Source organism: Lactuca serriola, chromosome 5, assembly GCF_051521515.1.
Source record: "Lactuca serriola cultivar US96UC23 chromosome 5, Lser_US96UC23_V15, whole genome shotgun sequence".
Lineage (NCBI taxonomy): Eukaryota > Viridiplantae > Streptophyta > Magnoliopsida > Asterales > Asteraceae > Lactuca > Lactuca serriola.
In genome coordinates this window covers 214,867,050-214,939,138 of record NC_136412.1, presented here as the reverse complement: position 1 = coordinate 214,939,138, position 72,089 = coordinate 214,867,050, and the positions used below count along the sequence as shown (strand labels likewise).

General features: G+C 36.7%; 4 protein-coding genes and 1 long non-coding RNA gene across 14 annotated transcripts; 4 read left to right on the top strand and 1 right to left on the bottom strand.

The window, feature by feature from the left end:
* Window positions 1-196: 196 nt before the first annotated feature.
* Window positions 197-2,206, top strand: LOC145053550 (glucose and ribitol dehydrogenase-like). Of its 2 annotated transcripts, none has more exons than XM_079001614.1 (5): window positions 197-508; window positions 770-907; window positions 1,049-1,425; window positions 1,497-1,852; window positions 2,003-2,206. In XM_079001614.1, the coding sequence occupies exons 1-5, from the start codon at window positions 359-361 to the stop codon at window positions 2,023-2,025; spliced, it is 1,044 nt and encodes a 347-aa protein (XP_078857740.1). In that variant the 5' UTR covers window positions 197-358; the 3' UTR covers window positions 2,026-2,206. The 2 variants fall into 2 exon arrangements, with proteins under 2 accessions (XP_078857740.1, XP_078857739.1); XM_079001613.1 differs by having other exon boundaries at window positions 197-556; window positions 2,003-2,204.
* Window positions 2,207-14,998: 12,792 nt separating this feature from the next.
* LOC145050158 (F-box protein At3g07870-like) lies at window positions 14,999-15,886 on the top strand. Its single transcript, XM_078998449.1, has one exon. The coding sequence runs from the start codon at window positions 14,999-15,001 to the stop codon at window positions 15,884-15,886; it is 888 nt and encodes a 295-aa protein (XP_078854575.1).
* Window positions 15,887-25,286: 9,400 nt separating this feature from the next.
* Window positions 25,287-45,544, bottom strand: LOC145053549 (uncharacterized). Of its 9 annotated transcripts, none has more exons than XR_013684507.1 (8): window positions 45,387-45,543; window positions 45,037-45,145; window positions 44,492-44,602; window positions 44,272-44,413; window positions 44,098-44,167; window positions 43,907-44,008; window positions 43,490-43,586; window positions 25,287-25,475 (listed from the first exon to the last, which is right to left on the bottom strand). It is a non-coding gene; the product is annotated as an uncharacterized LOC145053549 (long non-coding RNA). The 9 variants fall into 9 exon arrangements; XR_013684505.1 differs by lacking the exon at window positions 25,287-25,475 and adding an exon at window positions 44,754-44,868 and having other exon boundaries at window positions 43,400-43,586; window positions 45,387-45,544; XR_013684504.1 differs by lacking the exon at window positions 25,287-25,475 and adding an exon at window positions 44,754-44,819 and having other exon boundaries at window positions 43,400-43,586.
* Window positions 45,545-46,881: 1,337 nt separating this feature from the next.
* On the top strand, window positions 46,882-48,035 carry LOC145051433 (putative F-box protein At1g32420). The gene has a single exon (XM_078999417.1). It carries the CDS (start codon window positions 46,885-46,887, stop codon window positions 47,935-47,937), a length of 1,053 nt encoding a protein of 350 aa, XP_078855543.1. The 5' UTR covers window positions 46,882-46,884; the 3' UTR covers window positions 47,938-48,035.
* Window positions 48,036-50,159: 2,124 nt separating this feature from the next.
* On the top strand, window positions 50,160-51,034 carry LOC145050157 (uncharacterized). The gene is made up of 5 exons (XM_078998448.1): window positions 50,160-50,413; window positions 50,473-50,608; window positions 50,709-50,752; window positions 50,845-50,875; window positions 50,975-51,034. The coding sequence occupies exons 1-5, from the start codon at window positions 50,160-50,162 to the stop codon at window positions 51,032-51,034; spliced, it is 525 nt and encodes a 174-aa protein (XP_078854574.1).
* Window positions 51,035-72,089: the final 21,055 nt, after the last annotated feature.

The window sequence follows — 72,089 nt, the reverse complement described above, 5'->3', positions numbered from 1 at the left end:
TATATATATATATATATATATATATATATATATATATATATATATATATATATACTACTTAATAAAGAAAGAAGAAATAAATGTTAGTTACACAAAGTTAGGTTGTAGCAATGAAGTCTATCGACAGAAGTCATATGATTAATATAAAAAGAAAGCCTTATTGTCACTTTCCCTATAATTCACTTCTTGTCGTGTTATACTTTCTCTTAGATTGAAACAAATGCCAAACATTCATTTGTTTAGTCGAACTTAAATTCCATACTGATGAAGTATTCGACTTTGAGATGATTAAGTTTTCCCACTATATATATAGAACTTTTCTCAACGAGGTGTTCCATTCTTTCCTCCATCCTAAGTAATGTTGTGCTCAGTGAGGGCGGGTTTAGCGGGCTCACGCCCCTCACCCTCCGGTAGGATTCCGATCACACACCAGTCATGCCTATGGTCAAGGCAGTTGTTGACTTCACGTCCTTCTACAAGAATTAGTAATAACGGTGTTGCCGTCATGGTAACAAATGTTTTAAGACGTGGTTCATCTTCTATTCACACCTTTAAGGTCTTTGTGCTCATTTTTATTTAAAAAGTTTAATCTGAGTTGAACATACAACGCAATTATTGAGATTTTGGTATGATGGTCGAGTCGCATCCCATACCCATCGAACGGATGAGTTTCTTATTAATTTTTTGGTTATACATCTGAGTATAGCGACTGATGTCAAACACTGATCACAACATGCATTTCCCTAACTGGATTTGGTGATTATTTTAGGCAAAGGCCAAGGGTAAAGAAGAAAGTAATCCAGGATTCCCACCACAGAACCAGGATGAACAACCAGGAAAAGAGTACCTCATGGATCCTCTACCAATATTCAGCAATCCTAATTACAAGGCCTCTAACAAACTCCAAGTACAGGCTACAGCTTCATTCATTAAGTTTTTAGTATCATTGTCATGTCGCTCCTTTTGCCAAAACAGAGGAAAAACTTAGCGGAAATCTTGTCTCTTTTCTCTCTCAAAAGCCATCAAGTTTTCTGTGTTTATGGTGCAGGGAAAGGTGGCCTTGGTAACAGGTGGTGATTCCGGTATTGGGAGAGCTGTTTGCTGCTCGTTTGCTAAAGAAGGGGCAACTGTTGCCTTTACTTATGTGGAAGGTGTCGAGGACATAGATGCAAAGAACACGTTAGAGATCATAAATGATTCAAAAACAAGCGAGGCAGGTGATCCAATTGCAATACCTACTGATGTGAGGTTTGAAAAGAATTGTAAGGATGTTGTGGATAAGGTGGTTGAAAAATATGGTCGGATCGATGTCCTCGTGAACAATGCAGCCGTACAGTACGAAACATATTCTTTAGATGATATTACTGATGAGAGACTTGAAAGGCTATTTAGAACCAACATCTTCTCTCATTTCTTCTTGACAAGGTATATATGTATATATCATCTATATATTACATTCTTCACTTCTTTTTCTGATGGGACGTTTGTACATGAAGGTATGCTGTGAAGCACATGAAAGAAGGAAGCAGCATCATAAACACAACTTCAGCCGTAGCATTCACAGGCAGCACAAAGCTACTAGATTACGCTTCAACAAAGGGGGCCATCGTGGCCTTTACAAAGGGCCTCGCAACATACCTGGTCGACAAGGGGATTCGTGTTAATGGTGTGGCCCCTGGACCCGTTTGGACTCCACTTGAAGCTGCTTCACTCAATGACGAGGATCTGGCAGAGTATGGCTCACAGGTGCCAATGAATAGGGCAGCTCAACCTGTTGAGATTGCTCCATCATATGTGTTCCTGGCATCCGAGGACGCTTCCTACTTTACTGGCCAAATTCTTCATCCTGATGGTATAATTCTACAAACACAAACAATGCACTTAGACACACACACACACAACTGGTTATGATAACAAAGTTACGTAGTTTTTTTTTTCCTTTTTCTTTGAGTCGTATCTTTTGAGTTATGTGATTCGATCATGATATTGCACTATCTTGCAGGTGGGGGAATTTCCGGTTTTTAAGAATATGGAGCGGAGTATATGATATATTTTGCGCTTAATTAAGTAATTAAATTTTGTGTATTTTAAATAAAATGACGTTAAATGTAAAATCTTGTGTACTTTAAATAAAATGCCGTTCAGATGTAAATTCTTATATATGTTTTGGAACATCGAACATGCAATTCTTAAGAGCTTTAAGTAACTGTTGAAATGAAACACTCCTAACACTTGGTGGATGATTGCAAAGTAAAAGAAAACTACAATATTGGTGGTCCTGCCTCGGTTACTCGGTCTTCTAGTCTACACATAACTGCAGCAAAAGCGTATATATTTTACTGGATTATTTGAAAAAAAAAAAATACAATAAAGAGTAGCACTCCCGATAAATGAAATCCATATCCCTCTAATAGTAGCAGACTGCGAAGTTGGTTTAACTGGGTACAACAATTGACACTCTATATTAGCGATGAGAGTCATATGAGGAGTTAACGGATAGTCTTCTCAGCCAAAGATTGAGTGTTCAAGCCTGGTTTGAAACGAATGGTGTAGAATATGAGTAAGATAGTGGGTGCGTGTGTATCCGTTATATATATATATATATATATATATATATATATATATATATATATATATATATATATATATAATTCAAATAAAAACAGTAAATACAGTGACAACGTAAAAACACTAATTTTATGTTATTATTTTGCAATGAATTTTGTATCCACAGTTTTATGTTATTATTCGGCAAGGAATAAATGAATTGTCACAGATTAAAAGTAAATTTAGAATGCACTACAAAAATGCACATACATAAGTTTATAATAGAATAATAGTATTGTAATAAATACATGACTAATCAAACATGAATATTCATATTAAAATTACTTGAACAATACACATATAACATTTATTATAGAATAATAATATAAATATAGTGTTTTTACGTTATCATATTATTTATTGTTTTTATTTGAACTTACTTTTCTTTCTCTCTCTCTCTCTCTCTCTCTCTCTCTCTCTCTCTCTCTCTATATATATATATATATATATATATATATATATATATATATATAACACCATGTCAAATCATGTTAACGTTCAAAATTGTAAAAAAATTGACACAATATTAAGATGTGTTTGTCATGTTGTGTTTTGTAAGACTAGTTACGAATTAAATAAACTATTTTTTTTATATTTTATATTTTTATGTTTGTTGGGTTGGTTGTTTTTATCTTGTTTTAATCGAGTATTTTTTTCATGTTTTAATTGAGTTTTTTCCGTGTTAGTAAAGCCAAACACGATATTGTGTAGGATCATGTTCGTGTTATATAAAAAAATATTTTGGCGTGCTGTATTGGATTAAAACAAAATACGACTGTCCAAATTGTCACCATACTCGTTATCGTCATATTTAAGGGGTGTAAATAAAATCAGATTACGATATTTGGTATCATATCAGAGCAATTATACAAAACCAGTTGGACAAATAAAAAACAAAAGTTGATTGATTCTTAACAAAATTAAATAAGAAAAAAATTAGAATAAATTTATGAGAAATTTAATATTCTCCTATATTTTCTTCCTACTTATCTTCCTATCCACATGAAATGGTAAAAATGTCATATTTAGATAAAATTAGTGATATTTTAGGACACTTGTCAAATTTTAAATGGATAAGAAGATAATTAGGAAGAAAAGTAGGAGGATATTTAATTTCTCTAAATTTATTTGCTTACCTGGGAGAGGTAAGTTTTATTGCAATCAATATAAAATATTAATTTAAGGGATATAAAGTCAAAGAAAATTAGAATTTGATTATTAATTCTATTTGATTGCATTCAAGAAAATTTACATGATTTGACAAAAAAGATTCTTTGGTGAATATTGAAAAAGCAATACATATGGCTTTGATATATCATTTCTGCTACTAGCGAAGACTTTAACTATTCCTATTAAAATTTCATCTCCTTTGAAAAATTCAGGAGTACGAAATGTCTAATTGTCGATACGAAGACTTGATTTTTGAATTATTCACAAGACTACCTCCTAAATCCCTAGTTTGGTTTAGATCACTTTCCAAATCATTATATTCCATTATTTGTAGCCCTGATTTTATCCACATGCATACTTCTCCATCGTCACAAAAACTCCTCATCAGACACCAGCTCATAAAGATTGTGGCGAAAACGACTTTTCTACATTGCATAAAGGAGACCAATTGCCATTGTGTCTCGGACGTGGATACATTGGTACAACACAACTCAAGTTTCCTTACAACAGAGATTCAAAGATTATCGGTTCATGTAATGGAATTCTCTTGCTCACTGGATTTGGTTTTGACCCAATCACTAATAATTACAAGATTGTGAGTATATGTCACCCTACTCCTATGTTTATGCCATGAAGACACACACATGGTGTCCGATTCTTTCCTGCCCCACGCCTGTATTTTCTGGGATGTTGTCAAATGCATGTTTTGTCAATGGAGCATTGCATTGGGTAGTAAAAGAATTTAATAAATCAGAACAAATAGACCTTTCTTGTATAATGACATTCGATTTGAGCACTAATCTTTTTGGCATGATTGCGTTGCCTGAACCCTGTTGGGAAACTGCAAGACTAACAACAATCCAAGGTTCTCTCGCTGTGCTTTCTACTAAAGATGGTGAAACTTGGACGTGGGTGAGAAGAGACGCTTCTTGGTCTGTTGCTTTTAAAACTAAAATAGGACAAGATTTGGGAGGTATAAATAGAGTTTTGAAACTGAAAGCCAATGGTGATATGTTGTTCAGCACTTGGTGTACAGAGCTCCACTCCAAAGTTTCTATTGACAAGACACACTTCCAAGTTTATACTCATGAGACAGGGGCACAATCAAAGCTGGTGGACTTTGATGGCACTTTTGGTATAGTTGGAATGGAAATGTGTGCCCAAAGCATTCAATTGTTAGGCATGAGGACTTCTTGTGAGGAAAAACAACCATCTTTTCTTGATGGAATAAAGACAGGCGAAATAACTCAGCTTCATTAATGGATGTAGTAATTAGATGATGAGATACATATAAATTTATTTATTTGTTCCACTATTTTCATTTTAATTTTAAACTCTTGCTTCAAATGTGAGATCTCGCATGGTTTGCATAAGCTTATGGTAAACTACAACAGGATTATTTAGTTGACTAGGCGAATGCCTACGCGTTGCGTGGGATATAAAAAAATATTTTATATTAAAAATAACTAAATCATTGTTATTAACAATTAAATAATAATTTCATAAAAAATATAAAAAATGATTTTTAGTATTGTTATTATGTTGAACTATATTATAAGAGATAAGGTTGGAACGTGAAGTTGTTTTGCATATACAAAGTTATATGATTAAAATAGAAAAAAATTTAATTTTTAAAAATAAATAAATCTTTTTTGTTATCTATTAAATAATAATTTCATATTAAATTAAAATGTTTATATTAAATATTATCATTATGTAGAAAATACGATAACAGAGACATCTTTTTATCTATCTTAAATTTTATCATTGTGTACAACATATGATAATAGAGACAACTTTTTATCTTAAATAGTAAAAAAAATGTTTTGTATTATAAATATTACCATAATTATGTAGAACATATGATAATAGTGACGTCTTTTATAATATTAAAATTTTAAATTGTATTACACACAGGGTTGTAAAACTTGGCTAACACAACCAAATACTCGCCATGTTACTTAAACTTGGCCTCCAATGGAAGCGAGTTTGCCTAACTCAGCCAGAAGACACTCGTATCCTTATTAAACTCGATCCAAATCTAAAAGATACAATTCAAAATCATTTTCGAAATTCTGAAATTTAATTGGTCACTTGTCGACAAAGACAATCTCACCAAAGAATACACTCAACGTCCTACAAAGTTAGATGCAAGGAAGATCTCATGGCTTAGTTCCTTTAAAATATTTCACAATCTTTGCTATTTATAGAGGAGAATACATTCTCTTTACTCTCACGATCAATGTTGGATGAAGACATTTTAATTAAACTCATTTCTTTATTTGCCAATAATTTCATTTTGTTAAATAAAATATGAAATAATAAAAATAAAACATTATCCAAAAAAATTATTGTTCAATAGTTCCATTTTTCTGTAATCTCGTAAGTTGCTATAAAAAAATCAAGTTTTTATTGAATAACTTTTTGTTAAATTCTAAAATCATAAATTTAGCTAGGTACTTAATATAGAAAGTTTGTGTATATGTATTTTTATGATTCAAAATGTCATTATAAAATGAATTCATTTATAAAATATAATCGAATATATATTTCGTGCATTTGAATCAAAGTGATTTTTCAAACAATTGTAATTTTATGTTTAGGTAGATTTTTTTTTATATTTATATAACATTATGTAACTTATAATATTATTATAAACAATTTGAATAATCATGGGAGTTTCAAATGTATGTGGTGAAAGGAAAATGCTTCATTTATCGGTCCAAATTGATCAAACTCGGACCGATTCAGCTTAATATACCAAAGTACATAACATTTTTTCTATTGAAACCCGGTATGTATATTTTGTGTTTTTGAACCAAATTTATTTTTCAAACAATTATAATTTTATGTTTAGCTAACTTATTTATAATATTATTAGAAACAATTTGAAAAATCATAGGAGTTTCAAATGTATGTGCTGAAAGGAAAATGCTTCATTTATCGGTCCAAATTGATCAAACTCAAACCGATTCAACTCAATATACCAAACTACATAACAATTTTTCAACTGAAACTTTGTTTGAACCTAAAAAAATCTTGTTTAAAACCATTTTCGGGATTCTAAAACTTAAATGGACAGTTGCCAATAAAGACAATCTCACCAAAGAATTACCTCAACATCCTAAAAAGGTAGGCATAAGGAAGTTCTCATGGTTTGGTCCCTTTGAAACAATTCACAACCTTTCCTATTTATAGAAGATGAAACGTTCTCTTGTTTACTCTCACCATCGATATGGGATGAAGACATTGTAATAAAACACGCTTTCTTGTTAATAAAACATTATTCAACTTATTTAGTAAAATACCCTTTCTCTTGTTTACCCTTTCTTTACTGTTCAATAGTTCCATTTTTCTATAATCTCGTAAGTTACTATCCAAAAAAGTAAGTTCTTATTGAATAACTTTTTGTTCAATTCTAAATTCATAAATTCAGTTAGGTACTTAATATAGTAAGCTTGTTTATATGTATTTTCAAGATTCAAAAGTTCATTATAAAAATAATTCATTTATAAAATATAATCTGCGTATATATTTCGTGTTTTTGATCAAATCAATTTTTCAAACAATTATAATTTTATTTTTAGGTAGATGTTTTTTTTATATTTACATAACATTATGTAACTTTTTTTAAATATCATTGGAAACAATTTGAAAAATCATGGGAGTTTCAAATGTATGTAGTGAAAGGAAAATGCTTCTTTTATGGTCCAAATAGATCAAACTCGGACCGATTCAACTAAATATACCAAACTACATTTTTTTTTCTAGTGAAACCCGGTTTGTATATATTTCGTGCTTTTGAATCAAAGTGATTTTTCAAATAGTTATAATTTTAGGTTTAGGTAGATGCTTTTTTATATTTATATAAAATTATGTAACTTATTTATAATATTTTTAGAAATAATTTTAAAAATCATGGGAGTTTCAAATGTTTGTTGTGAAAGGAAAATGATTCATTTATCGGTCCAAATTTATCCAGCTCCGGTTCAACTCAATATACCCAACTACATGATTTTCTTCTAACTGAAACACAATTTAAACCTGAAAAAATTCGGTTCAAAAACAATTTTGGAATTCTAAAAGTTAACTGGACACTTGCCAATATAGACAATCTCACCAAATAATACCTTCAAAATCCTACAAAGGTAGGCTTGAGGAAGTTCTCATGGTTTGGTTCCTTTGAAACATTTCACAACATTTTCTATTTATAGAAGAGGAAACATTCTCTTGTTTACTTTCACCACCGATGTAGGATGAAGACATTGTAATAAAACACCCTTTCTTATTTATAGAACAATAGTTAACTTATTTATAATATTATTATAAAGAAATTGAAAAGTCATGGGAGTTTCAAATGAATGTGGTGAAAGAAAGTTAAAAAAGGGGGTTTTCAAATGCATGAGATTCAAGAAAAAATGTTAGTTTTATAAGTATGTATGATATGACATAGTTAATTTGCATAAGTTTCTGCTAGTTTAAATTTACAGATTGGATTCAATGAACCTTGGACGTCCGTATGTCTTCATGCTTGTCAAAAAAAATTTAGGAAGAAACTATTAGCGAAATATTTCAGTCATATATTTTGCACAATTATGTTGTATATATTTTGTATTTACTGTACATTATATGTTCCTTATTTAGTTCTCTAGCAAATTAGACTTTCCAAAATTACCCTTTTGTAATCCTGTATATATTATGGTTAGAATCAATGAAACAGGCATCAAATCTCAAAGATTAACATGGTATCAGAGCTAATGGCTCAATACCAGAATTGATCCCTTCTCACAGCCACGGCTGTCCAGTCTCCTTCTGTTTCAATTTTCTTTCAAGATCTATACTTGTTTTCTTTCATCATGTCTGGTGCAACTGAAAAAAACTCTACAAAGGCAATCCATCCAGTTTACATTGTTACTAACATACAAACCAAAGTGAGAGTTCTTGATGGCACCAAGGTCACGTATTCCTCTTAGGTTCGATTGTTCAAACTTCACGCCAAAGGCTACAAAGTTTTGTCCCATATCAACGGAACAACGCCCCCAGCAAAGACATATCCAACTTATGACACTTGGTCAGAAATTGATGCTATTGTTCTCCAGTTGATCTACGGGACCATATCCGATGATCTCCTTGGTTAGGTCCTTGATCCGGACTTTACTGCATATGATGCCTGGTCCAAACTTCAGAACGTCTTCCTCAATAATAAGGGTTCTCGGGAAGCAGCCCTAGAACATGAGTTCAACAACTTGACTCTTCGAGCAATGACATCCCTTGAAGCTTACCACCAGCGACTAAAGGACCTCTCTGGTCAACTTAACGATGTGGAGTGCCCAGTTAATGAATAACGTCTCGTATTGCAACTGGTTCGTGGCTTACCCTCAGAAATTGACACAGTGGCCGCATACATAAATCAGACTTCTCCGAACTGGGATATTGCATGCTCGATGTTACAACTTGAAAATCAAAGACAACGTGCCCGGGAAACTCACTCACCTGTCGAGATCGCCGCTACCATTGATCATGAACCACAATCAAACCCTAAATCAAGACGCGGAGACATTGGAAATAGAGGTCGTCCATCCCATCCACGTAACTCGAATTGCCGTTTCTCATCGTCATCTGGTTTTTGAAAACAGAACAAACCAAGCACCTAATAGTCGCCCACCAGCTACAAACTAGAATAATCGGCACAGTCTTCATCTTGGTTAGAATCGCCCCCATGGTCAATTCATCCGCCTCCTTATTGGGCTGCTCCTTGGTGGGCTTCACCACCACCATGTCGTATCCTACTCAGCCTGGTTGGGCCTCATCTTGGCATGCACCTCCCACACAGCAGCAGCATCAAGGTCGACCACCACAAGCCCATTTTGCTGAAGTAAACCCACTGGAACCCTCCGAACTCGGGGCAAATTTTTCAACACTGACTTTGGACCAAAACGAAGACCAATGGTACATGGATTCAGGAGCAACTACTCATCTTACTGGAGATGCAGGTAAAATCTCAATTCCAAGTGTGTCATCTATAAAATTGGTATTTGTTGAAAATGGTAATCTAGTGCCAGTAATTGGATCAGGTCACTCTCTTTTACCAAACCCACATAAACCATTTCATCTCAAAAACATTCTTCACACACCCAAAGTTATCAAAAATTTAATCTCTGTCCGTCAATTTTGTCGAACAAATAATCTTTCTGTTGAATTTGATTCCTATGGTTTTTCTATAAAGGATTTCAACACTGGGAAGCTCCTAACGAGGCACAATAGTGATGGTGACCTCTACCCCTTCACGAATCAAGAAACAGCTCCAACTTTATCTTTTTTTATTTCATCTAGTTCATCTTTTTGGCATTATAGACTAGGTCATCCAGGACATTCTGTAATGGATTTTCTTAGTTTCAATAAATATATCTCTTGCAATAAAATTGATCGTTCCTTTGTTTGTCAATCTTGTCAAATTGCTAAGCACAAATGCTTACCCTTTACCGACTCCACATCCACCACCATAAAACCCTTTGACCTTGTCCATGCCGACTTGTGGACATCACCACTCCGTAGCAACAGTGGTTTTAAGTATTACCTTATTTTAATTGATGATTTCACACACTTTATATGGGTGTTTCCGCTCAAGTACAAATCTGAAACCCATGAAAAGATAATACATTTTCACAAACACATACAAACTCAATTCAACACTACATTTAAAACTCTCCAGTGTGACAAAGGGGGAGAATTTGACAACCACCAACTTCATCATTTTGCATCTACTATCAGTCTTCATATCCGTTTTTCTTTCCCTCACACTTCCCAACAAAGCGGGACAGCCGAACGCATGATTCGTCGTGTCAACGAACTCATGTTATCTCTTTTAACCCACACCTCTCTACAACCTTCCTTTTGGGTCGACGCCCTTCACACCGCTGCTTACCTTCACAACATCCTACCCACAAAAACACTTCACAACCGTACCCCAACCTCCGTCCTCTATCTCAAACATCCCACATACGATCACCTATGGATTTTTGATTGTGCGTGTTACCCCAATCTTAATGCCACACGGCAACACAAACTCTCCCCAAGATCTATTCCTTGTGTTTTTCTTGGTTACCCCGCCGAATACCGTGGTTATCGCTGCCTCGACACATCTACGGGTAAAATTATCCTCTCCCGCCATGTCACCTTCGATGAAAATACTTTTCCATATGCCAATACCAAACCTACACAACCACAAAACTACTCTTTCCTTGACACTGACCCTTTCCCTCTGATTTACCAACCAAACATCACAAACAACCAACCTACTATCCCAGTCGAACCAACACCGCCAACTTCATTACCATCTATCACCCCGGTTACATCTACCAACTCTCCACACCAACCTACTCCGACCGAACCCTCCATTTCCAATCGTTACCCGTTCATCAACTCTCGCGTGAAACCCACAACAACAATCAACCTAACCACCACCACCTTTTCAACACCTAATGACAACCCAATCTCGATCTGGTATCACAAAACCAAACAAACCCTTTAACCTTCATACCACCACAAACCATAAAATCATCTTCCCATTTCCAAAATCCTACAAATATGCCTTATCTTATCCAAACTGGCACTCTGCAATGACTAATGAATACCAGGCTTTAATAGATAACAACACATGGGAATTAGTACCACGACCCAACAATGCTAATGTCATACGTTGCATGTGGATTTACCGACATAAATTTCATGCTAATGGGGATCTTGCGAGATACAAAACATGCTTAGTCATCAATGGAAAATCTCAACAAATCGGAATAGACTGTCAGGAGACATTCAGTCCCGTAGTGAAACCTACCACAATACAGACCGTTCTTAGTCTTTCCATATCACGATCATGGCCAATTCATCAACTCGATGTAAAGAACGCCTTCTTACATGGGGACCTCAAAGAAACCGTGTATATGTTCCAGCCTCCCGGATTTGTGGACAAGCAAAACCTAAATCATGTATGTCGATTACAAAAATCATTGTATGGGCTCAAGCAAGCACCACGAGCATGGTATCATCGGTTTGCAACATACATTCAAACATGTGGTTTCAAAAGCACTAATAGTGACACTTCTTTATTCGTTTTCCAACACGGTGCACAAATGGCGTATCTCCTTCTTTATGTCGATGACATCATCTTAACTGCATCTGACTCTACTACTCTTCGGTACTTCATTGATCTTTTATCCAAAGAGTTCGCAATGTCCGATCTTGGCCCTCTCCATCATTTCCTCGGCATTCAAGTTCAACACAAAAATGGAGGACTTTTCCTTTCACGGGAACAATATGTTAATGACATTCTTACAAGGGCCAACATGCAAAATTGCAAGCCATGCGCTACACCTGCCGACACCAACTCCAAGCTTAGTGCCACCATTGGTAACCCAATGCAAGATGTATCTCTATACCGTAGCCTTGCCGGAGCCCTACAATATTTGACGTTTACTTGCCCGGACATTGCCTACGCTGTTCACCAAGTCTGTCTCTTTATGCATGCACCAAGAACCACACTACAATTTCTTAAAACGCATTCTGAGATATCTGAAAGGCACCACCAATCATGGCCTATACATCAATCCCTCAAAGTCTACCAAACTTACCGCTTACTCTGATGCTGACTGGGGGGTTGTCCCGAATCACGCCGCTCCACATCCGGCTATAGCGTATTCCTTGGCGACAACCTTGTCTCATGGTCATCCAAACGGCAACCTACTATCTCCCGATCAAGTGCCGAAGCTGAATACAAAGGAGTCGCAAATACAGTAACTGAAATGACATGGCTACGCAACCTTCTTCTTGAGCTCCATCTCCCGCTGCGCCAAGCCACCATCATATACTGTGATAACATTTCAGCTGTCTAGCTTACACAAAACCCGGTTCAACATCAACGCACGAAACATGTTGATATCGATATCCATTTCGTTTGAGAAAAAGTGTGTATGGGTTCCGTACGTGTCCTTCATATCCCAGCAGATTACCAATACGCAGACATTTTCACAAAGGGATTGCCACGTCAACTCTTCACCCGTTTCCGATCCAGTCTCTCTATTCGACCATCTATAGATTCAACTGCGGGGGAGTATTAGCGAAATATTTTAGTCATATATTTTGCACAATTATGTTGTATATTTTGTATTTACTGTACATTATATGTTCCTTATTTAGTTCTCTAGCAGATTAGACTTTCCTAAATTACCCTTTTGTAATCATGTATATATTCTGGTTAGAATCAATGAAACTGGCATTGAATCTCAAAGATTAACAGAAACAGGTTTAGCACTACCTTTTGTTTGGATGGAAAGATGGACCTAAGTAGTTTGACTTGTTAGAAATAGTAGCTGCCAATAAGGTTTTGTTCATAGTATATTTTTTTATGATCTCATATTTCTGCAAAAGGGAAATTATTGTGTATTGACTCTCATTGCTTCCTTGAATCTTCTAATAATTGCGTTTAACACTCTAAAATCTGAAGCCGTTATTGATTTGAATTCATCTTCTCGTGATTTTACCTAAGTATAGTAATGAAATTTGTGCCTATATTTATATATAGTAGAATATAAGAAAGGAATTTGTAGCATGTTAAAATCATTCAGAGTTGTGATCGATTTAAGATGAGTGTATGCAACAAACTCAAGAAAAACACAGTATACATGCAAAAAATGTTAAATGGGTTGTTATATTTGATGCAAGCATTTCACTCGCTCAAATTCAGGCGCTCTGCTTAGCATATATAATGTTTGGTGATAAAAAGAGCTCTATTTGCCTAAGGTAAGCGGCTAAAATGATTGATTGTGGAAGCAAAAGAACGTTTTCAGAAATGAGATTCCGAAATACAAAAATTGATCACTTTCTTAGGATTGATGAGTAGGAAATATAAGAATGCACTATATATTGTTGTTAGAACTTCTTAAGAATGTTGTCTATAAGTAGATTATGTGTATATGAGATAAAACCATGTTCTGATGTTAAGCATGTTACTTTGTTCCAAGTGTTTCGTCTAAGTATCGCGAGTTCTAGAAGATATAGTTTCAATGGATACAAACAATTTCACTTTCTATTGTTCATATCTATTAATTATTTAATAACTAAAATATATACAAAATTAATAGGTAGGAATCAGTGCTTTGGGCCTCGTAGATATGCAAATGTCGAGCTGGGCCCACAATTAAACCTATTAAAATCTATTGATCAGCTGACAACCATTCCCTCGATCTTCCTCCGTTTTCCTGCTAAAGCCTTCTTCTTCTTCTTCAATCTTCGTCGTGATCAAGTCTAGGGTTTATATTCTCCGGTAAGTGATCAAGTCTAGGGTTTATATAATCTGTGATTTTCTTAATCTTATATCTTGACCCTGTAAAGAAGAATACGAATGAAGGCTTGCAGTTAGGCCTACTAATATTTTAAATTCCAAAATAGTACAAAGCATATAAAAAGATTGGTAAGTTTATCGATCATGCATACACCAACTAAAATTGAATTTTATCATGAAGTTGATGTTAGAAATTAACCTAGATTGTTAGTTAGTGTCTCTTAAATGTTAGTTATGTTAATGTTTATATAAATTATTGCTAGGATTAAATTACTGGTTAGAAGTTAACAGTTGTGTGCCGTTTGGCAAGTAAACGTGTGGTTGACAGATCAATTATAAAAGGGATATATTGTCGTATTGTACAAAAAGTCCACTGTATTCATTCTTCATATAGATTTGCAGAGAAAACTTCCTTTATGCCTTCTTTAATCTTTATTTGATTCCAACAGTTGATAATAAAGCTAGATCAATGTCAGTTTGCACAATTCATATGTACCTGATGATTGAATGCTTGATATTTTTTTGGTCTTTTATGTTAATATTTATTTCTATTGTACTTACAGCTCTACTCAAATTAAATACATGAAATGGAAAAACAAATCAACTAGTTTCTAGGTATAGTTTTTAAATGGTTTATGCTAAAAAGTAATTACTTTTATCTTTTTCATATTCTTGGAAAAACACAGGAGCACACAATGTCTAGTTATCTATGTGAAGAGTTGATTGTCGAAATCTTCACAAGATTACCATCGAAATCTCTCCTCCGATTTCGATCACTTTCCCAGTCGTTCTATTCTATTATTTGTAGCACCGATTTCATCCGAATGCACACTTTTCGATCCCCACAAAAACTCCTCTTGAAACACCGAAATCATTACAAAAATGAAGACATCGAAAACTTTTAATACACTACATTCAGAAGACCAACTGGCATCGTGTACGAGTGGTAGATACATTAGTATAACACCCAACCACTTTCCTTACAACAGATATTCCTATATTGTTGGTTCATGTAATGGAATTCTCTGTCTGTGTGATTATTTAAAAGAAAACCACGTTAGTTTATGGAATCCTTCAATTAGGCGCAACCTAAACTTGGCTGATTGTCCTCTGAGAGGCTCTCGAATCGGGTTTGGTTTTGACCCAATCACTGATGATTACAAGATTGTGAGTATACCCAGATACGGAGGTCATGCTCTTGGAATTGCACAAAGCTCATTTGTTTACGCCATGAAGAGAAGTGCTAATTGGCGGAAGATTGCTTTCCATGCTTCTTCATCTGCCTATAAAGTTTTACCATCGGCGTGTTTTGTGAATGGAGCATTGCATTGGGTGGTTGTAGAACGTGACTCAAATAACGTAAAGCGATTTTACATACTAACATTCGATTTGAGCACTGATGTTTTTGGCAGGATATCATTGCCAGAACCAAGTTGGGAAAAAAGGCGAGTAACAACCATCCAAGGTTCGCTAGCTGTGATTTCTACGAAAGGTGATAAAAGTTGGATTTGGATTAGGCGAGATGCTTCTTGGTCTGTGGTTTATAAATTGAAAAAAAATAAAGTTGGGAATGTAATGGAAGTTTTGCAACTGAACAACAATTGTGATTTGTTGCTACGTACTTACTCTGCGAGACTTCGTGTTTATAATCCCAAGACAGGGGCGGGATCAAGACTAGTTGACTTTAAACCTGCTTCTTACGTAGATGACATAGTTTTGTTTGTTGAAAGATTTCAGTTGCTAGACAGGGGGATTCCTGATTTAAGTTGATGACTTTTACATGTGTAGTATTGGATTTATATTTCCCATTTACATGAACTATAGTGGAGAACATCAGGGGGTGTTTGGATTGGTGTGAGTCTTAAGCTATTTAATAACTTGTTTTGAGTGTTTTATTTTGATTACTTAGGCTCAAAATTAGAGGATTCGGAGTAAGATGATCAATAAAAAATATCTACCTATCCGAAACTTTCATCAACTGATTTTTGGCAATAATCATTTTGGAAATGCACATTCCTACATCCATATATGTATTTATTCTTGTCGCAAAATTTTAAGCAATGAACTTATTGTTAAGTTCATGCTCTTTGTACCTCACTCTCTCAACTTCGATGGAACAGGTTTTGGCACTACCTTTTATTGGGATGGATAGATGGGCTTAGATATTTGGAGTTGTTAGAAATAGTAGTTATTGCGGTTTGGTTCATACTATTTTTTTTAATCTCATGTATCTGCAAAGGGGGGATGATGGCTCTCTATTGACTTGCATTGCTTCGTTGAACCAACTATTGCATTTAACACTCTAAAATCCTAAGCCAATGTTGATTCAAATTCATTATATCTTGATCTTACCTAAGTTGAGTAAATAAATTTGTGTGTATTTTTATAGAGTAGAAAATAAGAGAGTAATTCGAAGCATGTTAAAATCATAGAGTTATGATTTAAAATGAGTGTATGCAACTGATTCAAAACTGGTGAGAGTTAATAGACGAATCCTTTTGAATATACTAAAATCAAATATAGGTAATGAAATAACAAATGCCAGTATCTATGATGTAAGTATGTTACTTTGTGACAGTCGAAGCTTGTTAATACTTCTGGGATATCATAGTGAATGCAACTTTTTATATTTTTTTTAGTAAATCGTTAACTCTAATTTATTTTCTATCCATTGGTAATTAGTAAACTACTTTCGGTACATGTTTATTTATTTATCTTCAATACACGAGACATTAAATATTTGATTAATAATCAAAAAAGTTTGAATGAACTTTAATTTAAATCAAAAAGAATACCAATAACATTACTATTACAAAAAATCAGAATTTCTTAAAATAAAATCAACAAAATTGGGATTAGTGGGTATGTTATTTGGTCATTTGTGAATAATAATTATATTTGTATTATATTTATGGAACTAAACATTGATTTATAACATTTATTATATAGTTGGACATTTGTTATTTACATTATTTAAAAAGAATGATAAAATGGTCATTACCCACAATGCAATAGTTCGATTCATTGCTCAATAAAAAAGGAACTAGCTTCATGTATACATCACTTTATCGTGACCCTTCATCCAACCACTTGAAACAAACCACTCATTTTGGTTAAGTCTCATCTACAGAAGAAGAAGCCTTCTTGATCACCCCTCGTTAGAAACATGTGATTAACCAATTTAAATAGATTAGAAAAAATCTAATCAACAAGTTGTCTCACTTCCCAAATCTAATTTTCCAGTTTTTTGATTTCATCATCCTATTAATATTGAATATTATCATCTCCACGGAAAAATACATAATTATACAATGTCGGGACTATCTATCTAATGATTTGATTGTTTAAATCATCACCAAACTACTGTCAAATCCTTCATATCGTTTATGAAATGATTAATCTGGTTTTAAATTTATAACAAATTTCATTAGAACTGGGGACTATTACCCAACTTGGCAAATTTACCCAACCATATAGTATTATAGCATTGGTAAAAGCGGGTGTTGAATTCAAGAGGAACATGAGTGAATTAATATCAAACTTTTCAATTGTCACTTAATCTAAACACACATAAAAGAAAGTATGAGGATTTGATCATAAAACACATAACTCAATTAAGGCACAAAACAAACTATGCAAAACTAATGTGAAACAGATCATAAAGATGGTTTTGCCTAGATTTAATTATATCATTTAATTATAGTTGATTTCTATTAAATACAACATACATTCTTTCTGTTGTTTACTGATTCCTAAGCATATTAGTTCCCTTGGTCCATTCACTAATCCTAATGGTTCTAGTTATTCCAATTATAAAGGTCACAAAATTAGTATTCCTTATTATGAATATGTAGTTTATATCATGCAAGATATAATCGAATAATTGATATTCAATAGCCATGTTAATCAATTGGTATACATAATTATCATCTAATGCAAGGCTTATTTTAACTTCCAGTTTTGAGATGTTTCTTATATTAGGATTATGGACGGTAATTCGATCATAAGAACGCCTTGGGCCTCAAGGAAATAAGGTTTAAACCTTGTCGGATGTTAATAATAGTGGTTATTTCATTTAAGCCCTTGATTTGTGTTTTGGAGCCAAGGATAAAATGGAAAATCAATGCTTTAGACTTCTTGCATGAATTAATGATCTTAGTTCGGTATATTTTAAGTCAAAAGTAATTATATAGGGTTGTGGGGCTTGTCAATACCTTTTTGTGCATATAAACATCGCCGAAAATTGAGTTGAAACGAAGAAGTTATGGTTGTTTGAAGTTGAGGTGGATTTGAGTGAAAATTGTCACCACGACACGACGAAGTATTGTCACGACACGGCGAAGCGTTGCCACAACACGACAATCTGCCAAGCCAAATCCCATGATTTTTAGGGTTTTCAACGTATTTAAGCATAAGGTTCCGACTTTTTGGCCATTTTGTCAGCCTCTATCACATCTAGAAACCCTATGGGAGAAACCTTAGTCTCCATCTTCAAGATTTAAGCTTCTCATCTCTCCTCTCTCCTTTTTTGGATGATTTTGGTGGTGTTTTGATGAAACATGAAGATTAAGAAGGTTTTTATGGGTGCACAAAAAGTTGTTTCAAGTTTGGTTCCATCAAAGACACTATAGTTTTTGGACTATTGTAAGTATAAACTTCCAATCTTTCTATCTAGTTCTTTAGACCTTTTCATTTGGGGGGTTTTTGGCACTTTTTGTCCATTTTGTGGGTGATCTTGGAGTTGAGTGGATTCCAACATCATTAGTTTAGTTTGGAATTCTTCTTGGACCTCATGGACTAAGAAAGTTGTTCTATTTTGCCTTCCCTTATAACCATGCAAGTTATATTGGTCCTTTAGCTCATTTTGGTGTACTAATAGATTTTTCAGCTGCAAGGTGGTCCGGGCTCCGATCAGGGATATGTGTTTTAGGATGAAGATGATTACTCCACTCTTGGAGCAGTTCCGAGATGCTTATATTGAGTCTATAAAGAAATAGCACTTAAAGAGTGAGCATATTGTGGGTAAGTTGGCTTCATTCGATTATGATAGTCGGGGGTTATTGACCCTTCATCGGAGGGTGTGGGTTCCTTATTGGGGTGGTGCGCTGCAGGTTTTGATGGAAGAGGTGAACAAGTCATGATTCTTTATTCATCCCGGAGCGATAAAGATGTATAGATCTCCTTCCCAATTATTAGTGGCCATGCATGAAATAGGATGTGGCAAGGTATGTGGAGAGGTGCTTAACTTGCAGGAAAGTCAAGGATGAATATCAGCGCCCTCACAGAAAGATAAAACATTTAGACATTCTCGTTTGGAAATCGGAAGAGATTACTATGGATTTCATCACGAAGTTGCCTCGGACAGCGCATAGAGTGGATTAAAGGGGTCACCGTGGATCGATTGACTAATAGCGTGCATTTCATTCTAATTTAGGAGAGTATCTCTGCGGAGAAGTTGTCCAACATCTACATCAGGGAGGTTGTGACACAACATGGGGTGCCAGTTTCAGTGGTTTCAGACAGGGATGTCCGATTTACTTCTAGGGTTTGGAAGAGGTTTCACGAGTAGCTGGGTACTCGATTGCATTTCAGCACGACTTTCCACCCGTAGATTGATAGACCGAGTGAGCAGACTATCCCAACCCTGGAGGATATGCTTTGGGCATGTGTATTACATTTTAGTGGGAGTTGGAACACGTATCTCCCTTTGGTGGAGTTTTCGTATAACAAATGTTATCATGCTAGCCTTGATCGACCTCTTATTGAGATGCTATATGGGAGGAAGTGTAGGATCCCGATATATTGGGGTGAGGTCGGACAACGAGTCATGGGTATTACTAAGGTGGTACTCAAGACTACCAAGTTAGTTCAGTAGGTTCGGGGTAGACTTCAGACAGCTCAGAGTTGTCAAAAGAGCTATGTCGACAAGCACCGATCAGATATAGAGTTCCAGTTTGAGGCTATGGTTCTCCTGAAGGTGTCACCTTGGAAAGGTGTCATCCGATTTAGGAAGAGGGGCAAGTTGGGCCCTATGTATATCGGTCCTTTCAAGGTTTGGGCCTGGGTGGGAACGGTTTGCTTATCGCTTTGATCTACCCGAGTAGCTTAGTCAGATCCATAGCATGTTTCACGTCTCTCAGCTCAGGAAATGGTTGGTTGGTGATTCCACAGTGGTTCCATTGGAGGATATTCAGGTGGATGATTCCCTGAATTATATTGAGATACCGATTTCCATCCTTGACAAAAAGACGAAAACCTTGAGGAACAAGGTTGTGGAGTTGGTGAAGGTGCAGTGACATCACCGAAAGGGGTCTAAATGGATGTGAGAGCCTGAGGACAAGATGAGGGAATATTACCCAGAGTTATTTTCTGCAGCGGACTTCGAGGACGAATTTTGCTACAAGTGGGGGAGAATTGTAACACCCGGTTCAAGGTACCTTTCATTTTTTGACCCTTGGTATGTAAATATTATGCAGATTTGGTCGCTAGGGGTAGTTTTTCCATTTTCGGAAATCCTAGAGTACGCGGGGTGTACGCATCCAGAGGGCTAATCCTAAAATTGAGGGTTTGGACCCTATTTAAACAACATTAGGACCCATGATCCTTACATTTTTCAGCCTCCATTTCGCTTTGAGTTCCATTTTGAAACCCTAGCCCCTCTTGAGGAGATTTGACCCTCTTGTGTGTGTTTTTAGTGTGTTGGTGAGAATTGAGGAAGAAGAGCTTGGAAGAAGGAGCCTTGATCAAAGGAGAACTTATAGATCCAGACTTCATACACCATTTGCAACTTTAATGATGTATAAAGCTTGAAACTTGCTCCTTGAATGCTTAGATCTAGTCTTTATGAAGTTTTGGTCCCTTTTAGATCCTATGATGAGATCTAGTGGTTTTCTTCCACTCCATAAGTTAGAAGTTTCTTCTCATGATGTTTTGAGGTCCCTAGTCCATAAAATTTGCATCTCGATGGTTGTGGATCAACCATGTATGTGTTTAGGTCCTTTTGGTGAAAGTAGAATGCTAAAAGTAAGGTTTGGGCTCTTGTGAGCCACACAAAGGCTTAAAGTATTTGACTTTATGGATTAAGATGTTCCTATAGACTTGGATCTGTAATTTGTATGTTGCAATGTATGTATTAAGCACTTAAAGAAAAACTCCTTAATATGCGCGTAAGCCGAGCGTACACAATTATACGCTGCGCGTACATGCCCATGTCTGTGATCATGCATGCAACATAGTACGCAAGGCGTAGGCCTGGTACGTGCAGTGTACCAAGCCTGGTCTTGGGCTTTTGCGATTTGGGTCGTATTTGGATTATTGGGGTTTTGGGCCTTGTTGGGCCACTAGTATTTCTTGTTTAGGCCATTGTTTGGCCTTAGTCCTTCTTGGATTAGGCTCATAACGGGCTTTGGGCATCATCTAGGATTTGGTCCATGTTTTGCTTTTGAAGCCATTGGATTGGGTCTCTGTTATTGGGCCAAGTAAGGAAAGATTAAAATGGTCTTTTACCCTAGGAGTTGGACAAATATAACATATTTGTAGTTATGGTATATGGCCCAATTGTTAATTGGGATTTTATGGATTATTTAGTGCGGGCACTTCCCGGATCAGCAGACCAAGCATTTATCTGATTTTCAGCGGTTGGAGGTGAGTCTCCTCATAATGCTTGACGGGTTGAAGGCACCAATACCGACCCATGATTTATTATGTTTAGGATGCTGGTTGTCACTATGAATCTTGTATATGTAGTATGTGATATGTATATTGGGCGGGGTCCGATGCCAGGCGAGGCCTGATGAATGTGACGAGCGGGGCCCATCTCATGTTCTGACAAATCTATTCCGAGTAGGGCTTAATGTCGGGTGGGGCCGGATGGTTGTTGGGCATGACCCATTTTATGTTCGATATGTATGGTATGAGGTAGTTTGGGGAACTCACTAAGCTCCGTGCTTACGATTTTCAATTTATCTTTTAGGTACTTCTGTATCGAAGGGGAAGGTTTTGGGGTGATCGCATCACACACACCATGTTGTTCTGCCTTTTGTTGCTTTGATGTATTTCAATAATTTTTGGCATACTCTGATTTTCTTTTATGGTTTTATGAACACATTTTGGAGGATGATTTTATTATTATAAAACTAAAAATTTTGGCCTTATATTTTTGGATGTTACATAGAAATACTTCTGAAAAAGTAAAATCAGTAACTTTGGTCCAATCAACTAAAACAGGTTGATTACTATATCCAGTGTAACCAGTATATTGACCATCGTCCGTTGTTGATGATTGATGCCTTTTATCTTAGTCTCGTCTTCTAAGCACCTTCACTAAAAATATGTGATGGATTAATTGAATATTGGATGTTTGTGTGGTGTGTTATGTTAATATTAAATAAGTTTCTAGTGTAGTTATGGCTTGACTCAAATTAAAAAGACGAAAAGAAAAACAAATCGACTAGTTGTCTCAATTTAAATCGTTTTATGTTAATAATATTTACTTTTTTTTTTCATAAATGTAGGAGCACACGATGTCAGATTATCTATGCAAAGATTTGATTGTTGAAATAATGACAAGACTACCGGCGAAGTCTCTCCTCTAATTTAGATCACTTTCCAAATCGTCATGTTCTTGTATTTGTAGCCCGGGTTTCATCCACAAGCATACCTTTCAATCCCCACAAAAATTCCTCATCATAACCATACACAAATATCTTTGTCAAGATGAAGACATTGAAGACTTTTATCCATTACATTTAGAAGACCAATTGCCATTGTCTACCAATCATGGATACTTAGGTATTAAACCCGTTGAGTTTCTTTACAATCGCTATTTTTGTATGTCACTTCATGTAACACAATTAATCCTTTGTCTCTTTGATCATGATAAATGCAATATTAGTCAATGGAACCCTTCAAATAGGTGCAAACTAATGTTGCATGATTTTCCTGAATGTCCTAAGAGACACTTTTTTGGTGTGTAAATTGGATTTGGTTTCGACCCATTCACTGATGATTTCAAGATTGTGAGCTTATGCCACATAAAATCCGGAGGAATTGTAAAAAGTTCATTAGTTTATGCCATGAAGAGGGGCTCTTGGTGCGCTGTTGCTTCTCCTATGCCTTTTTTTTTGGCGTAATTTCAAAGGCATGTTTTGTTAATGGAGTATTGCATTGAATGGTAGAATGTTATCATATTGGAACGTCATTACATACTAGCATTCGATTTAAGCACTCATGTTTTTGGCATGATTCCATTTCCAGAACCTAGTTGTAAAATCATTCAACTAACAACCATCTAAGGTTCTCTAGGTGTCATTTATATGGATGATACTTTGATTTGGGTGAGGAGAGATGATTCATGGAATGTGGTTTATAAACTGGAAAGAAATCAAGTTGGGCGAGGTATAAAGAGAGTTTTGCAACAGAGCAACAATTTATATTTGTTGTTAGATTTTTACTCTAATGAGCTCCATGTTTATAATACCAAGATAAAGGAGCGATCAGAATTAGTGAGTTTCAAAGACGATTCTTACATATATTTCAGTTGCTAGCTAGACATGGGGAGTTCTTGATGTAAGTTAGTGACTATTTACATGTGTATTGGATTTATATTTCACATTTAGTGATCTCTAGACTGATTTCACCATTAACGTGGACCATGTTGTAGGACGTTAGGGGGTGTCTGGATGTGAGTCTAAAGCTATTAATTAAATAACTTGTTTTGAGTGCTTGATTTTGATTATTTAGGCTCACAATTAAAGCGAGCACACCAAAAATGATTGACTGTAGTAGCAAAAGAAAATTTTCAGATATGAGATTTCGAAATACAAAAATTAATCACTTTCTTAGGATTGATGAGTTAATAGATGAGTCCTTTCGAATATACTAAAATCATATGGAGGTAATGGAATAAAAAATGTCACTTTCGAGACCTATTTGGTGGTGAATTGCAAATATGAGAATGCACTATGTATTTTTGTTAGAACTTCTTAAGAAGGTTGTCTATCCGTAGATTATGTGTGTCTAAGATAAATTGATGTTCTGATTTAAGTATGTTACTTTGGTCCAAGCGTTTCCATGGATACAAACAATTTCACTTTCTATCGTTCATATCTATTAGTTAAACTAGGTTATAACCCATGTGTTACATGGTTGACAAAATAAATAACATAGATTATAAAAATCGTAATTATTAATAATGAATTTACAAGCAATTATTTTTAAACAATAATGGATGTTTTGTTCGTAAGTATATGAATGTGTGTTCATCTAATACGCAAAGGAAAATTTTGAAAAATCATTATTGTGTATATATCTAATTTACATAAATCATATCTGCTATAGGATATAAACATACTAAATTTGCATAAAATGATCCCTATCGCACTAAATTTTGAGTAAACTTATAGAAAAAAATCTCACAAAACAGATTTAAACACACACACATGTATTGAGAAAATTACATTGAAAGATAATTGATATCTGATCATACCATTGTACTGTGAAAGTACATTTCTATAAATGTGATCTTGTGTAATAGAAACTTTCAAAAAGAAATTTGATGCTTGTTTTGTTTTGAATTCAAATCGGCATAAAAATCAGATGGTGGATTCGCTATTGTAGAATTGTGCTTTAATAGTTCATTGCTATAATTGAAATAATATTCATTTATTTTAATAAAAAAAAAGCTACAAAAAACAAAGATAAACACACTCATAAATAGATTTTTTTTCTTGTTGAAGCTCTAATAATCACCTCCGAAGGTGAGTGTTTGAAAAACTATCACTACAAGGAAACCGACAATTAGCGGCGACAATAGTCGCAGCTAAAGGGTCACGAAATCGCCGGTAATGGTAATAACCGCGACACGTCGTATGTAATAAGTCGCCGCTACCGCCCCGTCGCTATAGATCAATGTGTCGCCGCTAAAGAAAATAGTTGCTGCTATTGATTATGTCGCCGGTAAAGAGTGTAGTCGTCACTAATGCTAATATCACCGGTAAAGAGCATAGTCGCCGGTAATAACAATTTTCGTTTTTAAATTTCTTTTAATCAATGATTTTGGTTGCCGGTAAAGCGTATAGTCGTCGGTAATAGTGTCGCCGTTAATAACAATTTTCATTTTTTATTTTTTTTAATCAAAAAATTTGGTTGTCGGTAATAGTGTCGTCGTTAATTACATAATAACATCCAATTAAATATCAAAAGTAATAGTGTCGCCAGTAGTAGTGTTGCCGGTAATAACATAAAACAACAAAAAGTTTACAATTCTAACAAGTAGCAAAGCATGACAACAAGTGTAATATAGAAATAAAGCTCCTCCCTACATACCATCATCTTTGTTCCCATCGTTTCCTCGATTATTCTGTGATTGAAAAAATGAATAAAGTTCATCCCTACATGCCGGGTCGTTGAGTATTGCCCAAAGATTTTCCAAATACATAATAAATAACAACATATATAAACTTATGAGTTAATTTATCAAACATATACAAAAACTATCAAAGTACATTGCTATTTTTAAATTAAGACAAAAGCCAAAGTACATTGCTATTTCTTGCACGTGGGACAAAAACCCAATTACCAAAGGTTTTAGCAAATAATTACCAAATCAACATGCATTTTATAATGCCAAAGTAGATTGCTATTTTAAACTAAGACAAAACCCCAAAGTACATTGTTATTTCTTGCACTTGGGACAAAAACCCAATTACCAAAGTTTTTAGCAAATAATCACCACAAAACGAAAATTACCAAATCAACATGCATTTTATGATGCCAAAGTAGATTACTATTTTTAAACTAAGACAAAAAGTCAAAGTACATTGTTATTTCTTGCACTTGGGACAAAAACCCAATTACCAAAGCTTTTAACAAATAATACTTAGAATATCTTAACTATTTTTTTGAAGTTGTTTTAGTAAATTAGCATCTATTTTTTTCATTAGTTTAGGTTGGTATCACCAAGAATGCAATTGATGATGCTATTGAAAAGCTATTGGCTTGTGGGTAAGTTAATAAAATGTTTGAAATTTGTTGATTTGTTACAAGTTCCTGGATTATCATTAAGTAATTATTCACCAACTTTTAGGTAAAATTTAAGGTATAAAGTTGGGCAAGTGGAATAATTGGAAACATCAAAACAACAAAAAACTGATAGGTTTTATGTTGTAAGTTTTGATGACTTAAATGTATTTCCATTTATGCATAAGTGTCATATTTTTTCATTTGTAGATAACATGTCATTATTTATTAAAATATTATGTTTCTAAATGTTCATAGATAATTCATAGAAAATTAGTAAGTGTGTTTACACATTCAACCTTGATCAATGGAAACCTTGTGTAACACCAGTCAAAATAGGTCAAAAACAATCACATGTGATTATGCCAATCATGTAATGTGATTTTGTTAAACTAGTAAAGTGACAAAATTTCTATATAATTCATGATAAATTATGAACTTTCATACATAATTTATGATACAATTCAAAGTATATGTCCACACGATTCCAAAAATATAGAGAACGTCTAAATCTGACTTTGCGTGAAGAAGTTATGATAAACCCTAACACTATAAATCTCTATAATAAGAGGAATTTAAAATAGACTTATAATTAGCTATTGGAATCTAAAATAAAGTTGTAGTACTCGGAATTACCTACGCGTGGATATAAAGAACATCAAAAATGGAGTTCGTATGCAAAAGTTACGACCTTCTGAAGTTACAACTGTCTGAGAGCACGACACATGTCAGAAACCCTAATCTGACTGGACTCACGACGTGAGCATCAAAAACTCACGACGTGAGGAGTCAAACTGCCACATTTCGAAGCTAGAAGTCTACGGAACAATAACCCAAAAGCTCACGACGTGAGCAAGGTTTTCTCACGACGTGAGGACGCTGCATGACGCTATTCGAGGCTAGAAAACACGCGTTATAGCTACGGGATGACACTTTCCATAGCTCACGATGTGAATCTATCATTCTCACGTCGTGAGAGGCCAAAAATCAGCCTATAAATAGTCATTTCGACACCAAGGCTTAGTACACCATTTCTTTTCTCTCTCTCGTTTGCTGAAGCCGTTTTGCTTCCCGAGCCTCGACAACCTCGTACCGCTGACTGTTTCTACTTAGATTACATAAAATCATGCTACTAAGGTGAGTTTCACGGCCCCAGTTTCTAATATTTAGGGGGAAACGCATGCTAAATATTATATATACGTTATTATTATGTCTATATGATACTATATTAGTATCAATGTAGATAGTTATAATAACTGGGATATAGTTATTTTGTATCTAAAAGTATACAACTATCGTAAAGTTGTTAGCATGTTATTGTTATAGTATTATACTATGGTTGATCTTGAGTTATTAGGATTCTATATATGTATATATATATATATATATATATATATATATATATATATATATATATATATTGTGTGCGATATAGTTCCAAAGTGGTATTCGGAAGTTCTATATAAAAAGTATGTTGTTGTTATTGGTTTTATGTCAAGATAAAACCTGATTTTACATCAAGTTATAGTTGTTATACTGCCTAAATGTTATGAATTTAGGAGTACTGTTTAAAAGCATAGTCTAGTAACTTAGGGTTGTAGACATGAAAATGCTTTTGTTGTTAGGACTATAGAACGCCGTCAAAGTCTACATGGGCTACCTCATTCATCAATTAAGATTGGGGATATTAGGGGAAGTCCTCTGACTTGTAGCTGTTAATCCCGTGTGAGCGAGGAAGTCGTGTATGAATAAGATACGGGTTGACGACCCCACTCGTGGTTGTTAATTACAACCCAAGACAAGCGAGTGACGATTCGTTCCGTTTATTTTTATTCCGGCGTCGATGAAGCGCGCGGTGTTTGTTTCTCATGGTAAATCATGAGTGTATTGTTTCTCATGGTAAATCATGAGTGTATTGTTTTGTCAGAGGTTTTGTTGTCAAGCAGCGGTTACGGACTCATGGTAGCAAATTGTTAGAAGCATTATACTTTGTTGTTATACAAATATATTAAGTAGATAATTATACCCTAGGTACTACTTGTATATTAAGTAGATAATTATACCTAACACACATACTCGTATAGAATTGAAATAGATTTATACGTAGTGGTTTTACTCGTATAGAATTGAAATAAGATTTATATGTAGCAACTCTCGTTTGTATGGAATTACAAGCACTTATATTCATAGTATATGAGACTTATAGGTAAACTGCTTATTTGGTAAGTAAACTTTTATACCTAGTATATATATAGTAAACGTTGGAGAGTCAAAATGATACTTTCAAAACTATACTTTTGAACTTGGAAAATGTATTATTTTTATATGGAGTCAAAACCTGTGAACTCACCAACTTTATGTTGATGTATTTTTAAATGCATTTGTTTTCAGGAAGTTGATAACTATGATACGAGAAATGACGTTACACTGCCTGGTGTTTCCGCCGATGGCCGGGGTGTGACAGATTGGTATCAGAGCTATTAACTATTGTGAATTAGTACTTTCTTAGGAAATCACGACTATAGTTTAGGGCTTGCTCTGTTAGGTTTAGGTATATCCCTTAACGTACAAATACGAAGTATTATTAAATTATACTACTAAAGGACTACTTACGGGAGCGGTGATAGGATAGACACTTTGCTTGGGTTGCTGGATTTCAGAACGACTATATGCTAAAATGATCCTGCCCTCCGACTGTCCTGACTGGCCGGTGCCTTATCAACTAGACCTGAAGTGACAAACAATAATTAATAATACTCGTGAATACAACAAACACAAAGATATAGAGTTATGTATGAACTCTGTCCCAAAATGAGAACACATGTATATAAACCCTCGATAAGAATTCAATGTAATGTTTTAGGTCAAAGCTCCTTAGTCGAGTTTTATTGTACATGGGCCAAACCACAACTAAACGTAGACTGATCACCTATGTTTAATTATGGTTAGAACGATGCACAACTAAAACTGGATATGGTGTTTGATAGACTAAAACACATGAAGATTCTAGAAGATTGAAGATAGATCTCAGATCATGATACCATGAACTCAGAGTACCAGAAGACGATGTTCTGAAAACAACATTTAGGACTCGGTATGGTCATTCAGAGTTCTTACTTATGCCTTTGGATTGACCAACGATCCAACAATATTCCAGGACCACATGAATAGTGTTTGCAAACCATACTTGGATAAATTTGTGATAGTAAATATCGATGTTATATTGATATATTCATAAACCAAGGAAGAACACGGTCAACACTTGCAAATAATCTTGGAGCTACTGAGAAAAGAAAATTCGTACGCCAAATTCTCCGAATGTGAATTATGGATTAGAGAAGTACAATTTTTTAACATGTAGTTAGTAACAAAGGGATTCATGTCCAACCCTCCAAGATTGAAGCAATTAAGAATTGGAAGTACCAAAGATGCCAACAGAAGTATGTCAATTCTTAGGAATTGCTGGCTATTACCGTAGATTCATAGAGAATTTCTCCAAAATAGCCAAGCCGCTTACAACACTAACCCAGAAGGATACGAAGTTCAACTGGGAAGACAAACAAGAAGCTGCTTTTCAGAAACTAAAGCAAATGTTGTGTAGTGCACCAATCCTATCCCTTCCAGAGGGGACATAAGATTTAGTCGTACACTGCGATGCATCAAATCAAGGATTAGGATGTGTGTTGATGCAAAGAGGAAAAGTTATCGCCTACGCATCACGACAACTTAAGGTTCATGAGAATAATTACACTACCCATGACCTTGAATTGGGAGCTGTAGTTTTTGCACTGAGAAGTTTGAGACACACAATTGGCCAGAGAACATATAGGTGATACCTTATGTGCCGAGCCAGAAATAATCCACGAGACAACTGAAAAGATAGTGCAAATTAAGGATTGATTAAAGGCAGCATGTGATCGTCAAAAGAGCTATGTTAAGATAATACATAAGCCTTTAGAATTCCAAGTTTGAGATAAAGTAATGTTGAAGGTCTCTCCGTAGAAAGCCATAAATCGATTCAGGAAACGAAGCAAACTAAACCCATGGTATATAGGACCTTTTTATGACAAGAATTGGTTATGTCGCATACCAACTCAAGTTACCTCAAGAGCTAAGCAATGTAAATGATGTTTTTCACGTGTCAAATCTCAAAATATGTCTATCGGATGACACTCCTGTTGTACCTCTCGACGAGATACAATTCAATACAAACTAAACTTCGTAGAAGAACCTGTCGAAATCATGGATCGATAAACCAAACGATTAAAACAAAGTCGTATTCCCATAGTGAAAGTTCGATGGAACTCTTTACGAGGACCTGAATATACTTGGGAATGTGAATATCATATGAAACAAAAATACCCCCAACTATTTAACAAAACCCCATCCACAAGATAAATTTCGGGACAAAATTATTCTAACGGGGGGAGAATGTAACACCAGTCAAAATAGGTCAAAAACAATCACATGTGATTATGCCAATCATGTAATGTGATTTTGTTAAACTATTAAAGTGACAAACTTTATATATAATTCATGATAAATTATGAACTTTCATACATAATTTATGATACAACTCAAAGTATACGTCCACACGATTCCAAAAATATAGAGAACGTCTAAATCTGACTTCGCATGAAGAAGTTATGATAAACCCTAACACTATAAATTTCTATAATAAGAGGAATTTAAAATAGACTTATAATTAGCTATTGGAATCTAAAATAAATATTTAGTACTCGGAATTACCTACACGTGGATATAAAGAACGTCAAAAATGGAGTTCGTATGCAAAAGTTACGACCTTCCGAAGTTACAACTGTCTAAGAGCACGACACGTGTCAGAAACCCTAATCTGACTGGTCTCACGATGTGAGCATCAAAAACTCACGACGTGAGGAGTCAAAACACCACATTTCGAAGCTAGAAGTCTATGGAACAATAACCCAAAAGCTCACGACGTGAGCAAGGTTTTCTCACGACGTGAGGACGCTGCATGACGCTATTCGAGGCTAGAAAACACGCGTTATAGCTACGGGATGACTCTTTCCATAGCTCACGATGTGAATCTATCATTCTCACGTCATGAGAGGCCAAAAATCAGCCTATAAATAGCCATTTCGACACCAAGGCTTAGTACACCATTTCTTCTCTCTCTCGTTTGCTGAAGCCGTTTTGCTTCCCGAGCCTCGACAACCTCGTACCACTGACCGTTTCTACTTAGATTACATAAAATCATGATACTAAGGTGAGTTTCACGGCCCCAGTTTCTAATATTTAGGGGGAAACGCATGCTAAATATTATATGTACGTTATTATTATGTCTATATGATAGTATATTAGTATTAATGTAGATAGTTACAATAACCGGGATATAGTTATTTTGTATCTAAAAGTATACAACTAGCGTAAAGTTGTTAGCATGTTATTGTTATAGTAGTATACTAAGGTAGATCTTGAGTTATACTTAGGATTCTATATATATATATATATATATATATATATATATATATATATATATATATATATTGTGTGTGCAATATAGTTTCGAAGTGGTATTCAGAAGTTCTATATAAAAAGTATGTTGTTATTATTGGTTTTATGTCAAGATAAGACTTGATATGCTATATGTTGTTATTGTTAGTTTTATGACAAGTTAAAACTTGGTATGTTATATGTTGTTGTTGTTATTGGTTTTATGTCAAGATAAAACCTGGTTTTACTTCAAGTTATAGCTGTTATACTGCCTAAATGTTATGAAGTTAGGAGTATTGTTTAAAAGCATAGTCTAGTAACTTAGGGTTTTAGACATGAAAATGCTTTTGTTGTTAGGACTATAGAACGTCGTCAAAGTCTACATGAGCTACCTCATTCATCAACTAAGATTGGGGATCTTAGGGGAAGTCCTCTGACCTATAACCGTTAATCCCGTGTGAGCGAGGAAGCCGTGTATGAATAAGATACGGGTTGACGACCCCACTCGTGGTTGTTAATTACAACCCAAAACAAGTGAGTGACGATTCGTTCCTTTTATTTTTATTCCGGCGTCGATGAAGTGTGCGGTGTTTGTTTCTCATGGTAAATCATGAGTGTATTGTTTCTCATGGTAAATCATGAGTGTATTGTTTTGTCAGAGGTTTTGTTGTCAAGCAGCGGTTACAGACTCATGGTAGAAAATTGTTAGAAGCACCATACTTTGTTGTTATACAAGTATTAATGTTAAGTATAAGTTTCCATCTACTTATACCCTAGGTACTACTTGTATATTAAGTAGATAATTATACCTAACACACATACTCGTATAGAATTGAAATAGATTTATACGTAGTGGTTTTACTCGTATAGAATTGAAATAAGATTTATATGTAGCAACTCTCATTTGTATGGAATTACAAGCACTTATATTCATAGTATATGAGACTTATAGGTAAACTACTTATTTAGTAAGTAAACTTTTATACCTAGGATATATATACTAAACGTTGGAGAGTCAAAATGATACTTTCAAAACTATACTTTTGAACTTGGAAAATGTATTATTTTTATATGGAGTCAAAACTTGTGAACTCACCAACTTTATGTTGACGTATTTTTAAATGCATGTGTTTTCAGGAAGTTGAGAACTATGATACGAGAAATGACGTTACACTGCCCGGTGTTTCCGCCGATGGCCGGGGTGTGACACATTGGACCTTAAGTTGTTCATCTTCTTGCTATAAAAGAGGTATATATGTAGCACCCGGTTCTTGGTACGCATTTTATTCATATAATTATCACATTTTGGCTTGGGACTCAGCGAGTTAGAGGCCCAACTCATCGAGTAGAATCGATTTTGGACGCGGGGGTTTAGTGACCTACTCGACGAGTCTGAAGAACGACTCAACGAGTAGGAGCTGTTTGGATGAAACCCTAATATTTACGGTTTACACCCTATTTAAGTAACTTACCTCCTCCCCAACCGACCTCCATCGTCCCTCTTACTTCCAGAAGACCCTAAATCGAAACCCTAGCTGTGTTTGAGTATTATTAAGCCATTTTATTGTGGTTTTGGTGTTTGTGAAGCTTGAGAAGAAGGAAGGAGCTTAAGAGATCGAGTTGAGGCTAGTGGATCTAGAGGATGTGTTCCATTTCCAGTTCATATAAGTTAAAAAGCTCCATCCTTGGTTTTACATTTGATAGATCCATTTTAGGGCTTGGAACTTGTCATCTTTGGGACATTTCTAAGCTATTTCGGGTTCCAGAGCTTAGTGAGGGGTAAAGGCTTCAGATCTTGGGTATTGAAGGGTCCTCATGGCATAAAGGTGCCAACTTTATGGCCATGAGAGCCCCATGCACCTTGTAGGCCTCATATTTAGGTCTTTTGAGCTTAAAGACCTATGCATGGATATCAAGTTTTTACCTTTACGTGAAAAACGGGCCCTAGGAGGCCAGATCTATAGTTTTAATGTGTTAAGACCCATTATAATCGGCTGTATATTTGTGGACAAAGAGGGACTCGGCGAGTCACTTGGGTGACTCGGCGAGTCGGGACACTTTTCCCCAAAAATCGTCTTCTGGAAATGGTTTGGTTGAGTGGAAGGAACACTCATCCTGCTAAGGACTTGTTTTGGACCTGGGAATCATGGGACTCGACGAGTGTTAGAACAAACTCGACGAGTCCAAGGCAATCTCCCAACCTTTGAAGATGGACTCGACGAGTTGTTCTTACAACTCGGCGAGTCATAGACTGGAGACATTCATATGCTGAAGGGGAATTCGACGAGTTCAAGGAAGAACTCGGTGAGTTGGATGAAGAATTGACTGAAGTGTTGTTGAAGGTGTACTCGTCGAGCTCTTGCTAAACTCGATGAGTGGGGACGGGTTTGTAGTAATCTGTGGACGAAGGGACTCGACAAGTTGGCGGACCAACGCGGCGAGTCTGGTCGACCAAAAGATGACTTGACCAGGGTTTTACTTTGACTTTGCCTTTGACATGGATTCAAGTTGACCCTTGTAGGGGTTGTGAGTACAAGTTGATAACTTAGAGGGGTTGTCGTGTAGGGATTGAGGAGTCGAGGAGAGCCGACTTTGACACCGAGGATAGTGCAGACACTACACGACTTTGATGTGAGTTTCCTTCTAGTAGGGGTGGATCTACGGCCACAATGCCGACCCACAAGCAAGGGCATTGTGTAGATGGTTGTCTTTGTGATAATAATCTAGGATTGATGTGCTATATGATTACTATCCTCGATATGATCATTGTATTTGAAATGCTTGTTGTGATTGATATGTATTAGTAATAGCAGGGGCGGAATAGTCCCCGGATACCGGTTGAAAGAAACTGACGATTATGAATTATATGGTATGGGTATGATGCGGGGAACTCACTAAGCTTTGTGCTTACTGTTTCAGTTTTGGTTTCAGGTACCTCTTCATCTATGGGGAAGGAGCCGGCAGTGTAGCAGTGCATCACACACACACACACATACACACACTAATATGGATTCCACGTGGAGATTTTTGGGATTGTACTCTGATTTTTATTACTTTTGATGATATGGTTTTCAAACACGTTGTTATGATTTTTATAAATTGATATGACATTGGTAATGTTTGGTAAACTATGTTATGAATCTCGTAATTAAAAATAAAATCTTTGGCCTTAAAAATTGGGATGTTATAAGTTGGTATCTGAGCCTTGGTTTGAGGGATTCGGACACACCCTCGGGGGTGTCTGAACTCAAACCGAGGGCTTGAAAGATTTTTACAAGGAAATAGTTTTTCTAAAATCTAAATTAAAGAGTTTTGAGATAGAACGAGTTGTGTGATGCGTGCGACTGGCCGAGGTCAAGTAAGTTTTCCCCAAGATACCCATACTTGTTATGTTATATGATATGGTTATGAGAACTGCATGCTAGATTAGGGCTAAGGATCTAGGAAGATGCCTTGTATGCATGTTATGTGTTTATAAGAACTACATGCTAAAATATGGCTAAGGATCTAGGAAGGATGCCTTGTACGCCTGCTATTGGAGTTCATCGAGCCGTATGTTAGAGCTGTTAGTTAGCAGTGAGATAACCTAATTAGGTTATGATTGATTTGGTTACTCAATGCACGAATGATGCTTGCTTTGTGCTATAGGGGTTCTGGCTAACTTTAACTAACTAGTAAGCGAATATGTAACAGTATTCGCAAGCTAGTTAGGGAAAGGTGGTAGGGACCCCTAGTGCAGCTGATGGCGTAGAGTAGGTCGGAGGGTACCCTAGGAAAGCCTAGGATGAGATCAGATGGAAAGGGATAATGGTTAAGGGACTTGGTGAAGTTGAGGAAATCCTTGAGGAAAGTACGGATAAATGTGGAAGGTAGTATGGGCCCGTACTACTGAAAGCAGAGGATCCATACTTGAGTCAAGGAGGGCCAAGAGGGAACCAGAAAACTTGGGGAGTGTGTGAGAGATCTCGAAAGTATGCATGATCCTGACGTTTATGTGTTTTATTTTCAGTATGATGGTCACACGACATGGAGCAGGAGGTTTAGGATCCGGATCAAGATCAGGATCGGGCTCGGGTACAGGGTCTGAGTAAGTCGATGACGGGCTACGTGAGTTCTTCGCGTCTGAGATCACGAGAGGTATCCTTGAGGCGACCCCGGTCATTTTCAGGTCGATCAAGGAGGGGATTATTAGCTGATGGAGGATCACCTCCAGACATTCATGAGTGAGTTGGCGTCTGGCCAGACGGGTACTTGCACACCGTCCTTCAAGGACTTCAGGGAGAGTGATGCGCCGGACTTTCACATGGTTAAGGACCTCTTTGCTTCCAGGAGATGGATTGTAGACATTGAGTCTGCATAGTTGACGAGTTTCTGCCCGGAGGGGTCAAAGGTCCACTCTGCTGCGGGATGCTTAAGGGATAGAGCTAGAGATTGGTGGGAGTCAGTTGGTGACTCGTTGGGAGCCCCAGCCATCGAGGCTCTGACTTGGTCAGATTTTGTGACCCAGTTTAGGGCGGAGTTTACACCAGTTGTGGAGCTTCAGCAACTGGCCAGGGAGTTTCTAGATATGAGACAGATGACCGAGACTGTGGCGGAGATCACCGCCAAGTTCCGAGAGAGGGCCTTGTTGGTACCTTAGTATGCAAGGTATGAGGAGATGTGGAAGACCTGCTATCATGATATGTTGAGGGCTGACATTCGGGAGCATGTTAGCTTTTCTGCTTGCCCGTCTCTGGATTCCATGATTGCTAAAGCAAGGGAGAGAGAAATTGATATAGAGCATCTCAGGAAGAGGAAAGTGGAGACAAGGAAGGTTGTTGGGGTTTCAGGGAAGAAACCCAAGGGATTCGACGCTAGGACGAAGGGCCACCGGGGCCAAGACCGTTGTGGGAAATGCGGTAGTTCACATGAGGGAGTCTGCGCACTGGGTCGGGTTCAGGCTGTTATAAGTGCGGGAAGACTGGGCATTTTGGCAGGGATTGTACTGCCCCTGCCCCTACAGTTCAGATGTCAGACCTGATTTGCTTCCATTGCAATCAGAGGGGGCCATAAAAAGGCCAACTGCCCCAGGTTGACAGCAGCAGCAGCGCAAGTGGTTGTGCCAACTCCAGCGGCGACACGATTTATGGATGGCCAGAAGGTCAAGCCAGAGGCTCCAGTGGTGAGGATCCGAGCTTTCTAGTTGACAGCCGAGGAGGCACGCGCTGCACCTAATGTGGTGACGGGTATGATTTCTTCTCTTTAATCTTTTATGTTATGTCGCTATGATTTTGATATGTTATATGTGTGCTCTGTTTAGGATCGTTCCATGTGAACAGTATCCCAGTTCAGGTGTTGTTTGATTCGGGTTCTACCCGATCATTTGTTTCTCTTGCGCTTAGCAAGAGGTTTCCCGAGTCCTCGGGCACGTTAGATTGCCCTCTATTGGTCAAGATTGCAGACGATCGGTCTGTGCGAGCATCAGAAGGTTTTCAGGGACTGTGTCCTGAGGTTGTACGAGGAGCACTACTTGGTGGATTTGGTTCCCATACCTTTGCGGGGGAATAAGGTTATTATAGGTATGGATTGGCTAAGCCCCAATGGGGCGATGATCGACAGTACGCATTAGTTGGTGCGGATCAGAACCCCAAGTGGAGGAGAGCTGGTGATTCAAGGCGAGATGCCACAATGAGGATCAGTTGTATGCTCAGCAGCAAGGGCTAGGCGCTACCTCCAACAGGGTTGCGTAGGATATGTCGCCTATGTTATGGATACCCGGAAGGCGGGTGAGACGACACTGGGGGATGTGCCACTGGTATGAGAGTTCGTAGATGTATTCCCCGAGGAGTTGCTTGGGATACCTCTGGAGAGGTAGCTAGAGTTCAAGATCGACCTAGTCCCTAGTGCGGCTCCGATAGCCAAGGCATCGTATCGGTTAGCTCCTCCTGAGATGAAGGAGTTGTCTACACAGTTGTAGGATCTGTTAGACAAGGGATTCATTAGACCGAGCCATTCACCTTGGGGAGCCCCGATTTTATTTGTAAAAAAAGGACGGTTTACATCGGATGTGTATAGATTATCGGGAGCTGAATAAGGTAACAGTGAAGAACCGTTACCCACTCCCGAGGATTGATGACCTCTTTGACCAGCTATAGGGAGCATCTTGGTTCTCCAAGATCGATTTGCGTTCAGGATATCATCAGATGAGGTTCAGAGAGGACGATGTGCAGAAGACTGCCTTTCGGACGCATTATGGTCACTATGATTTTGTGGTGATATCCTTCGGGCTCACCAATGCTCCTGTCGTGTTCATGGATCTCATGAACCGCGTGTGCAGACTGATGTTGGATCAGTCTGTGATAGTTTTCATCGGCGACATCTTGGTTTATTCCAAGACGCGAGAGCAGCATGAGGAGCACTTGCGGGAGGTTCTGGATACTTTGAGGAGGGAGAGCTTGTATGCTAAGTTCTCCAAGTGTGAGTTCTGGTAGCGCGAGGTACATTTTATTAGGCACCTTGTCAACCAGAACGAGATTTCGGTTGACCCGGCCAAGGTGGAGGCTGTGATGAGGTGGGAGGTTCTGAGGTCTCCATCTGAGATCCAGAGCTTTCTGGGATTGGCAGGCTACTATCGGAGATTCATTCAGAACTTCTCCAAGATAGTCGTGCCCGTGACCCGGTAGACAATGAAAGTCGTGGTCTTTTGCTGGGGGGCTGAGCAGCAGGCCGCGTTTGAGATGTTGCGACAGAGGTTGTGCGCGGCACCAATCTTAGCCCTGCTGGAGGGCATGGAGGATTTTTATAGTATATTTTGATGCGTCCGTCTCAGGTTTGGGCGCGATATTGATGCGGAGAGGGCATGTTATTGCTTACACTTCGAGGCAACTGAAGCCTCACGAGGCGAGCTATCCGACGCATGACTTGGAGCTGGGGGTTGTTGTTTTTGCCCTCAAGCTTTGGCGCCATTACCTCTATGGGGTTCGTTGTACCATTTACACAGACCATAAGAGCCTGAGGTATCTCATGGACCAGCTAAATCTGAACATGAGGCAGCGTCGGTGGCTGGATGTGGTAAATGATTATGATTGTGAGATCCTCTACCACCCGGGGAAGGCCAATGTCGTGGCCGACGCGCTTAGCCGCAAGGCGACGCCGAACAGGGACATCTGTCTAAGGATGACAATTGTGACTCCGCTGTTGGAGCAGATTCGGGAGGCCCAGCAGGAGGCCATGCAGGAGGAACATCAGAAGTTCGAGCGAATTGTGGGTCAGGTTTCCTCCTTCGACTATGACAGACGTGGACTGTTGACCCTTCACCGTAGGGTATGGGTCCCATATCATGGAGGTGTGCGCCAAGTATATTACTATGAATTTATCATGAAGCTTCCCAGGACCGCGCGTGGAGTAGATTCGATTTGGGTCATCGTTGATCAGTTGACCAAGAGCGCCCATTTTATTCTGATTCAGGAGAGCATTTCTGCCGAAAAGTTGGCCGGCATCTATATTAGGGAGGTAGTGGCGTAGCACGGGGTGCCAGTTTCAGTGATTTCAAACAGGGATGTGCGGTTCACATCCAGGTTTTGGAAGAAGTTTCATGAAGAGCTGGGTACTCGCTTGCATTTTAGCATTGCCTTTCACCCGCAGACGGATGGTCAGAGCGAGCGGACCATCCAGACTCTGGAGGATATGTTGCGGGCGTGTGTTTTAGATTTCAGAAATAATTAGGATACTTACCTTCCCTTGGCGGAGTTCTCCTATAGTAACAGCTATCATGCGAGTATCGACCGACCTCCTTTCGAGATGTTGTATGGGAGGAAGTGTCGGACCTTGATATGTTGGGGTGAAGTTGGTTACAGGGTCATGGGGAGTACCGAGGTGGTGCTAAAGACGATGGAGAGGATCCAGCAGGTTCGGAGCAGACTTCAGACTGCTTAGAGTTGGCAGAAAAGTTATGCCGACAAGCGTCATTCGATTCAGGAAGCGGGCAAGCTGAGCCCAATGTATATTGGACCCTTCAGGGTTGTAGCCCAGGTGGGCAAGGTGGCATATAGGCTGGATCTGCCAGCCGAACTCAATCAGATTCATAGCAGTTTTCACGTCTCCCAGTTGCAGAAGTGTCTGGTGGACAATTCGACAGTGGTGCCATTAGAGGATATTCAGGTGGATGACAACCTGAGCTACATCGAGCGACATGTGGCGATCCTCGACCGAACTTTGAAGGATCTGAGGAACAAGAGGGTCGAGTTGGTGAAGGTGCAATGGCAGCACCAAAAGGGGCTCGGAATCGACGTGGACGAAGTCTAAAATAAGTGGGGGAGATTTGTAGCACTACCACGAGCATGAGGAACAAGAGGGTCGAGTTGGAGGATGAAATGAGGGAACACTACCACGAGCTGTTTTCGGATCCAGCAACAGACTTCGAGGACGAAGTCTAAAATAAGTGGGGGAGATTGGTAGCACCCGGTTCCTGGCATGCATTTTATTCATGTAATTATCACATTTTTGCATGGGACTCGGCGAGTTGGAGGCCCAACTCGTCGAGTAGAATCGATTTTGGACGTCAGGGTTTAGTGACCTACTCGATGAGTCGGAAGACCGACTCGACGAGTAGGAGCTGTTTGGACAAAACCCTAATATTTAGGGTTTGCACCCTATTTAAACAACTTGCCTACTCCCCAACCAGCCTCCATCGTCCCTCTTACTTCCAGAAGACCCTAAATCGAAACCTTAGCTGTGTTTGAGTATTATTAAGCCATTTTCTTGTGCTTTTGGTGGTTATGAAGCTTGAGAAGAAGGACGGAGCTTGAGAGATCGAGTTGAGGCTAGTGGATCCAGAGGTTTTGTTCCATTTCCAGTTCATATAAGTTAAAAAGCTCCATCCTTGGTTTTACATTTGATAGATCCATTTTAGGGCTTGGAACTTGTCATCTTTGGGACATTTCTAAGCTATTTCGGGTTCTAGAGCTTAGTAAGGGGTAAAGGCTTCAGATCTTGGGTCTTGAAGGGTCCTCATGTCATAAAGGTGCCAACTTTATGGCCATGAGAGCCCCATGTACCTTGTAAACCTCATTTGTGGGTCTTTTGAGCTTACAAACCCATGCATGGACATCAAGTTTTTACCTTTACGTAAAAAAAGGGCCCTGGGAGGCCAGATCTATAGTTTTGATGTGTTAAGACCCATTATAATCGGCTATATATTGGTGGACAAAGAGGGACTCGGCGAGTCACTTGGGTGACTCGGCGAGTCGGGACGCTTTTCCCAAAAACTGTCTTCTTGAAATGGTTTGGTTGAGTGGAAGGAACACTCAGCCTTCTAAGGACTTGTTTTGGACCTGGGAATCATAGGACTAGACGAGTGTTAGAACAAACTCGGCGAGTCCAAGGCAATCTCCCAACTTTTGAAGATGGACTCGACGAGTTGTTCTTACAACTCGGCGAGTCATAGACTGGACACATTCATATGCTGAAGATGAACTTGACGAGTTCAAGGAAGAACTCGGCGAGTCGGATGAAGAATTGACTGAAGTGTTGTTAAAGGTGAACTTGTCGAGCTCTTGCTAGACTCGACGAGTGGGGATGGGTTTGTAGTATTCTGTGGACGAAGGGACTCGACGAGTTGGCGGACCAAATCGACGAGTCTGGTCGACCAAAAGATGACTTGACCAGGGTTTCACTTTGACTTTGCCTTTGACCTAGATTCAAGTTAACCCTTGTAGGGGTTGCGAGTACAAGTTGATAACTTAGAGGGGTTGTTGTGTGGGGAATGAATTTCAACGGGTCGGAAGACCGTTATAGAGACACATGACATGGTTAATGGCTTTTGGTGTGAATTATGTTAACATCTAAACTAATTTAAGTAGATTATGAATATAAAAGTAGGTGGTAAATCTAATTATTTTGACCGATATGTGAAAATTCATATCTAGTTAGGTGGGATAATAAAATGGCATTTGAGGATAAGCATTTGATATTTCAATTTATTATACTATACACATTTAAAGTCTCTTAATTTTGAAATTAGACACTTACTTTCTAACGGAAAACACCTAAATGGACACTAAAGAATGTCATTCCGGAATGACAACTCCTGATTCCGGAATCAACTCCGGAATATGTTTTTCCATAGAAAATAATTTTGCAAAGAAAAGAAAAAAAAACCTTATTATATTTACTAACTAGGTTACAACCCGTGGAAACCACGGGTAAAAGATTTATAAAATTTTATTAAACTAATAAAATATAAGTTTTGTTTATATTTTATATTGATAATTTAAAATTGATATATATTTATTTGAATATCCGATATACGTTATGTATGTGAAAACATTTAAAATAATTATGATTTTAAAGAATAGAATATAAAATGGAATAGAATGTAATAAAACACAATCAATAATGGAAAAACCACAATGGGAACTCAACTCAGCTGGCTAGGTGACAACCCGTAGATACTATGGTTGAAAAACAAAAACATTACTGATAATTTAAAAATGTAATGATTAATTAATGATTTGTAAAAAAATTATTAATATACGAAGTTAAATATTTTGTCAGTAAGTTTATAATAGTTAGGTCAAATTAATATGTAAACTGGTTTGAATGTATTGACGTTCTTTATATGTAGATATTTGATAAGACCACGTTTTTTGTACAACACAATACAAAATTGAACAGAGTGACTAAAACAAACAAAATAAATCACAGGTTAAAATATTGTTTAGTATTAAAAATATATGTACGTTGTTGTTTTGAGCTTGCTATTAACCTAACACCAATATGACAAATGAAGTTATAATGCCCTTTTAAGCCACATTTAACAATAACTTAAACCCTTCTTAAATTCGAACGATCATCTTCCCTTTTCTTTCCTTGTAATACAAAAAGATTGTCTAGTAGTTAAAAGTTAAAACATATAATCCTTTTTAAAACAGATATCATTATATCATAGACGTCATCATCCAATTTGGCATTTTCTTGAAATCGAAATTCTTCTGTTTTAGAAAATGGATGTTATAGTAATTGTTATGATATATTTTATTAGAAATGGTAGACATTTTATGTATAAGGTTTTATAAATTATGTGACTATATGTTAAACTATTACAAATCTTAAATCCAAGTTAGCCGAGATCCAACTTATTTGTATTATTAACACTTTTTTGTTATAGTTTTGATTTACTGAAAATGTATTTTTAATGGTGATGACTCTTAGTTAATTCAGTTGCTTCATTACTTAAAATTTAAGATTTAAGATTCTACAACAAAAGGGGGAAAATTGTTTAAAAAAAGGTGATTTAAGTTAAAGTTTTTTCAAAATTTAAATGAATAAAACAAAAAATATGACTAAGATCATGAACACAATCGAAAAGTAAAAGTACGAATAAAAATCTAACAGAAGAAAGATTAATACCTTGATGGTTTGACAATGCCGCTAACGGACCAAAGAATTTTTAGTAGTACATTCAATGTATAATGCATGAGAAAAAAAAACTAAAAAAACATTAAAAAGTTACAACAATTAGAAAATGATTTAGAGTAGTCACACAAAGACACAAACCAATTTTAATCTTGTAGTCAAACATACAGACACAAACTCTCATACATAGACTCGTGGAATAGATAAATTATTAATCCTATATCTCAATATCAAAAAAGGTATTTTGCGCATTCTTGAACATGTATTAACCATTTTGACAAATAGAATCAATTTGGCAAATGTCAACAAACAATTTGATAAACACATGTTAACAAACAATTTTGGATTTCAATTTGAAAATGAAAATATTGATTATTTCCGTAAAAATCAAAAAAATATCAAGCAAATGGACTATTTCATTTCAAACAATAATTAATGAACTCCTTTCAAATTTCAATGGTGTTCAGACAATTTATATGCACAAACCTGTATTTTGATCACAATCAAAATTCCAGTATACTTCCATACTTCCATTTTAACTTGTACCCCATTTTCTTCCCTTGGCAACTTTCTCCAGATGAATCTACGCAATGAGGTGATTCTAAAAAGTCAATATAAATCACTTTTACAATAATATTAACATGATGGGAACTATGGACATATATTTTGGAGAACTCTTTCAATATACAACATCACATATTCTTCTTGTTGACAACCTTCTTTATCCCATGAAACAGGACTCAATTGCAAATTTATGTCATTTCGTTATTATGATTTTCATCATCATTAGTTCATGGATTATTTACTTCTGCCCAACTTGCAACTGCTTTATTATTACTTTCATCATCATTAGTATCTAGTATACGATCAACAATAAAGAAAGAACACCAGAGCAAGACATACCTTACTAAAGAGTACAGTGTGAACCCTTGATGTCAACATCCGATCCTTGTTGAATGAAGAGTCCTTTCCATGGGTAAAGGAATCACAGTTCTTGCCATGTAACTGTCGTGAAACATGCAGAGTATTAAAAAGATAACAATTGTAATACCTAATTGAGGAAGAGTGTATAAGTATTAAAAAGGAACATGGACCTGCAAGTGTAGAAACATGCTTTGATTTCTTTGGTATCACCCATGCTTGTGTTATTCACCTGTCAAAATTCTAAAACAAAATATAAGAATGCTTAGATTCGAAAATAAACATTAGTTAGCTTGATTCAAAGGTAAAGTTGCAACAAATGTCCAATCTGACTTTTAAAGTCTAACCTTTAAGCATAAAGAACCGATAAAGCAACAAAAAATGTATTCTTGTTTCTTTTCCCTATAATTCTCAAAGTTAGTTGCTCTTTGTTGGGGTTTGGTCTTTAGTTGTCTCTTAGACTGTGCTGGTGATCCAAAACTGGTTTTCCTTGTAAAAATCAACAACCAATTATTTATTTATTTTTTTATAATTTGGCATAAAATAAAATGTAGTTATGGATTATACATTGAAATGTTGTATTTTGATTGTGATGAAAATCCACCTCCCACAATGATTTCCAAGGGAATGAAAAAACTTTAGTTCCAAAAGCTAAATCATCATGGTTTAACTCCTTGTCTGTTATCAAATAATTACCAATTCTTTAAAAGTGGTACTACAGTCACGATAATTTGAAGAATGAGAGTGAACTTTACTCTTGAAATTTCATCAAATAATTGGTGGGCACTATAAATTTGAAGAATGTGAGTAGAATTTTGTTTTTGGTTACCTCCAATTCTTTAAAGTGGCACTCAATCAACATAATTCATCTCCATAAAATCATCCAAATCTTCCCCTATATTATAACCCTTTATAGGTGATTGAGAATCAATATTGTCGACAAACTGATTGAATCAATTGCAAATTTTTAGTTTCCAAAATATATATTGATTTTACAAAAATTGGATTTTTTAATTCATTTGTAATACATATTTATCATCTACGTGTCAAAAAGGAATAACGAATTCTTGCAAGAATCTAAGTATTTTTTCCTCACGTGTAATAAAACTTACTCTTCCTTTAACCTCCTTTCTCGATAGGAAATATGTGAAGAAGATGGAATGAGGGACTAAATAAATTGAAGAATCACCATCTCTTTCTTTCTACAACATTTGTGATTTCCTGTAGGTGTGATTAAACAAAGTTATTGCAGAGAACACAGATGTAGGAATCCCCATTTATCTTCATGACTTTCGATTTGTCGTGCTGCCCAAATCCAAATACATAAAAAAAATCGATTCCAACTATAAAAAATGAAGATACCCAATTGACAATCCACTTGAGAAAACCAGCAACAAATTATGGGGAAAAAACATGATTTTAGTCGATATTTTGAGATTGAATAAAAAATGAAAAATTAAACCTGGGAAATAAGAGGAAAGTGGGTTTCGTTTCTGGTGATTAGGCAGTGGCAAAAGAATTCGTCCTTAAATGGTTGAAGTAGAAGAGGCTGAGATCGTGGGGAGCAGAGAAGCGACTCCGACTCTAAGCATAGAATTAGGGTTTATGTATGATGTATGATATCTCTGATTTCCTAAATCATACATGTAAACGAAGGGCAGCTTGGTAAAATCACATTGGTCGAAATATGCAAAGAGAGGAATGACACGTGGATTAAGGTTTCTTTTTTTATTAAGAAGGAAGATGAACTCGTTTATAAGGTTAAATTTAATTTGTTTTCGAATTAATAAACGTCGGCCTATAACCTACTTAAATCATCTAACCCTAGAAATTAACCCCTCCGGCTCTCCTAAAATTCTTCAGCGGTAGATGTTCATCTTGATCCCAGTTTATTGTTGCTCTTCTTCCACGAGTGAGTTTGTTAATAGTCAATTCCCCTTTAAAGCAATATTATGTTTGCTCTTAATTTATGCCATGATATAATTTGTTTAGGTTTTAACTTTTACTTTTACTTCTGTAATTTATACCATGAACAGTAATACTAGATATTGCAACCTGTACCGTATAAAATTACATACTATGGAAGATTTACTGCAGTTAAGCGTACTAATTTCCGAAGTACTTAAACTTTTCATTTGAATATTTGTAGAGGATATCGAAATAAATGTATTGACTAAAGTAGAATCAAGTTATGCAAATAGAGATTCATTGGACGAATTCTAGGTTCTTTTTGCCAATTCCACCTTACAGGAATTTGGTTAAAATTTCTTGAGAACATTCTTTAATTAAATAACCTTCTTAAACCACAAGGACATGACATACATCTTGTAGAGGACTTTTATGCTCTTTTAATTCCATTGTGATATGTGTAATCAATCAATAATCATTGATACCTCTTTACTCTATAGTTTTACATTTCTTGCTTGTTGAAATTTATGCCTTTATGGCATGATGATAATCCAATTAGGTTTTGAATCTTGTTGAAGGTGTGATTTTTGCTAATATTTTTACGTAATTTAATGGTTTTCATGGATTCATTGTATCATAAACATAGATACGTGATATATGGCACGCTCAATAGCATCAATGGTTAATTAGAATAAAATTCAGGATTTATAGTTTAACGTATTTATCTTAAAAGTTTAAAGTTGATTTACAAGTATAAAATATATGCATCCCACGAATCCCACTAGTCGTTTCTCATCATAGATTAACCAACACGCTTTAATCTCTTTGATCTATCTACATTCACTGCTTAACTCTCAAGTCTCAAGTAAAGTATACCCCAATTTTTATTTTTATTTTAATTCTGTATACCCTAAATTAGTCCACCTAATTACTTGTTGGATCAAAGAAATATTTGTTAAGTGCTTGATAAAAGCACTACTAATGAAGCTTAGCTCTGCTTTTCTAGTGGTTTTTTAATTTTCATCTCCTTGGAAAATTTACAGGTGTACACAATGTCAGATTATCTCAACGAAGGGTTGATTTTTGAAATCTTCATAAGACTACCACCCAAATCCCTCCTCAGGTTTCGATCACTCTCCAAATCATTATGTTCTTTCATTTCCAGCCCCCGTTTCATCCACATGCACACTTTTCAATCCCCTAAAAAACTCCTCATCCAACACCAAACTTATGAAAGTAAAGACTTTTATACTTTACATTCAGAAGACCAAATTCCATTGGATCCTAGACGTGGATACATTCGTACAACACCAGTAAATGCTCCATACCTCAAATATTCCATTATCGTCGGTGCATGTAATGACATTTTCTGTCTGTTTCATTATCAAGAAAATCGTATTAGTCTTTGGAACTTCTCAATTAGACGCAAGATAACCCTCCCTGATTGTCCTCAGAGATGCTTTTCTGGGGTACAAATTGGGTTTGGTTTTGACCCAATCAACAATGATTACAAGATTGTTAAATTACCCACATACGGAGGAAGAGAAGAAAGTTCATTTGTTTACACTATTAAGACAGACGCATGGTCTGAGATTGCTTCCCCTACTCCTGTTTTTCATGAGGTGTTACTAAATGCGTATTTTGTTAATGGGGCTTTACATTGGGTTGTAGAACGTCATTATAATAATTTACATGACGTAGAGCGTTTTTATATACTGAAATTCGATTTGGGCACTCATGTTTTTGACATGATCACGTTGCCAGAACCCAGCAGTAAAACAGCACGACTAACAAGCGTACGAGGTTTTCTAGCTGTGATTTCTGGGGATTGTGATGGTTGTTGGGTTTGGGTGAGGAGGGTTGATTCTTGGAATGTGGTTTATAAAATGAAAAGAAAGCATGTATTTGATGGAGGATTATTGAGTGTTGTGCAATTGACCACTAATGGTGATTTGTTGTTGTTGTGTGAGGGGTTCCAGATTTATAACCCTAAGATTGGGGTTCCATCAAGACTAGTTGACTTCGGTTCTGATTCTTACATAGTTGGCACGGAGATGTGTGTTGAAACCCTTCAATTGTTCGACGTGGCGACTGCAACTTCTTGATCATTATCATTGGTGCTTCAGGGAATTGTTTCTTTTGTTTTCTTCATGTCAATTTCTTCATATTTTGTTAATTAATCTTATGGTTAATGTCAATCTAACCCTACAAACTTTTCCCATTTTTTTTGAAGAACAGTGATCCTTTTTTTTTGTATTGTAGGTGGCTATTAATTACACCTTTGTACTTGATTTTATATGTTGCTGATCGATGACTTTTCATTTTATTTGGCAAATTGGACTTATTTTACCAACATGTGGCATCCACATGTATTAATATTCAATTTTAATTTTGTTATTCTTTAAAACTAGTTTCTATATGTATTTATTGTTTTATATTATTATTCTCACATATTCGATGATCCAGCTCCGGTGGTGTTGTATTCTCCTTTGATCTTATGATATTCCTGGTTTCATGAACACCATATTCAAATTGAGGTTTAGATTTTTGAACTACACTAGGTCTTATTGAACTCGATCTCCCCAACAATGGCGTCACCACTGATTCCAGGAAGAAACGAAGGAAAGCGGACAATGTAATCCCACCTGTATATTTCTTTATTCCTAACGCCAAAACCAACATAAACAAAACCTTCAATGCAGCCAACAATATCGGATTCAACTTTTCCATTTCATCCCTCTTTTCAAATTCCGATTTGCTAGGATTCTCAATCTTGATTTTACCATCGCACGAAACTATACTCTCAACAACAAAACCATCTTAAATAATTTCATCACTTCTTGCATAATCCAAATTACCGGACGAAATATTATTAGGATCTACCAACAAACCTGATGACGAAAACGGCCGCGATTCGTGATGTAGATATCAATAAGAGGAAAACGTGAGGATATCAAATATGATAATTTATCCGAGGACAGGAAAACCAACACTAAATTGATTGAATCCCAACTCCTTTTAACTAAATTTGGTCTAAAAATCTGAGATGCGAATGAAATAAGTGATTAGATTATGAACACCATGTAAATAATTATATAATATACTAATTTAGAAGCCCCTTGTGAGCAGTACTTTGTTCCTATTGGTAAAGATTTTTTTTTTTAATACTGTCTTATTCCACTGCCAATACAACCAATAAAATGGGGATTAGTGTGCGTTTCCACCGCTTCATTCCTAGAACAACCACCGCCCATATGCACAACCTCTTCATATCCATACCCAGTTTATCTCGATGCTTCGCCTCCTTCCCCACCGCCTATCTTCTCCATTGTTCCTCACATATTCGATGGTCAGCTTTTCTATCGATTCATTCTCACGGTCATTGTCTACTTCTTGCCTTCTCCGTTGTTACACAAAAAAGCAATCGGCTTCGGATTTGCTTCAAAGAGTAAACATCCCAGAATCTGTTCTCCCGGTAAATCACCACACACCCTCATCGGCATGCAGCTGTTTGTCTTAGTTCTCCATTCATTCCTCTATCCACAGGCGCAGTAAAAAAGGTACACTCTTCTTCTTCCCTGATTCGTCGTTTCCATGTAATGGTTACACTTTCATAAACACCATTTTTTTGGTGATAGGGCTTGATTCGCCAACAATGGCGATTTCCCCACAATCACTCACGCCTTTAAATAGATTTTTACGTCTCTTGTCTCTATCGCTTCAATCTTCAGCTATGCAAACGAAATTTTCTACCATGTAGCTATTTTTTTTTTCTACCGGTGCTCAATCCTTTTGACAAACACCAAAACAGAAGACCAAAACACCCCAAAAAGACTTTTATTAGTTTATAGACTTGGACATCATGGAAATTTGTGTCGTCTGAAAAGGATTATATACGTAGATATTATTAAGAATTTAAATATAATTTAAATTATTAAGCAAATCTAGACCATTTACTTGGAAGAATAGCCAATAATCCTGATTTGAAAATGAAATCATAACGAGTCAGTCTTCAGTTTAATTTTTTATGTCTTTTTTAATTTCATTTACTAAAACTGAAAATATGAAATTTAATTGTATCATTAACCTAAACCTTTTTAACTGAGACTAGAAGAACATGTCTGAGTTGGACTAAAGATGGATATAAAGGTAAAGCTTTTGCATATTTTCTTATTGTTTTGAATGCTCATATATAAATATTATTGTTGATGTTTGTTGTAGTTATAGCTTTTGATGGGATGTTATTAACCAAAGTTGGTACCATGACTGGTGATACAAGTTGTGGAATGGTACAAAAGTTACTTAAATGAGATTATGAGAAAATAGAATGACGTTTGCATTACTGAATATGCTTTATAATCCAAGATCCCAAGATGCTATTGAAAGTGATGACCTTCAGTTTTTGGAATGGCACAAAGGAGGAAGAATGTTTCACAAATTGGCAGGCATTGATCCCACTCAAATAATAGATTTTGGTGCAGTAGTCAAGCATTCATGGTCTCTTGTGGGTGGTAATGGTCATGTAGGATCAGGAGTTGTAATTAGGCCCAATGTCACAATTGGTCGATCCACGAACATAGGGTATAATTAAATTTGAATTATTAATTTCACTTTTTCAATCTTTTTCTAATAAAATGTAGTATTGATTTAGTTCATTATGTTTCATTAGGTATAATGTTGCATTGGCTAATTACACGATTGGTGAGTCATGTGTCATCCATCATGGAGACTGCATTGCTGAATATGCTAATTAAGATCAATTTCATTGAACAAAATGTAGTAATCTGCATTCGTTCCCAATAATATTGTCTTTCATTTTTCACATTTCATTTTTAATTTTTTTCTATTTTTTTTATTATTCTGTATGCTCTTATAGAATAATGTTGAGATTGGTGCAAATTCATGCATTGATAGAGGCAAGTCAGTTTATATTGTTTTCTATTTACAAGTTAATACACTTTGAGCCTTGAGGTTTCTAATTATACAAAATGACATATCTACCCTTTGTGTAGTTGGAGGGATGATAATATTTTGAAAAAGACGGTTTCCTATTTATGTTTATGCCAACTTACAGTTTAATGAACAACAGGATGAAATAAACACGATTTTCGTAACTTTGTAAACAATTTTATTGTTTTGTAGATCTCTAGAGATGGTGAAATAACTGGATCTCATCATTTTAAGCCTATCACGTTTTTGTGAGGTAGAGCTACTGACAGGTTCATTGTCCGAATGTATACATTGACTTTTCCAATATATGTTATAATCAATTTGTTTACTATTTTCCCCAGTTAATTCTATCCTATCATTGCAAAATAATTAATACGTGAGAATATAGTTTCGGTTTCTATTTTCCAAACGTTTTCACTGAATAACTGAATTGCTTGGTTTTAGTGTTCATTTGGTTGAACTAAAAGATACGGATGAATATTTTGCTATGAAAGCTGGCTGTAATGATAAACCGTAATAAGGTATGTCTGTAAAATAATATTCCTTTTTTTTATATTATGATTTCAAATTTTAAAACTTTTTGAAATTTGATTTTTGTTATGTAAATAACTAATGTGTTGTAAATTGATTTTAATTATGGTATTATCATCATAAGTTGTACTCGAGTAGATAAAAATGACAAGTGTTATAAGTTTCATAGATCATACTTTAGATTTTTTTTTCATGCTTGACTTTCATATTTCTTTAAAGTACACACAAATACAATAGCATGCGGTAACATTTCTTTTAAAATATACCATAATCTTATCAATTTTTTTAAACGTAGCATTTCTATTTTTGGGAAAATAAGATGGAACTCTGTTTGTGAATAAAGGATACATTGAGACACCATGTACTTCAAGATAGATGAGGGTGAGTGAAATTATATTTGTGATGGTGGTAAGATATACATTTCTCAATTGATCTACTTATTATAGGTTGTGTTACTTTTAAAAAGATGCAAACTTCTATTAAATATCTAAATTAAGAAGACATTATCAGTTGAGATGATGATTTTGTTTGTAAACTGTAATTAATAATTTCTCTCAGTGACTAAAATCTTGGATATAATGCATTGCTACTTCGGTCTGAAGACTTTTAACAAAATTGAAATGGAAGAAGTCAAAAAATTCAACACTACTTTTGGGATTAAAAGCTATCTCAAATGTCCACAAGATGTATAGAAGATGAAAACGAACTGTGAAGGGTACATACAAATGTTGATTTAGTAAATATGGCTTTTGTTTCTGTATATGATTATGCACTAAACTTTTATAAACCTTTGTTCAAAATGTTCATTTGTAAATCTATAGAAACAAATATGATTATGATAATAGAATACTTATACTTAAATGATTTTCAGTTACTTATATTATATGTAAAAAAAATTTTATCAAATTTTAGCTTAATTGTGATTCATTTAGGACAAGAAAACAAACCATATTGGTTTTACAGCAAAAAAGTGGAAACTTAGCATTACAATCAAGGATTTTGACTGAATGTACCTCAATAAAATCTTCTCATCTTGTCCATTTCTTTGGTGTATCCAACCCCGCAAAAGCGGGGTTCTTCCCTAGTTGCAAATAAAAGCAAGAGGATGACGAGGACACTGTGAGTTTCTTTCCTTGACATGAGAGAAGGAAAATATCAACTTATATCCTTAAAATATCAATAAATATATTCGTATTGCTCATGCAATGGAAACTAATACATTATTAATTCTCTACGATTACCCCTGGGCCTCCATGGAGTGTGGATCGGTAAACCTCGGCTTATCCGACGTGGCTTCGATGAACACCGCGCATGACTTCGGCATGGGCGACCGATAGGCGAGGCAATTCGGCGAAGGGTTACGATGAGAGAGAAGGAAGTTAATGCAATTTTCTTTTTTTCTTTTTTTTTCTTTTTTAACCATTTTTATTCCATTTTCTCATTTTCAAAAAATAATCCATTTTCAAAAAAAAAAATACTTAATTTTAAAAATATAACCATTTTTTGAAAAAAAAAATCAAATTTTAACCACTCTTTCACTATAAATAACATCGATCTTCGTTGTTCACTACATTCAAATCTTTTTATATTCTACTCTCCCAACATTAACCTCTCTAGTACTACTTTTTGGAAGAGAATGTCAAAATATACGACCGCTAAGCCGTTCTACCTTAGAGTAAAGATAAAATGTTCTCCAAATGGGGACATGCAAACACACTTTCAATTCAGTTTAACAATAGGTTTTGTAGGGTGATGCATAACACCAAAAATTGTGAAAAGACAAAATTACAAAAATGGTCCATGTGGTTTACCAAAAGTCACAAAGTTAGTCCCTTCTAATTTTTTTTTGATGCAAATGGTCCTTTTGGTTTGCAAAATTGGCCCTTTTTACTAACATCGTTAGTATATAACCGTTAGGGAATTAATCTGTAAGAGCATTTTCGTCTTTTTAAGTATAAAGGGACAAAATTCGTGACATTTGATAAACCACATGGACCATTTTTGAAGTTTGTTTGGAAAAAGAAAATTAATTCACTAAAGGGAAGGGGAAGACTCGAAACTTGAGACCTCCACCCCCCCTAATATGACAAGGGGCCTTAACCATTTGAGCTAGAAGCTCACTTGGTTATAACTTCCTAAAACCAAGTTATATAATAACGAAAACGTTAATACATAAATAATAAAAAAATTATTAAAACATTTTTTAACATAATTTTTTTTAAATAAAACAAAATTTATTTTTGTCGTATTATAAAAATATAGTTTTTTACAAACAATTGATATGTATTTTTATATATTTATTTAACGTAATATATATATATATATATATATATATATATATATATATATATATTATATTTTAAAAAAATATGTTTTCGTATAAAAAATATGTTTTCGTAAAATATACTTTTTTATGTCTTTGAAATAATAACAATTAACACTAATCATGACATAAAAAATATATAAATTATTTTGGGTCGCTAGTTATAAAACCGTTTTTTTGGTTATATGTATTAAAAACAACTTAACAACGATTTTGTTATGTATTTAAATAATTTATACGATATTTTTTTATGTCAAGTATACTATTAATTATCGTTATTTCAAAAAGCTATATAACTATTTCTTTTCATCTACATTTTTACCATACGATTTAGAACTTACGATTAAGATGAAATACGTATTTGAAATAAGATATATAACCGAATAAGTTTTTTTTAATATATATAACCGAAAAACGGATTTCAGAAAAACCGATTGGTCTAGTCAGTTTTCTAAAAACCGTTTTTCGGTTATATGTATTTAAAAAAGATGAAATATGTATTTTAAATAAGATGAAATATGTATTTTAAATAAGATGAAATACGTGTTTTAGAACTAGCGACCCAAAAGAATTTATATATTTTTTTTATGTCGTGAGTAGTGGTAATTATTATTATTTCAAAGACATAAAAAAAATATTTTACAAAAACATATTTTTTATACGAAACGTATTTTTTAAAGATATAAAAAAAAATATTTTATGTTAAATAAATACATAAAAAATACATACAAATTGTTTGTAAAAAACTATTTTTTTTTATAATACGACTAAAATAAATTTTGTTTTATTTAAAAAAAAATTATGTAAAAAAATGTTTTTAATAATTTATTTATTATTTATGTATTAACGTTTTCGTTATTATATAAGCTAGTTTTAGGAAGTTATAACCAAGTGAGCTTCTAGCTGAAATGGTTAAGGCCCCTTGCCATATTAGGGGTGGAGGTCTCAAGTTCGAACCTCCTTGAGTTAATTAATTTTCTTTTTCCAAACAAACTTCAAAAATGGTCCCTGTGGTTTATCAAATGTCACGAATTTAGTCTCTTTATACTTAAAAAGATGAAAATGCCCTTACACATTCAGTCTCTAACGGTTATATACTAACGGTGTTAGTAAAAATGGTCAACTTTGCAAGTTTTGCAAACCACAAGGACCATTTGTATCAAAAAAAAAAATAACAGAGACTAAGTTTGTGACTTTCGGTAAACCACAAGGACCATTTTTGTAATTTTGTCTTGTGAAAATGAAAATACTTTGCTAATGAATGCTCTTGAGGCTTACCTTGTTGAAACTAAAAAACACTTCCGACTTGTTGATTTTTGGAAAATTATGAGGAGTAATGAGAAATGGTGTCCACTTTAAGTCCGTTGTCAATAAAGTTCCAGTGATTTGTGTGTTTTAGTTTCTAGTTATGTTGTGTGTTTCAATTTGTAGTTGTGTTGTATGTTATTTTAATTTCAAGTATGTTATATTTTTTTATAGTCTATCATTTCAAGTTAATGAAATTTAAGAGTTTTTTAAAAGATTATGTTTATATTGACTTTTTTAATTTAAATGTAATATATATATATATATATATATATATATATATATATATATATATATATATATATATATATAACAAACTAAGCATGGCAAGCGTTACAACCCACGCCTTGTAAATGAAAAACTTTTGTTGTAGTGTAACAAATCTAACGTGACGCCTAAGTGTACCGTGACAAGTGTGGCACCACTCTCTTCAGTCTAATGTGATGGCCATGGGGAGGGTTCGACGTGACCTACCATTTTCTTCAATTATCCATAAATTGTTTATATATATATATATATATATATATATATATATATATATATATATATATATATATATATATATATATATATATAGAGAGAGAGAGAGAGAGAGAGAGTAACGTCCCAATATTCATAACTAAAAAATTTATTTTTAGATTTGATAAAAAAAACCACCAACCATTCATTGTTTTTACAAAAAACCATAATGTAAAAAATCAAAGTATAACGACAATCATCCAAACATACATCAGAGTCAACATGTGGAAATCATGGGTGCGTGCGACGCGATCAACCCGAGCCCTTCCCCTTGGAACCGGAAGTACCTAAAACATGTTAAACAAAAACCGTAAGCACAAAGTTTAGTGAGTTCCCCAAAAAACCTCATACCATACATATCATGCATATATACATATATTGGGCCCCACCGGTCATCGAGCCCCGCTCGGTACATTCAGGCCCCGCCTGGCATCGACCCCCACCCAATATATTGGGGCCCACGTCGTGGGCGCTTCACGATAAAATATTCGGGCTTCCCCAGTCGCCACATCATGGCATCCAAACGCCACATCATGGGAACTGGGTTCCAACAGCTTAGCAAATATATCCCTTAATATGTTAAGCCCATTCCCTCCGGCTTTTAGAATCCTTACTAAGGTCCAAAATATTCTAAAGATCATTGCTTTTTCAAACATGCATGACCAAAACAAGTCTACATCCCAAGTTAGGTCAAAATGAATCCATAATACTAAAAATATCATGCATGGAACTCAAAATAGCATTAAACTCCATATCTAAGAAATTTGATAGCAAGGGGCTTAATAATCCATAAATTGCAAACTTTATGGACTCCATGTATTCCACTCAACCCAACATGAAGAAATAAGAACAAAAACCTAGATCTAGCACGCTTAAAAGAGAAATGTAGAAGCTTGACAACCTACAAAGGTCCAACAACAACACAAGATGATGGAAAGAAGCTTGCTTGCTCCAACAATACACTAATGGAGTCTTCTTCTTCTTCAAGAAGGAGCTAAAAACCACCCACAAAAATCCAAATGAGCTCAAAAGTTTCAAAGGATATTAGGGTTATGAACTCAGAGGTTTGAAAGTGATGGAGGTCGAGGGTGGGCAACCCTAGCCTCCCATTTTCCTTTAAATACCCAAGAAATTGGGGTTAAACGTTCAGATGCTTGCCACATCATGGCCAACATGGCCACGTCGTGGGGCCTCATTAGAGAAACCGGATGTTACAACTCTCCCCCACTTGAATTAGACTTCGTCCATGAAGTCTGCCACCTCAAACAACTCGGGGTAATGCTCTTTCACCTCCTCCTCTGGTTCCCACATCCATTCTGAACCCTTTCGATGTTGCCACTGCACCTTCACGAGATCCTCGACCTTGTTCCGCAAGGTCATTTTCCTCCTATCGAGGATTGCTACCTGTCTCTTTATATAACTCAGACGATCAACCACTTGAATGTCCTCTAATGGAACCACTACGGAATCATCAACCAAACACTTGTACAGCTGAGAGACATGAAAAGTGTTATGAATCTGACTGAGCTCCTCTGGCAGATTGAAACGACGCACCACCCTACCCACTCGGGCTAAGACCCTGAAAGGACCATTATACCTGGGGCCCATCTTGCCTCGCTTCCTAAATCAAATAACACCTTCCCAAGGTGACACCTTCAGGAGTACCATGTCCCCAACATAGAACTCCAAGTCCGACCCACGTCTAACAGCGTAGCTGCCCTTTCGGCTCTGTGTTGTCTGAAGTCTGTCGCGGACCTACTAAATCAATTTCGTCATCTTCAGTACCACCTTGGTACTCCCCATAACCCGATGACCAACCTCACCCTAACATATCGGGGTCCTTCACGTTTTCCTATAGAGCATCTTAAAAGGAGGTCGATCAATGTTGTCGTGGTAACTGTTGTTATATGACACTTCCGCCAAAGGAAGATACGTGTCCTAACTACCGCCAAAATCCAATATACATACCCGTAACATGTCCTCCAATGTTTGGATAGTCCGCTCACTATGTCCATCATTCTACGGTTGGAAAGTTGTGCTAAAGTGCAGACGAGTACCCAAATCCTCATGGAATCTCTTCCAAAACTAAGAAGTAAACCGGACATCCCTACCAGATACCACAGAAAAGCAGCACCCCATGTTGTGCCACCACCTCCCGAAGGTAGATATCGGCTAGCTTCTCCGCCAATACGCTCACCTAAATCATAATAAAATATGCGATCTTGGTAAATCGGTCCACGATGACCCATATCAAATCCACTCCTTGCAGTGTCCTAGGTAGTTTAGTGATAAAGTCCATCTTAATCTCTTCCTATTTCTGAACAGGAATACCCAACGAATCTATCTTGGCATGGGGTTACTGATGCTCGGCCTTGACTTCCTGCAATACTGGCACTTCTCCACATACCAGGTCACGTCACGCTTCATACATGGCCACCAATAATCAGGCCGGAGATCTCTATACATCTTTGTTGTTCTGGGGTCAATAGAGAATCTCGACTTGTGCACCTCCTCCATTAGAACCTGACGTGCACCACCCCAGTATGGAACCCGTACCCTCCGATGAAGGTTTAACAATCCCCAACTATCATAATCGAAGGAAGCCACCTGGCCCACTATGCACTCACTCTTCTGGTGCTCTTCCTTCATAGCATCAACATAAGCCTTTCGGATTTTCTCTAACAGTGGGGTAATCATGGTCATCCTCAAACATACATCCTTGATCGGGGCAGTAACCGCCTTGCGGCTGAGAGGATCGGCCACCACGTTGGCCTTTCCCGTATGATAAAGGTTCTCACAATCATAGTCCTACACCACGTTCGACCATCTACACTTCCTTGTGTTCAGATTCAATTGATCCATCAAATACCTCAGACTCTTGTTGTCCGTGTAAATAGTACATTGAATGCTAAGAAATGATTATAAGATGAGGGTCTGCTACATTTTAGACACGAGCACTAGCTTATTTTAGGAAATATGCATAAATTGATATTATGTGTTAAATGATTTATGTTATAGCTATAAATATGCCTTATATGCTATTACTTGATCGGATATATGGTCTGTTGCTGACCGGATCTGGAAAATTTATGTGTTCAGATTTCTAAACGTATAAATGACGGTATTAGAACTAACATGTAACTTTTTGGAGTGACAAGGTTGAATAAACATATATCGTAAATAAAGATCTAAATTCACCTACTTTGGTGTATAAATCGACATGGCAAGATCCCGAAGCGGATTCAGAAACACTAATGGAAATTTTAATCAATGGATTGTGATTGAGCGTGCGCCAAAAGTAGTAGTTGCACCCGAGCCAATCACAATGGCAGGAGTACAAGCCATAATTCAAATGATGTTGGATTTCCAGATGGAAGAGACAAGGCATCTACTTCAACAGAATAAGGATGAACCTACTGTGCTTGTTGAACAACCTGAACTGAATGAGGGACAGTTAGAAGAAGGAAACTATAGTAGAACCGTTAGCCAAGCTGAACCACCAGTGGTTGGAAGGAATAACCAAGATGGAGGAATTGACATGTATGGGCGTATTTATAAGAACTTCTTAGTTTCCAAGCCACCAAGTCTTTCAGGATGCCCAATGCCAGTGGAGATTATGGACTGGATCTCTGAGATGGAGATGGTATTTGAAAGCTGCAACTGCAGTAACAAGCAGAAAATCATCTTCGTAGTCAGACAAATAAAGACCGAAGTTTTAAGCTGGTGGAAGTTATTGGCATTTGCAATGCCACGACGAGAAGCATTGAAGATGTCTTGGGAAGCATTCGTAGAGCAGTTGAAAATGCAGTACTACTCGTAGATAGATCTGATAGACCTAAACAATGAGTTTCATAACCTGAGGAAAGGGAAAATGAGCATTGATGACTATGCTACTACATTCACCAAGAGGATGAAGTTCTTTCCCTACTTGGTGCCAACTGAACTCTCCAAAATAGAGAACTCCGCTAACGGATTGCCAACCGACTTTGGCCTAACAATCAAAATGGAAAACACTTTGAAGGCAGCCATTAGAGCAGCTAAAATGTTGAGACCCAGCTAAGAGAAAAGGGTCTGGAGAGAGCTGAGGTTGGTGAGAAAATGAAGATTTATGGATCTTCAAGGTCCAACAAGAAGAAAGAATTCTCAAAGTCTGGTTCGAAGGAATTTGAAGGAGGAGGAAGAGGTGAAGCGAAGTGGTGCGAGAGGTGCAAAAAGAAGAACTATGGAAAATGTGACGGGGAGGTCACTTGTTTTAAGTGTCGAAAGTCTGGGCATTATGCCAATGGGTGCACATTCAACAAGAAGGTATGTTATGGATGTAATGATGAAAGGCACATTTCGAGGGACTGCCCGAAGAAGAAGAAGGAGGCGGCAAGGCCCAATGTTCTACCAAATCCAAAAGCAAATCATTGCAAATGACACTGGAAGTCACAAAGGACGCAACAGATGTCGCTTCAGGTAACTTTCTCGTAAATGGATTGCTTACCAATATTGTAACGACGTAAATTTTAAAACCAAATTTTTCAATTTAAAAACACATTTATCACAATAATAAAATCTCAAAATGTCACAATGTCAAAACATCAAATCTCATAACCAAAAATTGTTTATATCAAAACACCAGGATCCTCTCAATCATAACTCCATCTCTGATGTGTGTGTACAATCAAGCCGACGCCTTCCTGTGATCCTGAGAAGTACCTGAAATGCATAACACATCACACAGTAAGCACGCAGCTTAATGACTTCCCCAAAATACCACATACACAAATAATAAGCCTATCATGGCAATAGCTCGTTGGACCCTCCGGTCCGGTCTTAGTGAGGACCCTCCGGTCTCACGGCTCATTAGACCCTCCACTCCGGTCTTAGTGTGCACCCTCCGGTCTCATGGCTCGTTGGACCCTCCGGTCCGGTATCAGTTACAGATAATATAGCATATATGTCATGCAGACAAGATGCATAACTCAAGTAAACACATAAGACCCTCCGGTCACTCATAGATACCAATCATTGTAAGTATAGTGAGAAGACTCGCGTCGTAGGAATTGGACAACCTCGAACTCAAATCACCAGTTTAGCCTCCGCCTAACACACACAATAATTATCCCTAATTAATAGCTGCTCTCATGAAGCTAGACTAACCCTTCCATACACTCACAGAAGGATAAAAGACCATTGTACCCCTCTATGGGCTTAATAGTCCACATGTTGACCAAACCCTAAAACACAAGTAATCGGAGAAGCCTCCTCAGGAGTTCTTACGAGAGCACAACAAAAGGAGAATCGGACTACATTATTCTCCAAAATGGAATTTTGCATGTTCAATTCATTTATCTCAAAAATTGAGCCCAAAAATGTCAAGATTTCTCTTGAACATTCTGATTGGGTGCAAGCAATGCAGGAGGAGCTCAATGAGTGTGAATGAAACAAGGTTTGGAGGCTAATTCCAACTCCAAAGGATGCTTCTATCGTTGGTCTCGAATGGGTGTTTCGTAATAAGCTTGACAAAGAAGGTAATGTGATACAAAACAAGGCTCGGTTAGTCGTTAAAGGGTATTACCAAGAGGAAGGCATACATTATGAGGAAACTTTTGCACTAGTTGCAAGACTGAGTTTGTTCACATCTTCCTGGCATATGCAGCTCACAAGAACTTTAAAGTATATCAAATGGATGTCAAATGTGCCTTTCTGAACGGGGAACTAGAAGAAACAGTGTGTGTGGAACAACCACCAGGATTCGTAAACGAAAAGTATCCGAACCAATATTACATTATGGATAAAGCAATCTATGGTCTGAAGCAAGCTCCACGAGCATGCTATGAAACTCTTACTAGATTCCTAAAACAATCTAAGTTTGAAAAAGGCTCGATCGACCCAACCTTCTTTCGTAAGAAAGATGGTGACCATTTGATGATCGTCCAAATCTATGTTGATGATATCATTTTCGGATCTACTAATCCTAGATTAATTGTTGAGTTCTGAAATTTGATGGAAACTAAGTTTAAGATGAGCTCAATGGGTCCAATTAACTTTTTTCCTTGGTTTGAATATAAGACAAATTCGGGAGGGAATTTTTATCAACCAAGGCTTATACAAAGACCTTACTTGTGAAGTTTGGTATGATGGGAGATTCGAAGGTGAAGGTTCCAATGGCATTCGGAACGAAACTAACACCGTCATTGGACAAAACAGTTGCTGATATGACACTCTATCGTCAAATGATAGGTCCGTTGATGTATCTAACCACTTTTCGTCCAGACATTATGTTTTCTGTTAGCTATTGTGCCAGGTTTCAAGCAAATCCTCGCGAACCTCACATGACCGTTGTGAAGAACATCTTCAGATATCTTAAGCAAGCTACCTCGCTCGGAATTTGGTAACCTTCAAGCTGAGGGTTCTTCGTGCAAGCGTTCTCTGACGCTGATCTTAGAGGTTGCAGTCTAAATCGAAAAAGTACAACAGGAGGATGTCAATTTCTTGATGGCAAACTCGTAAGTTAGCAATAGAAAAAGCAAAATTGCATCTCCTTCTCTACAATTGAATTTGAGTACATTGCAGCCGCCTCTTGCACCTCGCAAGTAAGTTGGATACAAAGTCAGCTTCATGACCATCAGATTAATATGAAGTGAATCCCCTTATACTGCGATTCTGAAAGTGTCATTTACATCTGTCACAACCCAGTGCAACACTCCAAGACCAAACACATCGCACAGAGGTACCACTTCATAAAAGATCACGTGGAAGATGGAAATGTCAAAATCCACTTTTTTCGATCTGCTGACCAACTGGCCGACATCTTTACATAAAGCCTTACCTGAACAAACCTTTAATCACATTATTCAAGGCTTAGGAATGATTGAAGCTGAATCGGTTCTGAAACCCCCTTCGCACTAGGAAATCATTGGTTGAACTATGAATGGGTGCGAACGCTCGTAGCGATTCGTAGTCCACTGTTCATACTGCGAATTGGTGCGAACGCTCGTAGCGACTCGCAGTCCACTGTTCATTCGGAGGTTCGGAACTTCTTGTATACTTTTGTATATTTTGTTACTTACTTCTTATTTAATTTTTCTATTTTTATTCCTTTTGTAGAAAAATCAAAAATCCAAAATATTTTATTTGTTTCTGTTTTTATTTCTTTTTCAAAAAAATCAAAATTCCAAAAATATTCTATTTGTTTATGTTTTTATTTCTTTTTCAGAAAAATCAAAATACAAAAATATTTTCTATTTTTATTTCTCTATTTAAACACCAAAAATAATAGATAATTGAGCAGGATTGATGGAACATATCGTGATACTCTCAATTACGAATAATGGGGCCGGTATTTAATTCCTTATCTTTGAACTAGTTAAGTGTCCCTAGAAGCATGTTGTTACATTTAATCCAAAGCCTCTGAGACTCTATGTTTGAAGCCTTAATGAATCGATAATGTCAATCGTTTCTTCCCAATCAGGCTAATATTCACATAAGTTATTGAGTTACCTTACTCTTCTCATATTGAGTTAAGAGTTGACTACATGGTCAATTTCGTAGAACAGCGGTACATTTCTCTTTGGAACCTCCTCCCACTACTTCTCCATCATATACATTTCACATTTGTAACCCTTGAGACTCTCAGATTTTACCACTGAGGTTTATGGTTACACAATTTCTATGTTTATGATCTTAAATTTCTTATCACCACGAATTTAGTGAAACCCATTATCCAACACATATCTCAAAATTGACAGTGAATAATTAATATGTTCAAGCTTTTCACCATGGAATTAACGAATAACCAACCTTTGCGGTTAGTACCTTGAAATCTCTTTTTATTTTTGTGAGATCTTAATGAAATGTTCTAGAACTAAGACATTTCTTCCCATACGATCCACTTTTGGTTTTTCTTGAGATTTCTTTATTATCCAGCTACTTAAATATTTCCAAAGCCTACTTGTTCTTATGGATACACTGGTCAGACAAGTACTTCTTACGAACGTTCAGACTTAAATTGCGTTTCGGAGTTTGGTTGAAGATGAAGCCACCCTTTCGCCTTATTAAAAAGAAGTCTTTCAATGTTTCTCAACAAACACATGATCATAATTCAACGGGACACCACACAGGCACTTCAGAGTCTCTCTTGACTCCAAAGGAAGAGATCATTGCTCGGGATCCATCTACTTTATGTCAATTGAGACATCACTAGAATCCCATATAATTATATTGATTTTTTCCTTATCTTTGGCATACTCTTGCACGAAGATCCTTGTGATTTTCACAAAGTCTGGTTCGTAGTCCTAATGGATATTTTTAGATTCGTAGTACAGGAAATGGTGATCAATTGCGAAAGTGAGGAACTGAAACAACGATATTTCATTAATTAAGATTGTGATCATGGCGTGTGGAAATTTCAAACTGTCGCTGACATCACGCTGCCTGACACACGCCTGTCACACGTCAGCTTGTCACGCATTTCAAGGATAATTTATCGGGATTTTGGAGTGCCAAACACCGGTTTTCTCTCACCAATCGTACCATATATAAGGAAATTTGACGCCTCATTTTTACACACTTCTTTCAAAGAAATTATCCTTCTGGTGCAAGAAAACCCTTTTTTCTCTCAAGCACTATTCATCTTCTTATCCACTGCATCAATGGCTGCTTCTTCTTCAATTGATGAGCACATGGCTCAATCAACATTACTAGGCATTAAGGCTAACCAGAATCTAATCTTGTTCTTGTTCCATCCAAATATGATGCTTTTCTCCAACCGTTGATCGAATGCCTAAAATACTCTATCTAGCTACCGCTCTATCAAAAACGAAGAACTTTCCTTTGGTTCTTCTCTCAAAAGCTTTCTCTACTGCCCGTTATTAAGAGTGATGAGTTGAAAAACTCTTTAGATCGATTAGATCTTCAACAGGTTAATGAAAAACAAATAATCAAACAATGCAAACAAAAGTTGAATCAAAATAAAGCTTAATGATTCCAATATAGTCACACCTCAGCAGAGCTCGATAAAGAACTTCTGCTGTAGAGGTGAGCTAGGGTTTTACAACGCAATTAATGAGAGTAATAATCAAAAGCGTTAATGATAAGATTGCATGCATGCAACTTATATACTAAACCCTAAAACAAAACACACGGCTAGATAGGCCCAAACCGGTGACAAAAATGGACTAACAACCGAGCCCAAGACGCAACACTATAATCCCAACAATCTCCCCCTTTGTGTCAATTGGGGCGAGACTTCACTTCGGTGGAGGTTAAGGAGTTCGCTTCACAACTTTGAACAACCTTGGAATAATGGCAAGTATAGTTCCTCTGAAAGCCATATACCACCGAATCATGTCTGTGAACTACTTCTTGTCTACCTCACTGTTTTGATCACATTCCTGGATAATCTCGAGAATATGATTGAATCAGGAATCAGAGAATAGATGTTTATCAGCAAGAGCAAACAGACATCTTTGATCTTCACACCTAATAAACATAATAGTCTGAAATTGTGAGTCTATTTTACCCTTCACCATCTGCTCAATATCCCCTGCCTTCCCGATTTGCTTGATTGAAGGCTTCTTCAAATCGCTAAGACAACCTCTTGATCCATCTTAGCTACTTCCTGAATGTAGCAAACCAGCATTCGCTTGATGTGACCTATTATTGGTTCATACTCCTTTGGGTTGGCAAAAAGAATGTTGTTCAGGAGAATCCAATCATGCGAATTCAGATTTGGTAAGTCAGCAAGTGTGATTGTATGAGCCGAACCGTCTGATCCTCGAGTCACTTTGAGCTTGATGTTGAGGAACTTCCCTGCTAGAGTAGGCTTCAGTACTTTAACAGTTGTGATCTTCTTGTTACTCCAAGTCAGGTACTAGGGTTGAGAGAACTCATGATAATACTTAAGCAAGTCCTTATCAACCTTCGGGTCTGGAGAAGGAATTGCCACTATAGAATCAAAGCAGTGAAAGATGAAGGCCTTGAGAGTGATAGGCATATCGAATTGAGAATCTTTAGAATTCTCAACATCAAACGAAAGAACAGGATCTAGCCAATGAGAGCTTGGTGCTTCAATAACCTCCTTTCTAAGCATTTCTAACGACCACAGAGGAAACTTCAATTTCCATTGATTAATCAGATTTGCTTCTCTCTCTTCATTCTCTTGATTGATCGCTTCTTGAACCTTATCTTTAATCTATTGAACAGAGGGCTTGGCTTTGTAAGGACTTGATTTAGGAACTGTTTCTTCAATATCATCAACATCGTCCTCATCATCATCATCAACAATTCCTTTTCCTTTATTTTGAACACCAGAACCCGAAGCTTCTTTCCCCCTTTAGTTCAGTAACCACCTTCGATTGTTGTGGATTCGGTTGTTGAGGTTTTGATGGTTGAGACGAAGGCTTCTTTTCTTCTACCCCTTGTTGCGGAGGGACAACGGACTCCGGAACACCCTCAATGCGACTCAGAATATCAAGCGTTGGCCTCAACTTCTCAGCCAGATGACGTCTAACAGAGATTGTAAGAACTAAATCATGGGCTTCGAGAAGATAAAGGAGAATTTAATGAACATCACCCACTGAGGTTTTAACCACACACCGCTCTGAACGCAATGCTTCAATTTCCTTGTTCGTTTGATTGAGCTTCAAAATCGTGGTTTTTAGTTGAGTGGTTTTGAGAGCGAGCTCATCCATCACTCTGCTTTCCAAGGCAAGATCTACCTGAAGTTTATCCAAACATTCAGAGACAGAGACGTGTAGCATGAGTTGATCATAGGTCAAGTTCTTACGAGTTGCCTCAAAATGCTCTTTCTCTTTTTGAAGAGATTGAGTTAAGCTCTGAATAGAGGCGTTGACTTTGTTGGCATTTTGCTCTGCAGCACCCTGTAAGGACTCAAGAAAAAGATTAGAATCTTGAATTAGTTTATTGACTTTTTCGGTCGCTTCAATGCAAACTTTGGTTGAAGCATCAATTGCAGAGGTGGCTTTGGTGATTGAAGCTTCATGTTCCTTGACCCAGGTGGGCATCATGCTTTTGACAGCAGATTCAGAAAAAGAATCCTGAGTAGATGAGGAGGCCATAAGCTTGTCAAGCTTTTCGCTCAGCTCCTTGAGATGACGCTTGGTGATAGGTGCATCATCATCATCATCGCTTTGCACTCTATAGGGACTGTAATAGAATGTGTCAAATTCGACATCATCTCCTCCAAGAACTAGGGCAGTTTCTGTTGATGGTGTAGGTGAGAGAGGTTTAGATGTAACAGGGGTGTCAGCCATTGAGGTACAAACCCCCATATTAGATACGTTGGCACGAACCTTAGGTTCGGTAGTATGGGTAGCCGTGACAGTGGTTGCTGTAGTGAATATGGGAGTAGGAATGGGAATAGTTGTTGTGGGATTGCAGGTGATAACGGATGGGATTGGAGTTATGGAGATTGGGTTTGAGATAAGTGGATATGAAAGTGGGATGGAGCGAGGAGGTACCTCATGTGCAGGCAAGACAAAAGGTGTATTACCACGGGCCGAACTTTCATCATCCGAATTGGAGCTTGAGCTTTCACTTTGTGGAGAGCTTGGTTGACGATCTGAAGGACTGTAGTCTGAATCACTGGAAGAAACACGACATGGTTTCCTGGAAAGTTTGTTAATCTTTTTCTTCTGTGGTTGGGAGGGGCTGCCTTCTCAGACTTTCGCTTCTTAGGAGTAGTGACCTTGGACACTTGACCCTCCTTCTCCTTCTTCTTCTTCAAATCAGGCTTTTTCCCCCTCTTCGGTGGTTTATCAGCTTCCTCTAAGGATTGAATCATCTCTGGAGTTAACTCTCTTGGCCCAGAAGAAGGAAGAGTTTTGTATGCTTGGAAGAGTTTGCTTGCATCAGGCACACAAGCATACATGGAGGCAGGAATAGAACCGTCAAAGGAAAACCTGGAGTGATCGGTGACTATGATCTTAGTTGTATGAAACGTAGCGATTGAGGAGAGTAATGAGTCAGCCATAATAGGGACATGAAACCTATCCATAGCCCAATGGGTAACCAGAGTCCAAAACTTGCCACATAAGATTTCCGAATGACGCGAAGCTGAAGAAAGACTTTGCACCAACTGTATCCAAAGAATAGAACCATAGTCCAAGTTTACTCCAGTGTAAATACCATAGAGAAGAGTCATGAAAAGCTTACTAGCCCCATCTGAACCGGCAATCCTCTTAGAAAGACCTTTAAAGAGTAGGGTGAAGAGGCCATTCCATTGAGGAGGAAGGCAAGACTTCTTGACTTTGGTTACAATGGTGAGGAGTTCTGTATACCCCATATTTTAGAACATGGAGAAGAGCTGAGAAGTAGTGATGGATTCAGGGTTGACCATGGCGGCATCGTAAGAAGTCGTAGCAGCGAGCAAAATCGATCCTTGGAAATCGACATCTTTTGATCGAGAACTTCAAAGAAAACCCTCTCTTTTGTCTTGTCATAGGTTGCTGTGGAGTACACACGTGAGAGAAAAAGACATTGGTACATATTCAACCTTCATCAAAACGATGATGAGTGGAGAGTACTTTAGACATTCCACCATATTGAGCATATAGGGATCGTAGGAAAACGCTGTGAGATCGATCAGAAGATTCTGATTTGCCTTGATGGAGAGAAGAGTTGATCAAGTAGAGGTTTCGGAGACTGAAGAGGATTCTGCCATTGTGGAAGCTTGATGTAGAAGAAGATGAACGGTGGAGAAAGAATCGTCGGTGTTCGCTTTGAAAATAAGAGAGAAGTAAAAGAGCAAAGGTAATTTGTGAAAACCTTTTGTACTATCAAGCAGGAGAGAGAAAGAAATTCTAATCATATCACAGACAAAAAAATCCCAATCGATGCGTTGAAAACCAAGATTGTACAACTGTTACACCTAGATAGGCGGTGACATCAGTGATCGTTTCAAATTCACACGTCTTTCCATACTTATCTCATCCTTATCGATTCAAATGACGGACTCTTCATATCCATGATGACTCATCTTTTCGCTTTTAATAGACTACATTCCATCATAATGAACCGAAGCTATATATCTGAAAATAGCTTATTAGAAACCGAACCAGAGATTGGAAAAATTAAAGATCTTCGTGCAAGATAGTGTCAAAGATAAAGAACTAAAGCAAATATTTTGTCGGATAAATGTGATGTCTAGAAAGATATAAACCAATGGATCCTGGGCATGAATCTCTACCTTCAAAGCCAAGAGAGATTTCAAAGTGCTTGTTTGGTTTCCCGTTGATTTACAATCAAATGCCTATAAAGAGATATTGAAAGGCATCTTTTTATATATAGCTATTAGGGTGGCTTTGCGCTTCAATCCATACTTTGGTACTTAATATAAGACCGAAAGTGGGAGAAGTACTTGTGAGACCAGTGTAGCCTTTTAAACAAGTAGGTTTTGACCCTTTTCAGTGACTGGGTGATAAAGGAAATCTCAAAAAAAAAAAAATGGATCTTATGGGAAGAAACGTCTTGGTGTAAGACAATTTCATAAAGATCACGCAAAAATAAAAATAGATTTCAAGTAATAGCTCAAACGTATACGTAATCACCATCAATTCATATAGGGTGTTGGATTTTGGGTTTCACTTAGCACGTGGTGAACATATCTAAGATCATCAACACAAATGTTGTGTAACCATAAACCTCATGGGTAATTGTTGAGAATCTCGAGGTTTACAATTGTGGAGTGAATGGAGATGGAAAAATAAGATAAGGTGGTTAAGAAATCGTAAGTACCCTTTCTATTTGAAAGTGACAAAGCATAAAACTCTTAACTCAATATGAGAAGAGTAAGGTAGCCCATGACTTGAGTAAATTTAGCAGCCTAATTGGGAAGAAATGATTGGTGTCGCTCAAATATGTAAGTCCTAAAACTAAGGATCTAATTTAGTAATCAATGAAGTTAATTGCAATTAGATTGAGATTGAGATGAAGAAGAAGTTAAATCAAGCATGCACACATCTATATTCAGTAAATGTCAAGTACATCTTGAGAAAAGTACAACTACTGCAGAGTTCTGACACCTGGCCAAAAGTATAGACTGACACAACTTAGTTGCTATAAATAGTACTCCTCCTACCAGCACAAGAGAGTGCAGCCAAACACATGTGTGCGGCCGCACACACATGTGTGGCAACACATATTACATAACAACACACAAACACTGCAAATGACACAATTATCTAATCAAAATGATGCCTAGCTCAAACCACAAATTATGTTCTTTCAGTCTCCCCCTTGGTTTGAGACTAGCATAATCTTGTCATCATTCCTTTGGCTCCTCAGCAGGCTTCTCAAACAACCTCAGATCTGATCTCCCCATTGATCCCATCCACAATCTTCCATTTATGATTGTAGCTACCATTGCAGTGTATTCTTTAGCAGCAGCTTCCATTACGTCTTTTCTGCAGATTATCTGGTGACGGAACAAAGTCCGGATATCCCTTTCTCGAAAACGAAGAAGATCTTTTGCATTAATCAGCCTCAAAAAATGTTCTTGATCTTTGAATTTGATAGCAGCAGTTGCAGTTTCGTCATCGTATGCCCAAAATTCCATATTGTCAAGATATCCCTCCTGGAAGTGTTGAGGGATTGGAATTTCTTTTTGCTTCTTTGTAGCAGGACATAAGATAATCTTCATAGGTTTACCTGTTTCTGGGTCGAGAACATCCTTATCCTTTCGATAAAGGGCTTTGGCAGTCTTCATACTGGGAAAATTTTCTTTGACCTGCCTATCAAGGAACCTCTTAAAGTTAGATGCACTTGGATCTTGCGAGGGATTGTGAAAGGGGACCCTAGATAATTTTGCTAGATCAGTCTTAGTCCAAGAATTGAAATCATGGGTGCTTTTGTAACACTCATATATTCCTGAGTTTCGCTTCACCACCCACAAATTCGTTTCTGGATCGAAAGCCCACATACGGATACCAGATCTGTCACCATACTTATCGCCAAACTTTCTCTTTTTCAAATCTGTTACAGTTAGAGCAGGGTCTTTTGCTTTGCGATTCTCATTTGTATTTTTCATGAATAGAAGTCCTTCGCATTGATTTGCAGTCACAATCCTTTTACCCTGTTTAATTGTGATTTTGGCTCTGCTTCCTTCTGGTTCTTTTTCAAATCTGTCGACAATGGTAGTTGTTCTTGGAGCAGGTGGGTCAACAGGTAGATCATCAGTTGCAGGAGGTGACTGAGCAGAAGGAGGATCGACTACTCCATGAGGCTGTTGGAAGAGGGCTTTGACTTTTTCACCAAAAGCATCATACAATACGTTCTTGAGATTGAAATAACTAGCTAGAACGGATCCAAGACTCGTTTGTAGATCTTTGATTTGTTTGGTCTTTTCTTCATCCTTTGCCCTGAGCTCAAAGACATATGCAGAAAGTTGATCCATTTGAATTGATTTTTCAATGAGCTGTTGGCGGAGAACTCCAATTTCCTCTCGAAGATCAGACGAAGAGAATTTGTCATCATCTGTCCGACCCTCGTTAAATGATATTCCTTTCCCGCGTGAAGAGGTTGGACTAGATTGAGCCAAATGTCTTACTAATCTGATAGAAGCTTCATCTAGAGAAGGTCGAGTTGGAGAATATTCTGGAATAGAAGAGGATCCACCAGTCTCAAATATGGTACTTGGACCTTCATCAGTCTGCTTTGGAGGAGAGTGAGCGGAGGTTGCAGTGATTGTTGAGGTAACTTGAGGAGCACTTTTAACAGCGGGAATCACCAGACTTTCAAGAAATTGGCTTGTTCTTCTGGAAGTCTGAGAAATCTGAGGTTCCGAAAAGTCAGAAATGATTGGAGCTGATGTTGAGACAAGTGACACAGAGGGAGGAATCACTGATGTCACATCTCCTTGGCTTGTTGTGACCTCCAAGGGCTTCGAGGTGGAGAGTAGAATTTTGAGAAAGTTTTCTTCATCTCTAGTCTTGGTTGCTAGAGAAGCAACTTCATTGACTTTATTTGCACGGCTGCTGGGAATATTGAGAAGAGAATCAAAATCTTCATCACCAAGATCAAACTCTATGTTTGTTGGAATGTCATCATTGATTCCTGTAAAGTCAATTTCTTTCAAGAATTCTACATCATTATAAAGATTATCGTCATCATCCCCTCGAGAAGATTTTGAATCATTTGCCTTCTGATAATCATGTTCATCAGCTACACAAGCTGTGGGGGAGTGATGAATCTCCTCCACTTTAGGTTTGGAGGGAGAGTGATGAATATCTTCATTTTCAATTGGCACAGATTAATCTTCTGATTCTTCTCTATCATCCTTTTTAAAAATTCCAAATTTTATCAAAGGGAATTTTCCTTCAAATACAAATTTCCCGCCTCTCTTTTGTTTCATTAGCCCAAAGGCACTTGGACCAATGGATTTGAAATCCAATATATCATTTCCTCTCTGCAGCTCGGCGTGATTCACATTGAGGATAATTTGCAAAAATATTGGATACATCTAGAATTTGTCTCTTTTGCTCCCTTCAAGATTTAAAATCATTTCATTCAGAATGAACTTTGAGAAATTATACTCAAAACCTGCAGCCAATGCTGCAATGGCACCAGTGTTGGCTAGAGAGATCTCATTTGCTCCATATCTCCTGCCGGAAATACAGCTTACGA

Bases quoted from the DNA above. Each gene is read 5' to 3' on its own strand.
- LOC145053550 (XM_079001613.1), top strand. From the start codon at position 359: ATGTTGTGCTCAGTGAGGGCGGGTTTAGCGGGCTCACGCCCCTCACCC. The intron at 557-769 runs GTCTTTGTGCTC...TGATTATTTTAG, and splicing joins CTTCTATTCACACCTTTAAG to GCAAAGGCCAAGGGTAAAGA. The intron at 908-1,048 runs GTACAGGCTACA...TTTATGGTGCAG, and splicing joins AGGCCTCTAACAAACTCCAA to GGAAAGGTGGCCTTGGTAAC.
- LOC145050158 (XM_078998449.1), top strand. From the start codon at position 14,999: ATGAAGACATCGAAAACTTTTAATACACTACATTCAGAAGACCAACTG.
- LOC145051433 (XM_078999417.1), top strand. From the start codon at position 46,885: ATGTCAGATTATCTCAACGAAGGGTTGATTTTTGAAATCTTCATAAGA.
- LOC145050157 (XM_078998448.1), top strand. From the start codon at position 50,160: ATGACGTTTGCATTACTGAATATGCTTTATAATCCAAGATCCCAAGAT. The intron at 50,414-50,472 runs GTATAATTAAAT...AATAAAATGTAG, and splicing joins GGTCGATCCACGAACATAGG to TATTGATTTAGTTCATTATG. The intron at 50,753-50,844 runs GTCAGTTTATAT...CCCTTTGTGTAG, and splicing joins TCATGCATTGATAGAGGCAA to TTGGAGGGATGATAATATTT.